Below are 61,905 nucleotides of genomic sequence, written 5' to 3' on the forward strand. Positions count from 1 at the left end.
AACTCAACAAAAAATATGGGAACCCCTGAATTCTGCTGGGTCCCTTTTGGCTTTCAGTGTTGTCAGAAATGGTGTGTGTCCTGTGACTGTTCTGTTCAAGTGCTTTCCCTTTTACTTACAGCCCACTTTGAGAGATCCTTTAAGTGGGAAACTGAAAGTTAGTGTAGCTGAGGAAAACAGTGCCAGAGTAGTCTTGGACAGTTGATCCTTGTCCTCCTCAAGATGTAGGTTTGTCCTCTTCCAATCATCCATCACTGCCCTGCTGCTGGACTGCTTGTGATCAACCTCCAGCCCCTGCAAGGTTTGGACGAGGGATCTGGTGAACCATTACAACTCCAGACAGAAGAGTGTTTTCAAGACTGGAGGTGAAGTACTGCCAAGTTTCTCAGCTAGAACTGGGGGAGTTTTCCCCTGGCATGCCTTGAAATTAAAAGGAAAACCAAAAAGTCTTTATTCAGAAGGTACTTAATGTTAATCTCAGTGAAACAAAAGTCCATGAGTAATTTTAGAGCTTATTTCCCTTTTCTGATTTCAAATAAAAGAAGCAGAGTTTGGTTTTCCTGAATCAGGGCATTTTATGGCCTCAACTCTCACCCTGAATTCTGAGAAATAGCAGAGGAAAGAGAGATATGAAAGATCTTGAATACTAGAATTCCTGATTCCAATTACCTGTTTTCCCAGATATCTGAAAATTTGGAGGTTTTGGAAGAAGACCCATGGCCCTTGATAAAGAAAACCTGTTTGTGTGCAAAGGAAAACTGTGCAAAGGTTGGTGTGTGCCAGTTTCTGAAAAACTGTGCTGAGACAAATGGACCACGAGCACCAACATCTGTGGAACTCACACCCAGGTCCTTTAGAAAATTTGAACAATAAACTCCCAGAGTGTTGCCCATTATTTTTGTTAATTGATGTGTTGTTTATACCAACTGTATGTTGTGTATTCCTGGGTTATAATAAACATGACTGGAGGAGGAGACCAATGGCATATGAAATACATTCAGTTTGGCTTTGGGTTTCATGCTCTTGGAAACCTTGCTAGGCTCTTCTTCAATGGTTTAAACTTAATTTAGAGTAGGGAAATGTCAAATGCACTCCTTATTTATTACAATGAGAGCTTGGTGACTGAAGAAAATGCTCTGCAAACACACACCAGCAGAAAGAGGGATCCTCTTGGGTATGTTGCAATGTAAGTTGGACAGTGTAGAGACAAAGGCAAATGAAGCTATTTGTGAAATACCTGAGATCCTTTTCAAGCAGCATAGAAAGCCCTTTTCATGCTGGCAGTGAAGGACCGGAGAGTGCTGTGTGTGGAGATCTGTGCCAGAGCAAACTGTGCTCCCAGAGAATGATGGCAAATGTGAAAATTTTGAGAAAAACCAAACAAACAAACAGAGGTCAAAGGACTGAGTCCCAGCGTGTGAACTGCTGAGCAGCCTCTCACATGGGAGGGTTGGTGCAGACTTTGTCGTATCATATGGTCAAAGTTAAGTGTTACACCAACATGACTGTAAAAGTTACACATTGAAAGAGACAAAGAGGGTCAGTCTTCATTTCTGCTTCAAAACCACAAATGGGTTTGCCTGTGAGAGGCAGCTGTTGGGTGGAATAGGTCATAGCTGTGTCTTGGCCTTCCCAGACAAGGTCTGGGAGATGACACTCCCTTTTATCTTTATGGACTCTTCCTGGTTTTCTCCTTGACTACATAACAGTAACTTTCTGGACACAGATGTTCAAAGTGTTGAGTTAAAAAGCAAATTTGATGGAAATTTGGAGACTATAGTTGAATTTTCTATGGCATTTGATGAAAGTGAATGGGCAAAATCCACTTGAATCTTGAGTCAATTGGTACTGAGTGGTCAGGGCTTCCAGCCCTGTTATGAATTTAAAGGGAAGACCTTTCCCAAAAAACAGCAGAATGAAGATTCAAGTGGCATAGACTAATTTGTCAAAACCAAAACACCAAAGTCATATAGGGATTGAGAAATTCTACAAGATCAGCAATGTTTTGCAATGAACGAAGAGTCACATTAGAGGAGACTTGTTTACACATGCCAAGTATTTTCACTGATTAAGATAGAGAAGTGGAGACCAAGAAATTATTATCTAGGGGCCATGTTTTTATTTTGGACAAACCCATGCATTATTCTTGGACTATTTTCAGTTCCCCAAGATAAGCTTACGGAAATATACAACCATAATAAAGACATATCAAACCCATATCTTGAGATATGCCACGAGCTTAGTTATGAGATACAGTTTTGCAGGACATGTTCAAACTCTGCACTGAAATACAGGTGTAAATCTGCACCATTGAATCCTCCTTCCCCCAAATCCAGCCAGGAAAGGGTCACTGATAACATCTTTTGGAAAGACAGCTGGCAGATGTGGAGCCCTGTCTTTAACTTCTTGAATGCCAGGAGAACTGCATCATCAAGAGGCTCTTACAGAGCTCTCTGGGGCCATTTGCCCCGTGTAGCAATTCCCGTGCTCCTCCCTGATCTGTGAGGGGTCAGGTGTGGTCTCAGCCATGAACCTCCCCTGTTCTGGGGCTGGTTCAGTAGTGCTGCTTTATTCCACTTGTTCTGCTGTGCTCATTTACAGGACATGTATGGTGTGGACACTGGCAAGATTTAAAGATGGGAAAAGTGAATAAGGCATGATTAGAATAAATGAAAAGGTAAAGTAAGAGTAAAGATGAAAGTTCCAGCTTTGTGTACGGTATTTAGCTTTTACTTCTTTGAGTAGTTATATGGAAACAAAATGCCCCAAGTTTGCAAAGTAGGACTGACGTAATTTTCACACTGATTCACCATCTAGGCCACCTTTGTTAGGTAACTTTCTTTGTGTGGCAAGAGTGGGTGAAGCCAAGAAACAGGGTGGAGAATTCTCTTGAAGTGCTCCAGCAGTGAATGTGTTAAAAGTTTCCATGGGAGACTTGCCAAAAAAGAAAAAAGGCACACGGTGGAATTGCAAGAAAAAGTTTATAAAAGAGTGTGAAAAGCCTCTCACACCTAAGAGAGTAGGAAAGAAAGAGCACACCCTTCCCTTTTTAGCAGTTTTTGATCTTATGAACAATGTAATTGTCAGTCGCTGGGGGCAGAGCCCACTGCAGCGGGACCTCCCTCCCAGAGCGCCGGGATCCTGCACTTCCACCCCCTGTCCCAGGGAGCGGGAGCCCCTCCGGCGGCACAGGGAGAGCCATGGCCACGGCGAGGATCTGCTGCCTGGTGCTCCTGACCCTGGGCGCGCTGGCGCTGGCCGTGACCCTCGTGGTCACCCTGACGCAGCCCAGGTGCGGTGCCCAGCGCTACCTGCGCGGGGCTGTGGCTGCCGACACCGAGACCTGCTCTGCCATCGGCCGGTACGTGCGCGGACCCCTCGGCTTTTCGGGTCACTTGTCGTGTATGTCGTGACTCGGCCTGACAGGACAAGCGCTAACCGCGGGAATGAGCCGGGTTTCTGCCCCGTTCCGCTCGGGCCGAGCAGCGATGCTGCTGCTCCCCCGGTGCCTCCGTCGGCGGAGCGGCCGCTCAGAGAGCTCTGCGACTGAGGCTCATTTTCATTACCCAGCCTCACAAAAATTTGCAGCTCTGCAAACCCATGGGTTCTTGGGAGGTATAAATATTTATAGTATACTAATACAAGGCTGCTTTTGAGTGGGGAAGCACGAAATTAACTGCTCGCAGCACGGCGGTGAGACTGTTGGGAAAGTGGCTTAGAAGAAAATGAAGAAGTTAGAGGAGCTTCCAGAGAGCTGCAGCTGTGCTTCAACAGAGCCAAGGAAGGCAGGCTGACAGGGAAGGGGGATTGGGCATCCCAGTCTTTAGGAGGGGGTGTGTTTCTGGACTGAACCCTGCAGCAGGTGTGTCTGCTATGAAGGAAAAAGGCAAAGAGCAGATTTAATTGAAATTAATCTGAGACAGTTTAAGTACAAAAGACATAATTACATCACTTGGAAAGAAAGATACAGGTTTAAAAAATTCTCCAGCTGCCCAGGTTGTACTACTTCAGTTTGTGTAATAACTTCTCTCTCAAACATTTTGACTCTCGTGTTATCATTTTACTGTGACTGTTCCTACTGTTATTCAATGCTTGTATACATGAAAGCAGAAGGATGGAAGTTTACACACTGTGTGATGCTGGATGCTCCAGCAGTGGATGCTGGAGCTGTGTCCTCTGCCTTGTGGCTGGAGGAGTGAGATGAGATGTGGTGCCTTTGCTGTGTCTCACACATGTTCCTGCAATGATGTCCTGACACAGCACTTGTGACTAGTTGGAGAAAATATACTGTGGCTACATGTATGTCAGGGAATGAGATGGGTTGCTTAACATTAAGCCACAGGTTAGTTCTTCAGGAGGCAGAAGTATCTTTTAAATCACAATTAATGGAAAAAGAGGAAAATGTGTAATTGGATTATCCAAAGAATTCATTGGGGAAAACCACTGCACTTGTTTTTGCAGCTGTTGTAAATTTGAACTTGATGTAGTGCAGAATCAGCTGGAAGGTGCTGAAGTGAGAGCCACAGACATGTGTGATCAGGTGGACACTTGGGCCACATTGTCCAGTTGGCTGCTGCTGGGCTGTCAGCTGTTCCTTCCCTTCACTCTGCAGGAAACCCCCACCGTTGCTGTAGCTGTGCACACTTGCTGACAGAGTCTGTGGTGACCACCTTAAATTGCCTACAAATGGTTTGCCAGTGATCCCCACGACATTCTGCCCTTGCTCCAGCTTCGTATCACACACCTTTCCCCCCTTTTTCCCATCCTGGAGCATCTGCACATCACATCCTGCTGCTCCACATACTCTCTCCCCCAGCCCTGCCAAGCCTGGATCTCCCCAGCCAGGACTGTTTTCCTCCTTCACCTTGGCTGTACCTCTGTCTGATGGTTGGCTCTCCTCCTCACTGCTGCCTGCTGTCTGCTGCCTTTCCCAGTATCCTTTGCTTCCAGCCATTCTTGGAAACCTTCGTACTCATTTCATGCTGTCCTTATACTCAGAATGAACCAAACTCCTGTATTCTTCCTCCCATCTTCCTCCTCAATAGATCTTAATAAAAGTAAAATTGTTTATAAAAATGTTCCTTTGCAACAGAACTTGGGATCAGAAGCTTTGTATAATATTTCCCCTTTTCTTTATTTTTGTCATATTCCTCTCTTTGTTCCCACTGGCCAGGCTTCTAAGGAAGGAAGATTTTTCACTTGAGGAAACTTACTGTTTGCTCTATACTGCACGTGATCTTGTTCATTTTCTTGCAGACTCTGTAGAATATTGTAAAGAGTTGAGGCAAGCACTCAGGAAAGGCACAGGAGCTGGGAGCTGCCCCAGAGTCCCTGCCGGGCCCTTTGCTGCCTGTGCTGCTGCTCTTTCTCTCTCTGCCTCCTCGCTGCCTCATGCCCAGCTCTGTGGCTGCTCCTTCCCACATGTAGCATGGAGTATTAAGGGTAATTATTTTCTTGATTTTTTTCATGTTCTGAAGCCAAGGCTGTTCCCAGATGCAGTTTTCCTGAGTAAGCCTCTGCAGCTCAGTTGGAACAGCTTCATTTCCACTGTCATTGCTTAGGAGTCACAGGGGAATTAGTCTACCAAAACCATTTAATTGATTGATGATCACTCACATACACATTTTTCTTGTATGTATAAAAATAAGTACAAATAATTATATGACCAATACCATAACAATTTTAAATGATCAGTTTTGTAGGTTTTTTCCCCAAAGCAAACATCTTGGACAAATTAGAGTGAATTGTTTGCACTGGGGATGGACACATCTCTGGCTTTGTACTTGCACCCTGCAGAGCCTTATAGCAAAATTTCTGGAGGAGTTTAAGGTAAACCAGCAAATTCCTTCAGTCTTGTTTTCTGGTCATTGCTGAATGCTTTTTGTGAAAACATACAGAAAGGAAAAAAAATAAATAGGCTTGGTGGCTTGGGTATGCAAAGTTGCAATCAAAGCTGGACCTGTGGGCCTGTGCCACTGGTGAGAGCCAGTCCCCAAAGACACACCAAAGGGCTGGTTTGTCCCTGCTCTCACCCACTGGCCCTGCAGATTCTCTCTCCTGCTGGGACCTCGAGCTGTCCCCCCACAGCCACCTCCTTCATCCTGCAAATCCCCCCTGAGTTCACAGCAATCTGTGCGGGGGATATTCAGAGAACATCCAGTGCAGGATGAACACAAAACCAGTCACGCCAGTCCAGTGCCTTAAGTCTTGTAATCCCAAAGCAGCACCTAATCTCTGACTTAGGAATTTTATTCTTTAATTAAAATATCTTGTTTGTTTTAAAGATGAACTCAAAGCACATTCTCTGTGTGCTGTAAGGAATTAAATTCCTGGAGCATTACATGTTACTCTGTTGGTTCAAGATGCTGCTGTTTGAGACAGAGTCTTTGTGTCCTCCTAATACAGCTGTCAGTTGAACTTCTTGAGAATAACTGAACAGAAATCTTGTATTTTAACAAGTGGGATCGTGGGTTGCAGGAAACACCTCAGGGCCCTTGTGTTCCCTCACTGATAGTTCAGCTGTGAAGGAAGGGTCAGTGAAGGAAAAATGTGGCTCTGTCATTTCTTAATACAAGCAGGAGGTGAGGCACAGATTCCCAGCCCATTTGCTGCTTTTCTTGCAGTTGGGCTCAGTTGGCAGGGTAGGGTTTTCCAGCTCTGGAGATTATATTTGTATATGCCAGGGATGTGTAAGGTTGAACTTTCTGAAATCTCTATGCAATTCTTTGGCTCCCTGCAGAAAGGGAGCAATCTCAGTGAGCCTTCAGCGTGTCATCATCCTTGTTGGCAGGTCCTGAGCTGGACTGCTCTCAGCCATCAGTGCCCAGTTCTCAGTGTCTGGTCCAGACAGGGGCCCTGCCCTGTGAGAAAACATCCAGGAATAAAGTGAAACACTTTGATGAAGAGGGATGGGAAGCTAAAAGGAGAGTCAGGGCAGTTCTGACCCAAGGATGTGGATTTGGTACCGCAGTTCACCTCAGTAATTAGTCCTCATGTCAAGAACCATGAGGAGACAGGAGGTGATTGCCCTGACAGTGAGAGGTACCCAAACCCACCTTCACCTCCAACTCTGAGCTGCGTATTCCTCCTGGAACAGGCTTTTTCCATCAACCCTGCAAAAAGCTTTATACTCTTTACCAATGTGCTGTTTGAGCTCTGCCATGCACTGCTCTGCATCTTTTGTTTCCCAAATGGCAGAAGCAAAAGCCCACATAAGGCCAGGGCCAGATTCGGGAGAAGTGTTCATTCCCAGTGATGGGATTCACTGCAGCAGAACGAGCTGCCCTGGGCTGGCCCAGCACCCATTTCTGATCCCTGCTCTCCAGGGCAGCCTAGAATAAACCCTGGGAACTGGCTTTTCATGAAACAAACACCCCCTGGGGGGACAGGGTAATGGAGAGGGTGAGAATGGTGAGACTTTAACAGTCAGAAAACATCTGTGGTCCTGGGAAGCTCCATTCTAGCCAGAGATTCTGCTGCAAAAATCCTTTCCAATGATGACCTAGCAGATTTCTGAAGAATGTTTGTATCCCAAAGGATTTGCCTTTGCCTCTTGTTGTAAGTTTAAAATGTGGCAACTGGCCCTTTTTTACAGAAATGCTTCTTATTTTGCTCTTCATAAATCTTAAGCAGGCAACTGCTGTGCAATGGGTGGTCTCCTCCTAGCCCCCAGCTTTCCTTAACAGAAAAAAAAGTCAATGTAAGTTAATACTTTAGCATTTTCTTTGTGTTTAAAATGGTTTCAAGGCTCCTTCTAGGCTAGGGCAGAACAGCAGGCTTGGTCTGCAGCCCAGCATGGCCCATCTCTGCCCTGAGGATTGTGTGAGCAAAATGCCACCATTCACCCCTCCAGGGAGGGCCAGTCCCTGTTTGGTGCTGTAGCAACAACAATTGCAGCACTCACTTTTTTTACACCCTCACCCGCTCTTGACTTCAAGGAAACTCAGTTAATGACCAAACCCTAAAGCGTCAGGAAGGATATAGGACAAAACATTGTAATCAGATGTTGTCAGCTGTGGCTGTAAGAGAGTCCTAGAGAGACTTAATGGCAATTTACTCCACTTGGATTGAGGGTCATGTGTCTCTCTGGGATTTTGCATTACATTTAAGCTGATTGCAGCAGTGATCTGTATAAAGGGAGCCACATAACTGGACAGGCTGTGGTCTGGATAGATAAGAAATCCATAATGGTCCTAAACTCCCCAGGTGTAACTCCATGGTTGTGACATGATTTGGTTTTTCACTTGTTGAGTTCAGTTGCTCCTGAGCTTGAGCAAAAACATGACTGTAAAGCTTTTCCTGAGCTACCACTCTGTCTGTCCCGTGTGATGGGACACCCCCTGTGCTGTTTTTCACTTGCACCCCTCCAGAACCAGGGAAACAACAATGTGGTGTGTGAGCCCCCAGGATGTGTTTGTGAGCCTTGGTCCTGAGGCTGCTGGGCTGGGAAGAGCCAAGATAATGCCCAGTTTGGGGGAGAAAGCTCCCCTTTCCCCTAACCCCTGTTCCCAAAGAAGCAGCAGGCAAAGGACCATGCCCAGCATCCCCCAGCCTGTCCCACACTGAGGCGGTCCCAGATGCTGCACACTGGATGGGCAGCCCCAGCTCTCCATCCCGTGGTGCTCACTGAAAGGCAGCAGGCACTGGGAAGTCCTCCTTCTCTTGAGCAAGAAACCAGTTGGACTGTGTGTTGTTCCATGTGGTATTTGCCACCAAGGGTGCCAGTTGCCACCAATCTGGATACAGTAGACAGGAACACAAAGCACTTTCGATTTATCTGGAAATTCTGTTTTTGTCATCATGTTTACATTGCAAAATGTGATGAATGAGTGCTAGTGACAAAGGACACATCAAAACACACTTTGCTTTTCTATGGAAAGCCGTCCCTGTGTTGACTGCTGGTGTTGCTCTATATTGTGTTACCACTGAGGAGTCCCAGCCAAGAATCAGCACCACTGTGTCAGGCACAGGGCAGGGCAAGTCAAAGACTGTCCCTGGCTTTCTGCCTTGCTGGGGCATGTCAGAGCCCTGGCACAACCCATCTGAAACCTCTTGGGTGGACTGGCAGGCTGCACTAATCAGTGCTCATAAAGAAGCACTTGATTTGCCCTGGTCATGCCAGGCAGGACGTGCCCACCCTGGCAGCACCGCTGAGGTTCTCCCCTCTGGCTGGTGAACGTCCTCCTCTCACTTGTTCCTTGGTGCTCTCAGGAAATCTGTGTCCCTTTTGCCAGTGTCAGCAACAGTCCAGGTCTCTGCTCCCTGGAGAAGTTTGCTGCTCTCTTTGGCAGTCAGAAACACCTTCTCTGCTGAGACTGAGACCTCATTTGTGCTTCCTGATCCAAGTGCGAGCCAAGGGCACAATTACACACTGGAGTTACATGGCTCATAACTCCTTTATCCTGGCTCTGTGTCTGTCTGGCAGCACTGGAGGGAGCATGGATCAAGTCATGCTTAGAAACCCTCAGGTTTGAATCCTTTGTGCACGGAGCACTACATTTGCAGTAGTTAAAGACTATTATTTAACTCACAAAGTTGTTTTTATAAACAAGAATTTGGGAACACCAACAAATCCTAGCAGGATACAGACCATATAGTTGTACAAATATTATATTAATAAATCGATTAATTGTGATTACCCTTTAGAGCATGCTGAGTTAAGTCATTCCAGTGCTTGGTGAAATTGTGGGAGGAGGGAAACAGCTCATCTTCTGGAAGAGGTAGACAGTCACCACCAGATGACACAAAAAGGGATGAAGATCATCATGGAATGCTCCTCCAGGCTCAAGTGTTTTGAGGGACATGGTGAGGGGTGTATGATACTGTTTTCAGAAGGAGAGTGGCAGGAGGGTCCCAGGACAGAAGGCAGTGTGAGATGTGCAACCACTTACCAGTTGTGAATGTGGCTGGCAAACTTGGGGGAGAATGTGGTGCTTTTCAGGCTTTGGGAAAATATGCTTCTTGTTACATGTTAAGGCCTTAATGCATTGCATTGGAACGCATACCATATGATCTCAAAACTTCTTTTTTAAGTTGTTTTTCACTGACAATTATCCCAGAACCATGATTTTCTCTGGCACCAGGCTTTCTAAATGCCTGCCTCATAGCCCATAATCCAGGGACTCTTGGGAGCACTATCCTTGGTCACTGTAGTGGTCCTTCTTCCCTCTTTTCCTAACCTTCTAACATGCTGTCTTGGGCCTTCTGCAGGGCTGAATTAGTTCCTCAGAAGCTCAAACTATAACACCCTCATTTCCTTCCTTTTTGTCATCAATTAACAGCTTCAGTTTCAGACAAACACTATGCAGGGACTTTGGTGTGATGAGTCCATCTCCTGCTGCAGGGACATGGATGGGTGAGCCTGAGCCTCAGGCTCCAAGTTCAGAGCTACAGCCAGGGAGCAGCTTCTCCAGGGAGGCCAAAAGCCATTCAGACCCCCAACAGAAAGCCCCGTGGTTCCCTACCATTTCTTTCCTTCCCACTTGTCCACCTGCCACGTCCTTACAGGTAGTGCCTCCGAGGCATTTACAGAAACAAAGGAAAAGCACAATCAGTGTTCCTGCTGGCAGCATCCTGTTCCTAGACCCAGCAGGTCTCAGCCATATCAATGGATGTAAAATAAACAGCAGTCCCTATGTTTGCTCTGTGTTCCTGTCCAACCTCTGGGAGCAGTTGCACTGCAATTATTGAGCAATTCAACTTTCCCTTCTGACTTTACCTTATCTGAGCAATAACCCAATAAAACAGTCAGAAACCTTCCTAGCAAACACAGTGCAGGCTACTGGCAGGGTGTGCAGGAAACACCACCCCATTTCCACTGCAAGGAAAAGTTTTTCAGTTGTGCCCAAGGGAAGAATTTGTTGAGCCACATTTCTGCAGCAGAACCTCAGTGCTGTTAGCAGCAGAACCTCAGTGCTGTCTTAATGTCTGTGTGTTGTTTGATGTGGCTGTGCCTATTTAGAAATGGTTATGAGGTTTTTACTGTTTGGGTTTTTATTTCTTTGGTGGTTTTGTCTTTGGGAATACAGGGACAGGCAGGGGTGGTTTTGTGCTACTATCACATGAACCCAGGAAAGTGCACTGTAGGAGCAATGAAGTGACTTTTGTACTAATTGACATGTTAAGTCTCAGGACTTTGCTCCACATGGGTCATCATTCCTGCTTCAGTGCCCCATCCAGCTGACCAGCATATGCCTTTTTATTGGTAACGGCATTTGGGGAGCTGGGGATCAGTTGGTTCTCAGCTTGTGGAAAGCTCTCTCCTGTGCATCCTTTTTTGTCAACAGCATTTGTGAGCAGCTGTAGTTCTCTCTGTCCTGCAACTCTTTGCCCAGAGGAAGACCAGCCTCACACAGGTCTGGTTTTGGTTGCTCTTCCCTCCTGCAGACTCTCCCTTCTTTCCCTCTAATTGTTTCTTCTCACTCCTGCAGAGGAAGGCTCCTCTCTGTGGTCTCACACCCCCCTCTGCCACCAGTAGCTTTCTCCACCTGCTGCCTGTGCTCCTCCAGCTGGGGCTGCCTTGCAGGGGCCCCAAGGAGGCATTTTCATGTGCTTCCTCCATTCTGCCATTCCTGGATTGTAACATTGTCTTTTTTCTTCCCTTTCCACCACAGGAACATCCTGAAAAGTGGAGGCACAGCTGTGGATGCTGCCATTGCTGGCTTGATCTGCACCTCGGTGATGAATCCTCAGAGTTCAGGCCTGGGTGGTGGGGTGGTATTCACCATCTATAATGCCAGCACAGGTATGGGCCAGCCCTGGCCTCTCCGTGGTGCCCTGTCTCTCTGCCCTGGGCGAGGCAGAATCCTTCCTGTTCTCTCAGAGCAATATTTTGAATATAATCACAAACCAGGCTTCTGCTCTTAGCCCAAAGTGTCTGTCAGAGGGAGCTGTGATCATCTTTTCACAGCCAGGACGTGTGTGGGTGGGAAAGAGCTCTGACATAAAGTGAATTGGGTTTGCAAAAGCAATGCCAAATTACACTTCAAAGGCACACCTCGGAGTGCAGCAAGGTGTGAGCCAGGGAAGCAGACAGGAGCAGAGTGAGGTGTGGCTGGAAATGAGCTGAGCTGAGCCCTCGGGCTTGGACTGCAGGGGCTCGTCCTGCCCCAGCAGCTCAGGAGGTGTCTGCTGACAGGGGAGCTGCATCTCACTGCCCTCACTGGCACAGGAATTCCCAAAGCAGTGAGGAGACCTCCTGTGCCAGGAGATGCCTCTTCACTTCAGAAACCTGAATCTAGCAATGTTCAGAGCCTGATGAGGAGCCTTCCTGTGTTTGGCTTAACCCCTAGTGTTGTGTTCTTGCTTTTATGTTTTTATTGTGATTTTTTTAAAATCTTGGCTTCCAAAACCCCCCAGAGCTTATAGATATAAACAGTAAAATCAACAATAAACCCAGTAACAATATCAGAATCTTAAAACTCCTGCCAAGTAGCCTCACAGGGTCACGAATCTGGAAACGCTTGGTTGTATCTTATGCAAGAGCTTAATTTGGCAGAACACCTATATTTTTATTTTTTTCCTCCTGGCAGATTCATGTAGCTTTGTTTCCTGACAACAATCCTCTTCTGCTACCTGAGTTATGCCACACAGAGCCACCCATGGCTTGGGGGTTGGAACACCAGGAAGCACTGTGGGCTCCTGCAGCACAGCTGCTCCTGGGCACTGCGATAGGAAAACAAACAAAAGGCAGAGGAGGAGGCAAAATGATAGGCTAGGCCTGAAACATGAGTGTATACAAGGAGGGTATTGTTGGTTTGGGGGTTGTTTATATTTTCCTTTTAAGGTCCCTGCTCCATAGAGGGTCTTTCAGCACCACCGTTGTGCTTATAAACATGATGGACTTGCCTCACCATCACTTGGTAAATGGCCCTCTGAGGAGCTTGAGGCTCATGGTATGTCTCTGACATGTCTCACCTGTACAGCAAGTGCAGGAACCTACAAATCAGGTGTGAAGCAGCAGGTCCCAGGCCATGTCCCAAGCACTCAGGGGGGAAACCTTAACTGGCTGGAGACAAGTGTTGCCCTTGTCCCTGTGCCTTTGGTACCTCCAGGAAGGTGCTGCTTGGTTTGCTCTAAATAAAAACATGGGAGCAAAGGACAAGGTGTGCCAAGACCTGACCCTGCAGGTGTGCTGGACACTCGTGGCAAAAGGCTCCCTCCAGGGAGCTCAGCTCTGGGCCAGCAGCACGTGTGGTGCTGCAGCTGGAGATGTGATGCTCACCTGCTCCAGGAAGAGTGTCATGCCTTTCCCTCTTCTCCTTCCCAGGAACAGTCGAGGTGATCAATGCTCGTGAGACAGTCCCACGAGGGTTTCCACATGATTTACTGTCTGGCTGTGGCTCTGGTTTCCCCATTGGTAAGGACACAGACTGGGCCATGAGGGGTCTGTGCCCCCCTGGCATGCACAAAGATCAGGGTGGAGAATCGAGGGCCTTGCTGACTTTATCTGGAATTCTTATTTTTATTCTAACACACTCTACCTGGGTTGGCTTTTGCAAAAGAAAGAAAAAATACTAGGTCCATAAAAATTCCTCTTTGGTAGTACCTCTGGCAGCCTGACCAGTGAGGAGTGTGGGGATCCAGCATGAGGAGAAATCACAGTGTAATTTCTCTTCATAGCAAGTCTGCAGTTCAAGAGCAGATTTCCCAAGGCACTCATTTCCCAGCAGTTCTTACAGAGAAAAATAAAGCCAGAAACTGCTCAAATTTTCTGGAAATAAAATAAATCAATCCAATGTGCTTGCCCCTGTCCCTGTATTGGGGAAGCACCCTGAAACATGGGGAATTGAGCTCAGGCACTCTTGCTTTAGCAGCACATCTTGGATCTCTCCATATTTCTTGCTGCTTTTTTTCTCCTTCCCTAGCACATTTGCTTTTGGTGCTTGTCCTAGTTTCTGGAGGAGATGTGCTTATCCTTGGAAGAAGAGCCTGAAAAGGAATCAGGAGTAACTCTTGGTTGGAAGGGACAGCTGGAGGTCTCTGGTCCAGCTCCTGCTCAAAGCAGGGTGATGTCAGGGTTGGCTCAGACTGCTCAGGGCCTTGTCGTGTGACAGTTTTTAGTTTCTCCAAGGGTGGAGAATTTCAGACTTCACTTGTTCTGGTGTCTGACCAGGCTCCACAAGTGCATTTTCTCCACTAGCCAGCTGCCATCTCCATTGCTGCAGCATTTGCCTGTTGCCTGTTGTGCTTTCACCTCTGGATCTGGCTCTGGCCTCTCTATACCCTTTCTATTGGATAATGAAAGAAATACATGAACAAACAAGAGTAATACACAAACCAAGCCTGCCTTTAGAAGCCTTGGCTGCCTCTACAATCTCACCCTTCCACTGGAGTGCTTTGCCAGTGCCTTGCTGGGTGTGACACTGCTGTTGTGCTCCCCAGATTCCCGCTGGATTGGTGTGCCAGGAGAGCTCCGTGGCTATGAGGAAGCCCACAGGCGACACGGCCGCTTGCCATGGAGAGCCCTCTTTGAGCCAACTCTCCAGCTCCTTTCAGAGCCACTTGTCATTTCCCCAGTTATGGACAGAGTAATCCGTAACCCACTCTTCTCAGAACCAGGAAAGAGGTTGTGGTAAGGCCCATGAATGAAACTGCAGAGTGAGGGCCACTGTTCCCTCAGCCTCAGACCCTTCTTCTGATATGCTGGTGTGGAGCACAGGCTGCTGGTATGGCTTGTGCTCAGGGAATACTTGCTATGGAGTGGGAGGGAATCACAGAAGGGGATTTTTAAAATATTTTCTTTCTGTCAGCAGCTTTTTTTTTTTTTAATTTACAATGACTGGGCACAGCAAAATGTTCTGTTAAGCATGACTGCTGGTGAGGAGGAGCTGGCTGTATATGGCCTGCCTCCATCTGCGTGGACATTGTCCCCTGACAGCAGGGCCCTACAGCAGACACTCGTTTGGAGAAGCCCCACTGACCTGAGCCAGGGGCAAAGCATTGGGTCCTGTGGAGAAAACTATCTGGAGAAGGAGTGCCTGGTGCTGTGGGGTGGCATTTGGCTCAGAACTTTCCTCCACGTAGCCTGCAGGGTAGCACTGCCTTGGAAAGTACACGTCATGCATAGATCAGAACACCCTTGGGCAGGACAAAGAGCTGACTGGCCCTGGGGACAGAGCAAGCACGTGCAGTGAACTGATGGATGTTCTTCTTTAACAGCCCACTGCTGTGTGATGGTCAAAGGTTTCTGAAGCGTGGAGAGACCTTCAGGTGGCCAGCACTGCAGCAAACACTGCGAGCTGTAGCAGAACACGGAGCTGCAGCGTTTTATGAGGGACAGATAGGAAAGGCACTGGTGCAGGATGCCAGGAGGGCTGGTACGTAACTGCTATGGTTGGTCCTTGGGGGAAGAAATTTGGGATATACAGGGGTGGCCATTCACAGTGCCCTGATATAGCCAGCACACAGCACCAGTACAAGTTGATGTGCTAATGTCAGCTCTCTCTTGAAGGCTCCAGCCTCTCACTGGAGGACCTTCGGATGTACAAAGCAGAGGTGTCCTCAGCTCTGAACATCACCCTCAACAACGACACCACAGTGTTTGCTCCAGGACCGCCCATGGGAGGTGCAGTGCTCATGTTCATCCTCAAGGTATTGGAAGGTAAATTCCTAATGGCAAAGGAGGAGCAAGAGGTTTTCAGAGAGTGTTGCTCCAGAGTAGTAAAACAGTAGTGGGCAGAAATGGAGCTGGCAAGCCAGAATGGGCCCAAGAGCAGCAGTGTGACCATGCTATGCATGGGGTGATGAACTGGCTCATTCATACAGTGGATCAGCATCACCATATCTGCTGCAAAGGCCAAAGGATACACGATTTTCCCAAGGTTTCAAAAGAAATTGAAGTGACAGTGGAAATTAGTACTCAGTTGTTTCTGTGTCCACATCCTGCTGAAGCATAGGGGAGACTTGGTAAGAACTGGGGCTGAAAAAGGAGGTTCCTTTCAGCTTTTTTTTTAAATACTTCTTGGAAAGATCATTGCCTTTAGTCTGTTAACAAAATTATTTCATCCTGGCCATAGAGTATAAACTCCATGAAGCATCACTGGCAACACCTGCAGAGAAGGTAGAAACCTACCACCTCATTGCAGAGGCCTTGAAGTTTGGTGACATGCTGAGATCCCACATGAGTGACCCAGCCTTCTCTAGAGCTCAGGTGAGCTGGCATAGTGCATGGGTACAGTGCTGTAGTACCAAATGATGCTCTGACACTCTCCTGCTTTGCAGCCATGAAAGGGAAGAAAATGCTTAGAACTGCTGGGCAGGAGCAATGTGGCTCAGCTGGCCAAGGCAGAGGCAGGATTAGGCTGTTTACTCTGATGCTGCAGCTGTAGGCTGGGGCTCACTTGCCTGATAAAGGACATGCACATGTTTGTGCCAGTGCTGAGTGGCTTCAGTACTGGGCTTGTTTGGTGTTCTGGGATGAGAGTGGCCTGGGGCTGAATGCTGCCAGTTGAGGGCCCCAAGCTCTGACTGTTGGGGCTGAATTCCTGTGCCCAAAGACCCATCTGTGCTGTGTGACACCAGCTCCGTGTCCTTGCTGTGATTGCAGGAGACTGTGGGGACCATGCTGTCTGACACGTTTGTTGAGCTGGTCAGGCACAGAATAGATGCTCGTGGTGACCACCCACTCAACCATTACAACTTGCTGAAGTCCGTCTACAATGACAAATACAAGAGTATGGGCACGAGCCACATCTCTGTGCTCGCTGCAGACGGCAGTGCTGTGTCCGCCACCAGCACCATCAACTACCCGTGAGTAGCCAAGGGCTTGGTGACTGAGTCACACTGGCCGTGTGTCTGGTTCACAGGATACCTGTAAGGGCTGTTTACCAGAAATGCAAAACCCTTGCGCTTCCCTGATTGAGGCAGCTCCTTGCTCGTGAATGCCTTTTTCACGTGACAGCAAAGGTCTGTGAGCAGCAGCTCCAAGGACCGTCCTAATTCAGGAGGTTGTAAGAACTTGCTGAGCTATTGCTGAGTTTCTGTGGGTTGAGCAAGTCCCCACAGGCACTAGTAACAGGGAGCTTGTTTTTGGCAGCAGCAGCAGCACAAAGTCCTTTTGGACACCCTCGCTGGGGCAGTGGCAGGCTGGGTAGAAACAGAGGTAACCCACAGGGTGCCTTGTCCACTTAATGCCATCAGCAACAGCAGAGCCCTGGGCACTGAAAGGCTTCATCTTTCCCCTGCAGGTTTGGCTCCTTTGTGTATTCTAACCAAACGGGGATCATTTTAAATAATGAACTGGCTGATTTCTGCATAGCAAACAGAAGCATTAACCCAGGTGAGCATTCTCATCCTCAAAATAAAGTACAGGGCCAGGAGATGGATACACAGGCATGTACAAGTGGGCAGGGATTGCCTGTAAACTACAGGTACTCTTTCCTTTTGTAGGCCTGGATGAGAGCAAGTTTGTTTGAGACTAAAAGAGAATAAGGCCCTGTAGTGTGTCTGTGACTGCTCACATATCCCCTTGCATGAAACACAGCAGTCTGGGTTTCTGACCAGCGAAATCACAGATTAAAAAAAATGCTGAAGCTGATCACTGATTGATGGGGAGGGAAGGGAAGATGTGAAGAAACTACTGCTAGGACAAGCTTGCTGACATTTTAGGCTCATCTCTGATTCTATATATAGCTGCTGCACAGCCTTGCACTGAGCTCTGTAACACAGCAGTGTTGGTGCAAACAGGGCTCTGTGCATTAAGCTGTGCCTGGTGCACTGTCCCTTGGGCTGCTGGGAAAGGATATCACAGCAGGATTGCTGCTGAGGGTTCCTCAGTTGGGCTGGATGAGCTGCAGTGAGCCCTGATACTTGTAAGATGCCCTGTCCTGCATCAAGAGAAGCTTCCTGTTTAGTCTGTGCCTTAAAGCTTGTTTTTCTGAAGTCCTGGGCTTCTTGAGGAAGTAGCAGTAGCTTGGTTTTCTGTGGGAAACACAAGAAAGGTGAGGGAGATGAACTTTTGTCCCTCCAACCCTGTTAAAGCCACATGGAAAGAATAATACTCTGCTCTAGGAGAGAAGCCTCCCTCAGCAATGGTGCCTTCCATCCTCATCTCCAGGACAGGAGGCATGCTGGTGATCGGAGGAGCAGGTGGGGCCAGGATTATCAGTGCCACTACCATGGTAAGTGAACAGGTACCACACAGCAACACCTTCCTCCGAGCAAGGGGAGCACTCACTGTCCTGAACAAAAGAAATTACTTTGCTGCTGCTAGTTCTGCTCTGTGGAAGGCAGTAGTGACAAGGGCCTGCTGCAGACTCAGCCTACCTCACCTTCTTGCCTCTAGCACGTCTGTGGCAAGGGCAGGGGCTGCTTTCAGCTCCACTGCTGAGCGGCTGATCCCTTCCACCAGGAGGGGTCAGGAATGAAGGAGGTGGCAGAACTCACAGCAACTTGCCAGTTCTTTCAGCTCTCCCAGATTTCCAACCATGGTCAGTCCCACCTGCTCTTTCTGCTCAGTCCTCCTCAGGTCTTGATGCCTTGGTGCTTTTTTTTTAATTTGCAATTTAGAAGTCATAAAGGCTGCAGGCTGGAGGCCAGAAAGAGCATTCTGGGAAGGATCAATATGTGCCCACCCTGTTCTTTTACTTGCTCCAAGCATTTGGTATTGGTCACCATGAATGCAGGAGACCAGGCAGGGAGGACTGTGAGTCTGGCTCAGTGCAGCCTGTTGAGCAGCCCAGGTTTGCACCTTGCTGCAGGCAGGACTTACAGCAGAGCTGCTCTGGCTGAACAGCAGTGCAGGGGAGGGCAGCACATGACCCAGGCTCTTTCTGAGTGTCTGCAGTCAGGCAGTGTGGGGGTTGTTTCATTGCAGGCGATTATAAACAAGCTGTGGCTTGGCTATGACTTGGAACACGCCATTGCAGCTCCCGTCATGCACACTGAGGGTGACAGTGTCCTCTTTGAAGAGAATTTCAGTGAGGTGAGTGGCCTTGTTGGCTCTTCTTGTCTTCTCCTCTTGCTGGGAAGCAGATTGCTCTTGTAACTCTCCTAGATAATCTGTATTTTGCTTCTGGCTAACCTCCTTCTTGTTTAAATCTCACCTTCTCAACCCAACTCCACACACACATCCTTCATTTTCACATCTGGCAACGCTGAGACCTCAGGCCCATGCCCCATTCACTCTGTTTCCTCTTCTCTCCCCCCACAGGAGGTTAGAAATGGCCTGCTGGGAAGAGGACATAGAGAAAAGACAGATAAATTTGCACTGAATGTTGTGCAGGGAATTTCCAAGGAAGGAAAATGCATCTCTGCTTACTCTGATAACAGGAAACTGGGGAAGTCGGCTGGATATTAGCATGGAATGCTATCACAGCTCACAAAGCCACAGGACATAACCAGATCCAAAACATGCTTTTCTTGGACAGGCCCATAATTACCTGTTCCCATCAGGATGTCTCCTGGACCATGGGCAAAACCTGTGACTACACCTAATTCCAGCAGACTGCAGGTCAGGCAATGTAATGAGAGGTCAGCCAGCATTTTTTAGAGCTACACCTTCCACTACTTATGTGACACACAGAAAAACATACTTCCTGAGCACATCAGCTACTCAGAATGTGAGAGTAAAAAGTGGGAAAGGAAAATTGATCCAAGCCCCACTGGGAACACTGTGAAATGACCCAGCTGTATCTTCCATTCCTGCTGGAGTCTCAGTTAAGAGTAGAATTGGTTTCTTTCAGGCTGTTCCACAAGAAACTTATTACTCCTGGGGCTCAGCAATGTGAAATATGTCATTATTTTGTCTGTGAAGACTACAAGAGGTGTCTGTAGGGTTGGGATTTTAAACATTGAAACATCCAGGCTTAGAGGGTGGGTTTGGAAAGGGAAGAGAGCAAAATTCCACACTCCCCCTCTCAGTTTTCCCACCCAAAGAAGCCCTACTTTTCCCTAAGGCGGCAGATGAAATCACACCATAACACAAGTGCTGCCCTGCCTTACTCTCTCTGCCTTGGGGGTCCAAAGGACCCCACAAGCTCAGAGTGACTGTGCCAATACTCACTGCAGGCCTGCACACCAGTGACCTGGAGGACAGGCTCCTGTGGGGTGGTGTGAATTCCTGAATTCCATGATCCTGGGAGGGACAGGCTTCAGCTTTGTTCCCCAGAGGCACCTCTCCCTGTGGTGAGAGGAGTCCCAGTTTGTGCCAGTTCTCCCTCCTCAATGCCAGTAGATCAGTTGTTTGGGAAGGCAGGTGAGGACTGCAGGGGAACCGCTGCTGGTTTTGGAAGCTTTAGAACTTTCTTCAAAATGCAAAGGGTACCTGATCAGGAGACATCACTTGTAGCCAAGAGCTCCACCTGGCCAGGGAAACACCAGGACTGCTGAGAAGGGATACAGGACCACCAGGCATTGGTAGAATGCTCTTCTCCCATAGCCTATGCACATGCTTCAGATCCCTGTTTACCACAGCTAGTCTCTAGTGTTCCCTTCTGGAAGGAGAACATTGTAGAACTCTAAGAACTATCACAGAGAGAGAAAACTCCAGAAGAGACCTGAACTCATGCACCTGGATAAAAATGGTCTTTTGCAGTTAATCCATAATGTTGTCCTGCTCAAATTGGCCAAAAATCAAACATTTAAAAAAATAAACCTGAAAAAAGACAAAACCCTTACAGCTCTTTTCAAATATTAAGGAGCAAATTCCCAGAATCCCTCCAAACTCAATTTTCTGAAAGCATATGAGCCTGACTGTCCTATGGGCACAGTGTTGTGTGTGTGTGTCTGGGAGGAAATAAAAAAACAGAGGAAGGCCTAGCAGAGCCCTCTCCTTTGCACACACAGCCCATGGGACTCTGAGAGCACAAACAAATGCAATCCCTCTGTAAACACCATAACAAGCCCACTCCATTAAAAACACAAATGAAAACAAAGCCAGCGAGGTTTTACGCCAGTGTTCTTACCCATGTAGTCTGTCCAATAAAGCCATCAATTTACTGCAATCTCAGCCATCACTTGCATTTTAATGATGGTCTGAGTGAAGCTGACCAGAGCCAGACATGTGTTTTCCTTCAGAGCTGTACACTGAGGACTGTAGTCTCAAAGCTGCTGGAGGAGAGTTAATGATTGTTGCATTACCAGACAGTAACCGCAGGCTTTTAATCATGGATCTGGAAGACAAGTTACTTCTGTGCAGAGCCAGCTCCGTGCACTGCTCCCCTCCTTCATCCAAGCAGAATTTATCTCAAATCCCCTACTTCAAGAAGGACTACTCGTTTCTCCATCAGAGCTGCTTACTCACACTGTGGAAGTGGCCCTGTGAGATGGGATTACAGTGCTGGTGAATGGGAGCAGAGAAAGAGAATATGTTGGTTATGACTAACCAAAAAACCCAATCTACTTAATCTGCTGAAGTTTTCCACTTTGAGTAGCTCCCTTATCCCAGCTCCAGTTCCTGGGTGCATTGGTTCTAGTGACAGAAATAACACCCCAACTGCAGAGCTGTGGCAGGGGAAGCACTTCCAGTGCCAGACACCATCTGCAGCTCCCCCTGCAGCTCCAGACGGACTCACCACACCCGGTGCTGCCTTCAGCAAGATCCGTGGTTATTGCCAGCTAACCCCACTGAGCCTGGAGTTTACAAACTGCAGCCAAGAGTGGCACTGGCTGGAGACAGCCAGACTGGCTTCCCTATTAGGCTTCAGGACCACCTTCAGCAGTGCCCTGGGCCCTCTCCATCATGTTTCATTACAGAAAACCCAAGTCACCAAGTAACTAAGTCTTCTGTTACCTCTGCTTCTGACACACTTTAGGGTAAAGCACTAGAGTACTCAAGCCCTATCCCTTTCCCAGTGCATCACAGCTTCTTCCCACCACAAAGACACAGGCGTATTTTCTGTAGTCCAGTGCTCCCTGCAGTTTAACTGCTTTGCAACTGAGCCAACTGAGCAGTTTTTAACTCCATCACAGCTTTCATTTGCAAGAGAGAAAGGAATGGGGCTGCAGACCTCTCACCGCAACAGAGGCTTCCAGTCCTGCAGTCCTCACTAGCAGAACACCTGGTGAAGCTGAGGAATTGTAACTGCCTTGTCACCTCTGCTCCTACCCTTCCTCCTCCTAACTGCTGCTGAAATCTGCTTGGGTCAGGAGCCTCCCAGTCTGGTCTCTCCCCATTCATGCTCCTCCCAACAAGAGAGCGTTATTTTTGTACTGAAATCAACTTACACAAACTTTTAAAGCATCATTGTACAGAGACTGCTCTATTTTCTAACAATATCTTTAAATTATACTTTTAATAAAGTGTTTTGAAACCTGTCTGGGGATTTCTCCTCTAAACCAGTTGCCTATCCCAACACACAAGCAGTTGTTTGAGAGGACTTGCATGCAGCAGTAAGAGTTGTTCATTATGGAGTCTCAATATGCTGCTGGAGAAGATGAGGAACAACAAACTTCATGTGCCACTTGTCTCTCACAGCTGGGATTTGGCCCCTTCCAGAGGCTGGATGGTTGCCAAAAGAAAACTGTAGTAATTCCAGGCTGAACAGGGGCAGGAGGTGAACCCCCCCCAGCTCATGGTCCAAATTGACTTGTCATGGGCACAGCTTCCTCTCACATCAGCTGGACTTGGTCCCAGAACGTGTCCTTTTCTCCACACCCTGCACTGGGTCAGGCAGCTTTCCCTGACACACTGTGTGTCGTCAGGAACACAGGGGGAGGTGACTGCATTCCCAAGGTGGGATATGGACTGAGGAAGGGACCTTAGAAATCATCTTGTTCTGAGGGCACTCACTAGACCACATTGCTCCAAGGCCTGTCCAACTTGGCCTTGAACTTTTCTAGGGATGGGGCCCCGACAGCTTCTCTGGGAAATCTGTGCCAGAATTTCTTCTACTCTAAATCTACCCTCTTTCAGTTTAAGGCCATTCCCTCTTGTCCTAACTCTGAGCAGGAAGTCTTTCCTGCAGCTGAAACATCCTGGAGAGTGCATGTTTTACAGCAGGAACTGCTGCCTGACACCTGCCTGTCAATGCACAGACAGCCCCAAAGTGGTGTGAGCAGTGGAATGTGGGAGCTGAACAGGTGGCAGAAGTGCCTGTTCTGTGTACAGATATCTCAGCCTGTAATTACAGCCTGCAGAAATATTCATTGTTTGGGTTTTTTTAATTGTAGGATGTAGGTGTAGCCCAGATTAGTTTTAACAAATTATTCCTTTGTAGTGACACTGCCAAAAACCAAACAAACAAATCCATTTTTGCAGAGTCAAGAATTCAAATACATTTATAGCAACAATTGTAAACAGAAGTGTTTTTATCTGTGGCAACATCTGAGCTTTTCATAAGGGGAGTTTTGTAACACAGGTTATAAATAACAGGGGAGTTTTCTGGCTAGCAAGAAGAAAGAGCAACTGCTGCACCATGAACAGCAGTTACTCAGCCTTGTTTCAGAAAACATGATTCTCCAACAGTCATTTCCCAGAAACCAGTTCCCTTCCAGCTTCAGAATAACTACAGTGACTGTAAGGTTTCAGTAGGCTTATTTTTCTGTGCAGTACTTTTCTTTATTTCCCAGGTCACACAAGAGAGAGCTCAGCTAGTCCCAGTCCCAAAGGGCAGGTATTTCCAACAAATAGCAGCCAATGCTGTTCCACACACAAACTTGAATCAGACCTTCTGAAAATGGCTCTGCAAGCTGGGTGTGAACAGCAGCCTGACATCGAGGGCCATCTGTTCTGGAACTGCAAGTAGTACAAAAGTGAAAATCTCAATTCAGGAACAAAAGGGGTCAGGAAAAGGAGCCAGGAGACACCCCAGGCAACGTTTGGTAAAACCCATTCATTTAGTTCAACTGATATATAAGCAAACATATATGTCAAAATCATGATTCTGATTGAAGTATGAGCTATCACTTTATTCCTTGAAACTAGGCTGTCCTCAGTTCTAGACACTCCTAGGAAAGGGAGGGTGCCTGATGCCTAGAATTTCAGCCTTTCATTTTCTTTTCTGTATTTTGAAGTTCTTACAAACCGACAGGAAGTTTCAACAAGCCAAATAGATTAATTCAGTTACTTTCACTTGTGTTTCAAGTATTTCCTAAACATCACTAGAGCTTGACAACATCCTGGAACATTCAGTTTTGATCTTAGGCTAAGTTTATGACATGATGTACTGGTGCACATGGGTAGGTGAACACCAAAGCCCCTGATGCAGATGCAGATACAGATACTCTCAGCTGCTCCATATCAGACAGGGATTTCTCAGAGGTCATTAACTTAATGGTACTTTCAAACAAAAGGTTGAAAATAGTGTGCACTTTTTTAGAAGTTTCATTTCCCCAGGCTCTGGTATTTCAGGCCTGCAGTACTATATGGTAAAAGGCAAACTGGAGCAAAACAAGCCTGTTTTGGACATTTAACTATTATTGTTTACTCATAGCTTCATCAAAGAAGAGAAGAGAAAAATCTCAGGAGGAGCTTCTTTCACACAGACTCTCACCATCCCTTTTTGAGTAGCAACTGCACAGGCAAGAAAAATGTGTGACTCTGTATTTATTTATTTTTGTTGTGCTCAGAGTTTTACAGGCAGCATCTTCCCTTTAGACCTTCTCAACAGAAATATAAAAAAAGTTTGAAGCCATTTCCCCCTTTACCCACTCACCTCCAATAATCAACTGGGCGAAATGCAGAAACATCTTTTGTTAACAGAGCGGTGAGTTTGGCTTATCCCAGTCTAGAGCTGGGCTTCCTGCTATGGCACAGATCTGTTAGTTTGTGACTTAGAAACCCCAGTCCCCAGAGTCCTGTACCTCTCACCTACTCCACAGGGAACAAATATCTTCTCTAGCAGTGACAGGGACATTCCTGGTAGCTGACACTGGGCAGCGGAAACACTTCCTGCAGCTTGAGTGAGCTGGACCTTCTGCAGAAACTGGGCACCCAATATGTCTTCATGGGATGGAGAGGAGGCAGGGAACAAACTCTTCAAGGCAGAACAGACTCTTCAAGTAAGTACTGCACGTCCTGGTGGACATGCCTGTCTTAGCAGACGGCTGTGGCATGAGGCACTTCGGTCATGGCTGTAGAGAACTGTCCCAGTTCCGGCAACAGAATCACAGGTAAATGTGTTCTCTTTCCTGTGAGAAGTCCCTGAGTTGCAGACCTAAAGGATCTTCCCCCCAAACACACCCTGGTGTCACTAGACCCTGAAGGAAGGCGCTGAGCCCGGTCAGTAGCCCGCAGGGACTCCCCCTTTGCGGGAGTCGGAGGCTGCAGCCCAGCCCTTGGCTGTTCGGAGGATGGCCTGCACCACCGCGCCGCCGCTCACCCGCGCCGTGGCGTGCCTCCTCTTCTTCAGCTGCTCTTCTATGCCCTGCAAGGCACAAGGGAGTGAGGACAACAGGGCAAGGAAACTGCACAGGTCCTGCTGTCTGCCACCTGGATCCCCCACAGCCACCCAAGCGCTCAGTGCCTGTGCTGTATAGCTCTAAATCTACACGTTGTTCCTGCTCTTTGCTTTCCGGGCTGCCCTGCTTCTGGAAAAGTGGAGATGAGAAGTTGTGCTGTTTTGTGGTGTTCAGTGTGGGCTCCAATACTATTCTTGGTCACAGAGCATTCCACCTCAGAAGTCCACATACTGACAGCCAGGACTGATGGGTCCTCTTTGGCAAATGGAAAACACAGGACTCGTGGAGAGCAGGGCTGGCAGGTATCTACCAAACATCACCTTAATAAGAAGCTTATTGACAGAGGAACTCCTGCACATTTTGATAAGAAAACTGCCTTATGTAGGAGTGTTTTCCCAACTACAGAGACACAGGATGAGACATGCATAAAACCTGTCTCAGGGCTCTGGGACATGAAATTTCTCAGGGTGAATGAAGCTACCAGCTCAGGTGAGCGGCCTGCAGGGTGAGGCAGACCTTGCCATCAGCTCTCAGACTGACAGTACTCTGCAAAGATCTTTGCTGTGAAAATATTTTTCAAGTTTGTTCCCAGATCCCTCTGTGTATCCCCCCCTTGCTAGCTCTGGGCCAAGGCTTCAGGATTTATGATGAGGTTGCACAATAGGACAAGAGTTTCCTGAGGCTCATGAGTTGAGACTGCTGGATGGTTTGGGCTCTCATGTGGTTTGTTGTTTTGCAAATCCTTTCAGGCAAACACCACTACAAGCAGATGCTCATTTTCAGATGGGGATCACTCCTCAATGCTCTGGCTTCACACCCGTGTGACTGAGACTAAAGGTACACTTTGAACAGCTTATTGTGACCCAGCACTTAACCTGTATCAGCTCACTTAGGGAACATTTGTCAAAACTTCATGATTTTCCATGGTGCATGCCTTGCCAGCACTAGGAACCCAGCCCATACAAGTTCACGTGCCCCAGACTCCAGCGGGACCAACCTCCTCTATTTGCTGCTCAAGTTCTGTGATGTTGGGAAACAGCTGATCATGGATTCTGGGCTCTTCCACTGCCTTCTTCACATCAAAACCAAACCAGATGGAATTGATGATTGTCTGTGAGAAGCAAAAAGCCCTAATGTTAGTTACTGGTCTTCAAAGAGGCCTGACCCTTGTAGCCACAGAGGCAGAAATGCCTGAAGGATGTTCACCAGAGCACAGAAAAGGCACCATTTCTGGTTCATGTGGCGTTCAGTGGTTCTTCTCTTGGCTAAGCAAAACATGGGTCCACTGCAGCCAGTCAGCTTGTACATGCTTAGTAGGATTCACACACAGAGACCATGAGTCGCTAAAATGGACATACTGAAAGAATCAGGTCCTTAAGTTACAGTGGCTGGATTTATGCTGCTGTGGTTAAGCACCCAACAGTCACCTCAGCAAGCACACAGCTACAGCTCCCTGCCACTGTGCAGAGTGTTCCCTTGGGCCTGGTTCATCTCTACATACTTGAACTGCAGGCTGGAGCTGCCGGGAAGGGAGAACAGCCTCAGGGTCTGGGGCTTAGAAAGCCACTTGTAGTGGTTTTTACAGACTTCTCTACCTCAGCCAGAAAGCCAGAGCCACCCTGGTGCTGCCCTGTGTGCGCTGGCACAGGGGACAGATTCCTTCTGCCATCACTTTTGGGCTAGTTGGGCATTTGAGGGGCTGCCAGAGCACCTCATAGAGAGCCTGCTTGTCATTGACATCATGCCTGAGCTAAGTTCTTATTAACCTCTCTCTGTGACTTCCATCTGAAGTTTAGGATGCTGGATGGGAAATGGCTATAAACTAGGTAAAGAGATGAGTTCATGGAGATCCAGGAAAAGAACTCAGAGTTAATCTGAGCTCCTAAATCTTCTGCGAGTGGTAAGAACAACTTGCCAAAGGAAAAGACTTGGAGTCACTGAAGGAATCAGATCCTTTGTAGCCCTGGCAGGAGCTGGGGTTGGAGGTCTGGCCCTCAGAATGCCAGGCAGAAACCTACTTTTCAAGCCCCTGGCCCACAGCAGGGAGTCACAGCCATGATCATGTCACAGGTGTAGACTGAAACCTCTTACCCCAAACTCTCTCCAGTTTTGCCCAATGTTGAGTGTTGTTCCCTGTTTGCCCACACCATCACGTACCAGTGCTGTTGCTGTAGTTATTTTCGTTCCTCCAGAAGCACCAACCACCATCCTGACCTTTTTCGTTTTATCCACCAAGATGGAGGGGCACATAGAGGACATTGGCTGTTTACCTGTCAGGGACACAGATGCAACAGAGGCTCAGTTTTCCACCTGTACCTTACAAAGTGCCAGCTCCTGCTCCATGTCTAAACCCAGAGCCTCAGTATCCACCTTCCTAACTCACTTGTGTGCCTTGTTTGGCCCCTGGGGATCCCACCATCACCTGCATCCACTTCCTCTTGCCCCTGCAATGCCAAGCTTAACCCTGGCTCTTCATGCAGAGGCTGAAGGTGCCTTTCTCTAGTCCTGTCCCAGCTGGGACTGTCTGTGATGCAGCTGTCTCCAGTGCACCACAGGATTTCTACTCTAGTCCTTTCACTCCCCTGTCCCTCTCCAAAGCATGGGATACAGAGGGGAGCAGAATCCCAGCCTCCTTTGTCAGCAGTGAGATGGGTCTGCAGGAAACAATGGTGGAGCAGGCAGGGTGCCTGGGTGAACTGGATCTATCCCAGGCTGCCCCGCAGGTCCTAAGGAAGGAGGGAGAAGCCTGGGCAGTGCCATGCAGCACTTTGCTGTCAGCTTCTGCTGCTGCCTCCCTCTTCAATCAGTTCAAAGAAATCTTTTGCAGCTTTTAAGTCATTCCATGTGACATGTACTGATCTCCCTGGGAAAGGGTTTGTGGTTGTTGGCAGGAGGCAAACACGAGAATTTTTCTCTAGACAGCCTCTCCTCCTTCAGGGTGCACCAGGGCTGGCTGGTTGTGTGTTTTGGCAGGAGTGCCAGGTGACTCACTGCCATCCCTGTCCTCTGCAGAAGGTCCCAGGTCTGTGCCTGATGGCAAGACAGGCTGCAGAGTGAGGGCATGACAAAAGACTTAAGTAATTTACAGGTACCTGGTGCTATGAAATTTGCTGGAGAAGGAGGGATCCCAAATCCATTGATTATGTAAGGCGAGCTGAAGTCATCCATCTCATCATTAAATATAATTCCACTCACGTTGGATCGCACGTCAGAGCCAAAGCTAGAGAAAACAAGTTGTCATAGACACATCAAAACCAGAGCAAATCCAGGAGCTTCAGATGAGCCAGTGCAATGTGAAACCTGGGATTTGATTGGAGTAACTTTCCTTTCCCTCCCATTGTAAAGGACTTTCTGTCACCCCTAGTGGGGAAGGAAGCAGTTAATACCATGAGTACACAGTTACACACAGAGGAAAGGCAGCCCAGAGCCCTGCCTACAGCTCCTCTTCGAGAAGCCCAAGGGGAAAACCAGCACAGCAGATAAGGACAGCTCTTGCCCTTCCAACTGGACAGTACTGCACTCCATTCAGAGGCAGCACAGCTCCAAGGCTGGCACATTTGGGCATGACTGGGAATTTGCTTAGATGGAGACATTTCCTCTGGACCCAAAGAACCTTCATACCCTGGTTTCAGGCCATATGCACAAACACTGGTCTTTCTGACAGCACTCAAAGCCAAACACTGCACTTCCAGGCCAGCTGCATTAGCTCAAATTCCTTCCCAAAGCCTGGGAAATCAGAGTCAGCAGTGATAGCACTGCTTATGAGAAGATCCAGATGCAATGAACGTTGTCTCAGTGGGGAAAACTCAACATGAGAGAGGACATGCCTCATCCTCTGACCCAACCACAAGACCTCAGTGTTCCAAACTGACCTGCAAGCTCAGCAGAAGCGCCAATCAACAGTGCCACTGATCCCTACCCCGCCCGAGAGGTGACAGCTCAGAGGTGTTTGATACCAACCCCAGAACCACCACCAGGAAGATGGCAAAGGCCTACATGGAAGTAATGTCTGAGCTCATACTATTGGTTGATGGTGCTGGTGGCGGACACAGCACTGCCATCATCAGCCACAATGGAGATGTGGGATGTACCGGCATTATCTCCAGTGTAATATACAGGCTCATAGTAGTCAACTGGATGGGAGGTGTTGTCTGTGATTTTCCTCCGGAGACCATCCGCAAAGAACTCGGATGTCATGTTTCTGATTGCCTGTCAGAGAAATCCAATGCAGTTACTCAGCAGGTTAAGAGACATGTAGTTATGAGGCTGATATCCAATACTTCAGACCACAGAACAGTGGCAAATCCCAGCAGTGAGGCTAGTTTTCCAGCTGGGGCTTTTCTTCTTGGAAGATGGACATTGTACCAAAGAGCATTTTAAGCAGTCACAGGGGCAGCTGTTACAGTGCACCCCTTTGTGTAGAAGATAATCAGCATCCATTTTTGCAGCACTATGGAAAGCTGTCCTCCAGACTGCTGTAAGGCATAGGCAAGCAGGGCTACACTTGCTTCAGAGATGAGAGGAACGGGATCAGGTTGAGAGGACAAGGCCGAGGCAAGCTCTGACCATGGCTCTGTAAGTTGAAAGTTTGTGTCCATCAAGCTGGGCTGGGCTCAGATCCTGCTGTTTTTGTAGTCACAGAAGTAAAAGCACAAAGTGTGAAGTTGGGAAAAGCAGGGTTTCTGTCTCACCCCTTCCCATCCATTGGTCCATTTTACTATAGGCAGGACTGTGGTTAGTGAGCCACAAGGATGCTGGAAATGTCATATAGTGAATAAGGCTTCAAACACTACAAAACCAGGTAGGGTTAGCCCTAAACATGCTCACACACTCCTGCTGAATTGAGGAGTTTCCTTTTCCTTACAGCAGGAAGGCTTCCTCCATTTATATCCCTCACAGCTCAGCCATGAGTCACATAGGACTTGACATTTTGATTCGAGCTATTTCCATGCCTGTCCATAGCAGGTGGCACAGAGCATGCCTGACAAAATCTAGTCACCCAAAAATTTCAAGCCATGTTCCAGTCAGCCTTGGTGTTGCAGAAAGAAAAGGATTTTGCCAGGTACCTCTGTAATGTTGACAAACTTTGGATCTCCCAGTAAAGTCCTCTTGGCGTAGGCAAAGCGAAAGGCCTCCAAAATACGGTGGTAAGTCAGACCTTTCTCCTCCACGGTTTTGATGCTGTCAGCAGAGAAATTATACCCTGACAGCAGAAGACAAACAAATGTGAACACAAAGTACAGGATCAAAGGACTGCTAATACACCTGTGTCAAAGGTATAACCTTGAAGCCCAGTCTCTACAGACGTGCAGTCACCGGACTGTCCTCATCTCCACATAGAGAACACAGGAGCTCTGGTAGTTTTGAGCACTGGGGGAGTCACCATCAGGATTTGTACTTGCAGAGATGTTTTCCAGAGAAGCCTCAAGTCAACATTAGGTTCCACCCATACAGGTATCAGGGAAGTTCCCCAATCAGGAGAACATTCTTCCGCTTGCACCTGTATTTCAAGTAGTAAGGTGACATCCCTGAGTTTAGAGCAGACTAGAAATGTTATAAATATATAAAAATCCTAAAGTATTATCTGCACCTCTGATTCCTCCTGAAGTCTCAGACTTTTCACCTTCTAGAGGGCTATCAATGGAGGCTCCATTCCCCAAACAAAAAAAGGTGCTGCCTTTGCAGCTCTCCCAGCTCCTGCTGCCTGTGGGGCACTGCTCAGTGGCACTCTCACCTTTCAGTATGTTGAAAATGAGGGCCAGCACTGGGCCGCTTAGGGGGGCACTGGGTGTGTAGAGGGTGAACTCCCCGAGTGTGACCTGTATGGGGTCCTGGATCACGGTCGCATTGTAGTCCCTCAGGTCTTCCAATGTGACAATCCCCCCTGGAAAGAGAAGGAAACTGGAGATGAGGGTTTATGTAATCTCTGATGGGAAGAGATCCTACTCCATCACCATGAATCACAGCAAGAATGGGAGGGAACATGGACAAATTGAAAAAGTGGCAAGGTAAAGAAAGCAATGATGTGTGCACAGTAGATGAATTTATTCCTTGATAGATCCACTCGAGGTTCAGATAGGCTAAGCATGGGGTTGGACAGGTTTACAGCAGCCAGATCTCTGGTGATCCATCTTTTTTTTTTTTAACAAAGGACACCAGCAATGTCATGTAACAAAATGCCCTTAAGAGTCCTGTTTACAGGAAGACGATGCAGCATTTGGCTGCAGATGGTTTGTGCTACCCCACAAGCAGCATAATTGGCATGTTCCATCACCTTTCTTATCAGAAGGAGGAATGCAGTAAGTAATTATCTACCACAAATGAAGCTGGTAAATGACTCACAGGAGGTTCACCGAAGCTAGTCAGTGTTAGCTGGTGAGGACAGGATGCTGCCACCATCTAGTGGTACCGAGGGATCAAACAGCCCAGAGTTTACAGGACCATGAATGTAAAGTTTCAGGTAGAAACTTGTTGGATTCAGGCTCTGCAAACAGGCTGTGTCTATTAAACTATAGCCAGAACTTCCCAGACTTGTTTTGCTATGTGGCACAGAAATGCACAGTAAATACTCTCTATTTCTGGCTGAGTTTCAATTTCACTCATTAAAGTGCTAACGCTTCTTTTGGGTGTCCTGTTGCCACGGGTGTCAGAGGCTCCCAAGGCTTCTGCAGCTCACTGACTCCTCCCTGGGTGCTGAGCAGTCAGGTCACTCCTGCTGTTTGGGACAGATGTCCTGTTTCTCACCTGCGCTGCGGATGTCAGCGATGATCTGCTTTGCCAGGCTTCCTGTGTAAAAGGCATCTGCTCCTTCTGTGGCTATTATCTCGTATGTCTTGGCTAGTTTAGGCATCTTGACGATCTCCCCCTCCTGGAGAATCTTCCCTCCTTTGCAGAACACTTCGCTAACAGAGAAAGGAGATTGAGAAGATGAGGTCTGAGAGACAAGTTCAAAACTCTGAGTACCTGTAGCAGCTGAGCCAGTACCTGAGTGTTCATGCTAAAGGCTTCTTGGAAAGAAGACACTGCCCGAGCAACCCCCCAGGGGTCCTGATACCTTGCATTGGGATATAAAAGTGAACAGGTTTCCGACCTGGGATTCCACGTTGCTCAGTGAAGGCTGCAGCAGGGAGTGTCCATCTCTTACGCCTTCCCTGCCTGCCTGAGGGGCCAACAGCTGCCTCAAGATGCCCAGGAGGGGCCATAATCCTTGAACTCAAACAGTTCAGTTCAAAGCACAGACCATGAAGCTCAAAGCTTCTGGTGAGTACAGGAGAATGTGTTTCAATCCCTGTTTGTTAGATCACTTTAAGGTAGGTGGTTTCCTCTCTAGGTCCCTCATCAGGGATTATGAATGTGCTTCTGTAGACTGTACAGGAGAGGAACCCAGGCTGTACATCCCCACAGGAATGGAAACCAACCTGCAGTGAGCAGAACTTTTAAGGAAAAGACAGAATTAAGCATGATCTCCAAAAGGGGTAGATGTTGACATTAAGGGCTTGACTGCAAGAAGTGCTGGAGAAGCATTTAAAACCCTCCATGTTCACAGTCATTGCCAGAAATGGATGGTCAGAGGCACTGCTTGAGGAAGGCTGACTGCAGAGTAAGAGATGACTCAAATTCCCACTGCCTGACATCAGGTGAAGTATTCAAGGAGACTCTGCAATTGCCCCAAATGCAGCTTGGTGGACCTGCAGCATGAGGAAAAGCTGGGGATTCAGAGAACACATTGCCATCTGGCAGCCTGACCCCAGCACATACTCTAATTCCACCTTTGCTCAGACAAATGGACTTTGAGAGCAGACTTTTCTGCCTTTAAAGGTCAGGATTGAACATTCCTAAAACTCACCACATGATTTAGCACCTTCAGGTAGCTGCAATAACATCAGCAGCACAGTGTGTATGGAGAGTGGGGGGGAGGCACACTCCTCACAGACACCACATTACACAAACAGATCTGCAGCCAGAATGCAGCTACCCCCAATTTCTGTGCACAGAACAGCAACTGCTCTACCTACCACAGCAAGGGATTGCTTTCAATTGACTCCTCTTTTGATTTGATGGCTGCAGCAAGGCCTTTCCCAACAGGGAACCCTTCTCTTGCTAACTTGATACTGGGCAGAAACAAGTCTCTCCATGCCAGTTTGCCATGACGTTTGTGAGCCAGTTCGTAGCCACGGATTTCTCCTGGAACAGCAATGGACAGTCCTCCTGGAGCAGATAAGGAATATGTTAGTCTTCCATAGCAAGGAAAGAAGGTGATTGATGGAGCAGGAGGCAGAGCAGGTGTCTCTGCCAGCCCTGTTTTCAGGCAGGGGTTGTGTGTGCTGTCACCAGCTCCTCCTGTGCACTCCATGCTTCACAGAATTATTGTCTGACATTTGTGTCTGCATATTCTGGACTGCTGAAACACCTCTGTCCTCTTGCTGGTAACTCAAGTTTCAGTGTCATTTCCCCTCAGTAGGCTACGAACCAGAGCAGAGCTGCTCAGAACACCAAAGCTATCATGGTGAGAGGACACAGCCTGAGACATGCTTAAGCCAAAAGGTTTGTTGCAGCATTGTGACTACAACTGAAACAGATTGAAGACTACACTGCACAGTGATGGAGCAGTTTGTTTCAATCTTGTTCTCACTGGCATCTCCCAGAAACTCAACACACTGCTCAAACCCCCTCCAGGGTGCTGTTGCTCCTTGGTTAGAGGAATTACTATGAAGAGAACTAGGCAGTATTTCTTTCTATTTTTTATTAGAAAATATTTCTCTACTTCTTCTCTGGAGGCCTCGAGCCATTAGTTGATGTCACCACAAGTATTTAGAGAGGACACTTGACCTGAGAAGAACCAAGGTGATCCACAAAGATTTATTCAAGAGGTGGAAAGGAAAGATGACAGATATGGAACAGGTCATGCTCAGTGCTTTGTATTCACCTGCATTTTAATGAAGTGAAAAGCAGAAAAGTGCTGGGGTGACTGACTAGTTTGAAGGACACTATTTTTAGCTTCTTTGTCAGGACAGAGTTTGCAGATTGTGTAAAGCAGAGGACATTTCCAGCTGAGAAACCCTGTAGACAGGCAGGAACCTACTAAGAAATGTTCTTGATTTAGACATGCCTGTAGCAGCACGTTGGAGCCACGTGGTCCCCCCAAAGCAGTGAAACAGCCCTCGCCATACCTTTCAGAGAGAGCTGTGTGTTGTTCCCAAACATGTCCTCCGATGCCCTTTTTGGAGCCACCTCTCTTGCATTAATGATTTCCACTTTTCCTTTAATGACAGAGAAAGGAAGATGATGTTTAACTCTGGACTCAGCACACATGGTCTCTGCTGAAGGACTGATCACTGTAAGCCAGTTTCTTGGCAATTATTTTGAGGACATTCCCTCAGAGGCTGTGAGCATCAGATTTTACCTTCGCCCAGGTAGGATAAATCACCTGCCTCAGATAAAGTTTTCAAACTGTTCCTGATGTTTATGGCCCTTTCCCTTACCTGTGCTGCTGTAGATGGTAAAGAAGAGGCCTCCTCCAATGCCCATGCTGTGAGCGTTCATGAGTCCTACACAAAGCAGAGCTGCAATCGCAGCATCCACTGCTGATCCTCCTTGCTGAAGGATGTCCCTGTGCAGCAGAGGAGAAGGTGACATGTTTCAGTGCCTCAGCTACCTGTGAGCAGCAGATTCATCTCATCAGAGCAGCTGTCACAGATTCTTTAAAGCACATTTGTCTACACCCAGTCTCTAGGTACCTCAGGAACAGGAAGTTTTGAGCTTCTGTCAGCCCAGAGAAGTCATCCTAATGGTCTAGGTGCAGACCAGATCAGCCCTTATTAAAGACATCCTAACTAGCTTGAAAACACTGACATGTGCTGAAGTACATGTGGGGACAGGCATCTCAGACACATTCATTACACATGAGAAATTACAACTTTCTGAGGAGCCTTAAATCTGCAGCACTTGAGACTGGAACTGGAGGACATCCAGATAAATGCTTTTTAAAAGTAGCTGAAAAGGCAACTCTTGTTTTCATTGTCCATGGATCCAGAGAACCTTTGCTTGCTATGTTGTTTGTTAGCAACTGCAGTAGTGCTGTTCAGGTATGATAAAAGCCCAAGCTTTTTAGGGTCTCCTCTTTCTACAGGGAGATTAGGAATTGATTATCCATGCAGGGCAACTGCCATGATTGCATCTGGGAAACAACAATTCTGTCTCATGCAAGAGCTGTCAGAGCTAACGAGAGTGAGGGCACAATGAGCAGGTACCTTCCAATGACTGAGCACTGCCCCGCGTCTGTGGCCACGGCCGCCCTCTTGTAGGTGTGTGTGTCCCCAGAGCCAGAGCGCAGCCCGAAGAACAGCCCCAGGAACAGGATGAGCCCCAGCAGGGCTGCAGCCAGCACTCCAGCCACCACACAGCTCTTCTTCATCTTCCTGTGGGAAGAGACAGCATTATCAGCCTCGGAGGCACATGGGAACAAGGGAGCAGGTGATCAGGCACAAGTGCAATCTTTCTATCTACCTCCCTTCATATCCCTCAAAGCAGCAACTGTCTCTTGGGTAAGAACCTGCCTTACAGCAGGTAGGGAACATCATATACCGAAAAAGCTGCAGTTTCCTCAGTGAGAAGGGAAATCCAAGGAAGAGAACACAATTGGTGTTAGTCATGGCTCACATCATCTTCAGAAGAAAAGTTTTTTTAAAAATTTAACTTCCTATAATCTACTTTTAAGTATCACATCTGTGCAGGAGTCTCTGTCCAGGATGTTGTCAACGACCAGTGCAAAACACACCTTAGTCCTTAGCAAACAACCTTGGCCAAAGCTCTTTAGCACAGACCAGTGTGAGCACAGCACCTGTTTCTTGTTGGGGCCCTGGGCAAGAGCACCTTCCCAATGAGTCTGCCACTTCCAGAGGAAAATGGCCAATGGAGATCTCCACGTGTCCCAGTCCTGCAAGCAGCTGCCTTGGGAGTGCACAGGGTTACAGCTCATCTGTGAGTGAGCACAGCAAGCCAAGGAGCATCCTGACAGGTGTATTCCAGATACTGGGATGAGTTGAGAGCTATTGAGTGGATAGAGAGGCACTGCCACCTTGGTGGGATGGACAATTCATCAAATACAGCTTGAACAGCTACTCTTTGACCCATTTTCTTTTCTGTTACAGGATTGTTCCAGCAAAATAGACCTAAATTCATCATGCTGCCTTCAGGGACCACCTTCCCCCTGCGTGGTACAACTTTGGGGTTTTACCACAACTGCAGTACCTGCACAATAGCCAAGATACCCTTCACCTTACCAAAGCATCTGCCATCCTCAGAGACAAGCCAGTCCATGGAACTGTGGGTAAAGAATGGATCCACCAACCCACCCTCTGGATGTTCAGCAGCCCAAAGGGGAGTGAAGTCCTACAGCCAGAGCAGCACCTGGTGCCTCGCAGCAGCCACACACACAGCATGAGGGAGCAGTGACTGTGCCAATGCTGAGCTAAGTAGAGGAAACAGGCCAGGCCAGCCAAATCCAAACTTTTCTCATAGGAAGGTGGTTAGCAAGCATGGTCCCCTGAACCTCACCCCCAATCCTGTTATTTAAAACAGAAGATACACTTTTGCTGTCCAAACCCTGTGACTCTCAGTCTGAGCATTAAAGTGCCCATCTCCAGGTAAAGCAGCTTAAATCAGGTTATATTCCTATTGTATGTGCTGTTCTGTAAAATGTCAGCTGAGGACAGTAAAAGGTAAATGGATGAAACTTCTTTCCAGGTTCTAGAACTTAATTTACACTCAACTACTTTTAAAAGAAACCAGTGCCGTGGTTGCAGAGCAATGACTGTGCAGGCAAACAGAGAAGCCATTATATGCCCAACAATAGCTCACACACAGCCTCAGAGTTTAAAGACAGTTTTGTTTGTTGGCAGAGAGAGTTCTGCTTCAGCACTGGCAGTCTCCTCCAGGCTTCACAAGGAATGCCATGGGATCTTTTATCTGGCCCCAGCTCGGCAGAAGGTACTTTGTTTCATCTGAAGGCTGCTCTGTGCTGGGCTGTCCTGCAGGCCTGGGCTGACTCAGGCTCCGTAGGGGCTCTGTTAACCCATGGGCTCCTGACTGGGCTCTGCAGCTCTGCCCCACATCTGTTTCTCCCACTGCCAGGCTCCTGGAGAGACTCGCTGCCTGTCAGGCAAGTGATTCCAACAGCAGGAGAGGAGAAGGGGAAATCGCAGATGTTACCTCTGCTCTCACTTTTCACCTCCTCTCTGGAATTGGATCATAATTGTGAGTATCCCCTAGACCTACAAGAGCTCCATACTGAGTGTCCCACTGAGTGCACAGACCTTGAAAAAGGGCCCCCCAGGACCCTTCATCTGCCTCAGGCACAGGTCCCAACCTGCCAGCCCCTGGGGTGAGGATAAAACACACCACTGGGGTAAGAACTTTTCCAGGCTGCCCTGAAGAGACACTGACTGCCAGGCACTGCCCCTGTGCTGCACTGGGGCACCACACTGACCTCTGGGCTGGACATCTGCAACCCACATGAGTGCTCTTAATAAAGGTGCAATCTGTCAGTCTGATCCTGCTAAGGAAGCAGCAGATTACGAGATAAAGACCCGCAGCTTTCTTGTCTTCAACAGTACAGAAAGCAAACTCAGCTGAGGATAATTACTGACAGCTCAACTCCCATAAGTTCCTTAACCTCTTTCAGGCTTAGAGGGAAGCATCCCTTGTACAGCCCTTGCTGCCTTCCCACCTGTGGCACAGCAGAGCTGAACATGCCATACAGAAATCAGGGGATGGACCAGGAGCCTGCAGATATCCACTCTAACCCACCTCTCCACACCTGCCCTGGGCAGGCATGTTGCAAGAACAGTTGAGTTTTTGCCTCAGTGGTCTGTTTGAACTTTGGCTCTGAGTCGAGTCCCCGCTATGATTATTGTTGGGAGTGGAGCAGCAGCTGCAGCCACCACCTGAGCTGGCTCCCCAGCTACTGTCTGCTGAGACTGGCTTTAACCTCCACATCTCTGCCAAATCCAGCTGTTTGAAAGCTTTGCTTCAGACACAGAGCGCTGCTTGGCAGCAGCAGTAGGTCTCCAGGAGAGAGGGGCTATAAAGCAATTAAAAGCAATACAATTATTTTTCACTGTTATGAAGGTCTAACAGCCAGTCCTAGCCATGGAATTTAAAATGTAGCCTTAATTCACATTAGGAGAGAGGGAGGACCAGCAAATAGCAGAGTTATGCCTGTACGAGCAACCCCATTGAACTGTATTGAGATGTGTCACAACATGTGCAACCTTGTTTAAACATGACACTGTTTTTCAACTGACAGAACCCCAGTGCAACAGGCTGGCCAGTGTCAGGCAGGGGATCAGGGCCTGACATCTCTGCCAAGAGGACTGGAGCATTCTGTAGAGATGAGGAATCTGACATGGTCAGAGACAACACCAGGACAACTGGAAGAGGAGAAAGAGGAGATGTACCAGCCAGAAAGCAGGGGGGAGAGAACAGCAGGATACCAGAGAATGACGAAGAACTCCAAGACAACGCTTAAAACTTTAACTACAAACTTCAACCCAACAGGCTTTAAGCCCATCTTGCAGCAGCTTCATACCTCAGCACCTCTCCTGAGGGTTCCCTGTTCTCCCACCCCCAGCCCAGTAGCCACTACTTTGCCATTAGCTTTGGGACATCCATCCTTACTGTCCCCAGGCAGTGCCCAATACGCAAGGATAGTCTGGACATCTCGGCTTTTGTCACAGGACACAGGCTGTGCTCTTCTGATAAACTCAAAATCTGATCAGTATCAGTAACATTTTCATATTTAAATAATTAATAACAAAGAGTTTAAATAATGTTTTCATGCTATACTGTTGTGCAGAGTGAACTGTCAATGACTATTGAGTGAGGGAACAGTCACAAAGTTGCTGCAGGTCCCCCAGGATCCAGCAGAGAGGCCTGAAAGGAGCAGAGTGAGGGTTCCAGCAGAGACCCAAGGGCTGTTCACACAAATGTCCCATTACTGACCCAGCATTATGTGACAAACTATGAATTTCCTGTACTTATCCATGAGGAGATATTTTAATTCAAGTCTTATGCAAGTCTTCATCTCCACCAGTGATAAGGGAACAAAAGCAGAGTTCAGCCAAGCCATGAGGAAGCCCAAAGAGGCTTCCAAATTCAGACCTAGGCATTGGTCCCACCTGGAGCAGGAGGGCAGAGCAGCCCTGGAGAAACACAGTAACTCCATCCAACTCAGTTAAATCCTTCCTTGGAGCCGGTGCCTCCCTGCGGGTTCCTGCCCAGCCAGCCTGTGCCCTGTGCCATCCTCCCCTCAGAGGCAGGACCAAAGCCCTTAGCAGCCTCTTTGTCAAGCCCAGCATTGCCGACTCGTGTGGTTTAAGATCAGTTTTCAGGAGAAAGGGCTCCATGGGGATCAGTGGTCCTTGTTGCTGAGAAGTCAAGCAGAGATAATCGCCACTGAATAGAGGTGAGTCCGGGGCTGAGTGGAGCAGTGCCCAGCTGGCTCTCAGGTGTGCAGCTCTAGCAGAGCTGCTGGCATCACAATCTGTAACTCCTCCACAGGAATTGGCTTTCCTGAAGGCTAATGGCATGGAGTACTCTGTCCAGTGTAGAGAAAACCCTGAGTTCACTGAGAAAGAGATAATAATTCCCTCTTGAAGCAACTTTTTCCTCAAAAATCTTTCATGTTTTCCTGCTAAAGTTTTAGCATCGAGCCCAGCATTTTTTATTTTAAGACACTTCAGCATGAACTATGAGGTGAAAAATGGCATACAGGTGGAATAAATGCAGAATTCCCCATTTCAGTGTTTCCTCGTTGAGGACATCCCAGAAATCCAGAACTGGCAAACTCGATCTCAAAAATGCAAGCTATCAAAGTCTTATAAATTAATTCAGAACATTACTGTTACTCCCAATTTAAAGTCAAAATGCTTCATTAAAATAGGCCAATTCTCCCAACTTCTCCAGAGATGTTTTCCAGTGCCCTTCTGCCTTTAAACTAGAAGTTATTTCTCAGACCTGAGCTTACTCAGCCTGGTTAGTCAGGTCCTATCATTCTCTTTTGGCAAGCTTTCCTCTGAGATGTATAAAAAGTCACATTGTCCCCTATTCTGTTGAATAAGAAATCCCACACAGCCCTTTCAGGCTGAGTGGAATGGCTTAATAAAGGTACTTCCCAAATGCCCCTTACCTCTTGAGAATATCTGCAAGTCCCTCCTGTCCTTTTGCACAGAGCTGTGTGTACCGATCTCTGACTGTCCTTCCTCAAGGAGCCAACCTTTACTAGGGACAATACATCCTTGTAGCAGTGGCAGCAGCCACGTATCTTCCCTTGAAAGCTCTCCCAAGCGTACCATACCATTTGGTATTTGTACTGCTCTGCTCACAGAGATTAACCCATTGAAACTCATTATGTTTGAATTCACAGTACCAGAGGAATGCATAAGTAATCATTCACTGGGTGAAGAGTCAAGAGCCCACACCTTTTGAAATGCATATTTTAGCATTCACCACGGTTGTGTCTCACCAACAGAATCATTCTGTGTTCCCGGACTCAGTTGCTATGTGGTACAAATGTTTTTCCTCATTGTCAGCTCTGAAGTTCTGCTTAAGGAACAGAGCAAATAAAACAGCCTCGGGATGCACCAGAAAAAGTTTAGACTATATATTAGGAAAATATTCTGCACTGAATGGGTGGTCAGACATTGGAATAGGCTGCCCTGGAAAGTGGCGGAGTCACCATCCCTGGAGGTATTTAAAGGACCTGTAGATGTGGCACCTGGGGACATGGTTCAGTGGTGACTTTTCATTGCTGGGCCAATGGTTGAACTCAGTGATCTCAAAGGTGTTTTCCAGCCTAAATCATTCTATGACTCTAAATATGTGGCCACCTTAAGTAGAGGTGCTTCCATCTCCACACGGTCATGATGAACCAGCACCACTGGTTCACAGAGAGACTGGATTTTAAGTGTGTCTGTACCTTCAGCTTAAACCCAGACACCCAGCAGATTCAGCTGGGATTACACTTTGTGGGAATAACCTCCCTGTTAAGTGTGAGGAACTGGAGACACCTGATCAGCTCATACTCCTGTTCTTCAGCAATCACAGTGACACTCTACTTTAAGCTGTCCTTAGGTTTAGTCCAGATTAATATTCCAGCTGCAGGGAGAAGATGCACTGCCTGTTCTGCCATGCCTGCTCTCACAGGATCACCCTCTGGGAGAGAGGATGGCAGAGTAGGGATGAAGAAACCTGCCCTCCATCACTAAACCTCAATAAGGCTTTTGAGCAACAATCCTACATGTCTGCTTGTGCCAAGTCCAGGAGCACAGTTGCAGCTCAAAGGCTGCAGCTCACCTGCTGTTGAATAGCACAGTATAAACCCCAGAGTCAAGGTAAGGAGCTGGACAAGCTGCCTTTGGACTCTGCAGATTCAGCCACCAAAGCTTCTGCCACTGCTGCTGTCCATTGCCAGAAACTTCGGGACCTCTTTGAACTGAATGCCCATACAGAGTGCAGCACAAGCAAACCACAGCTTGCCTGAAATTCGGGCACAGCAAGGATCCAAGTCCACATGTCCAAAGCCTGACTTTAGCCAGAGGCATTCTGCAGACCAAGGGTGAAGCAAAGTCTGCCTGGATGCCACTCAGCACCCTTAGATGCTTACTTTGGACTTAGGAGGATCAAAGGGGCTAATGTCTCAATTCCAAGCCCATTCAATCCCTCTGCCTTGCTCCAACCTTTGGCACACTGGATCCCCACTTGCTTCAGAAAGATGGTAGCTGTACTACACTGACTCATTAACAAAGTTTGGCCTAGTTCCAAGACTGAAAGCTTTTGAGCCATATTTCCTCTGCTTAAAAATCCAGCACCTTTTCTATGATAGCCACAAAATGGAGTTCTGTTTAACATTGGCATTTGCCAAAATCAGCATCATAAAACATGAACATTCCAGCCTTGAGACATTTGGAAGAGATCTAGGAAGGGCCCATCCTTCGAGGAGGACTTTCAAATACCCCTTTCAAGACATTGTATCAAGAGGGCAGGTCCCTTCAGTTATATTGCTGTTATCCAAGAGACCTTGAGCAAAAATAGAAGCTTTCCAGAAGGGAGATACTGGCACAAAAACTACTTTGATATACCTGCTTGTTTCCACTGGCCAATCTGAAGTACACAGGGAGAGCCCAGGACATTTTCAGCTGGTAACACACACCACTCTCACTGTATTTCATTTGCTGGTGTGTGACCCACGATGCTTCACACAAAAGATTGTGACAGGAACTGTTCCAAACAACTGTCCTCTGAAAAAGCAGACAGCACAGAAAGAGATCTGGTCTGTGCCCTAAACAGAGCCCTCTGCACTTCCACCCTGGCATTCTTTAATATTAACAGAGGAATTTAAGATGCAGTCTACTGAATGGAACCCTTTTCTTAATTTACTGACCCTGTGTGTGTGACAGCACCAGATCTTATGCTTAATAGTTTTATAGTCCTAAAGTTGCTGTGTCCCTGAAGTAGGTCTAGGGCAGGAGACTCTCCCTGTCACCACATTTGTCTCAGAGGGGGCAAGGTGACACGAAAAAGCTGTTAGCTGTAAGAAAGCCCAGTTCTAAATTATAATTATAAAACTGTAATGTTTCACTCCCACTGCTCAAAGGCAGGTTTTGTATCAGTGAGCCACAAAAATTAGGCAAACTCTATGTCCTTCTTCAAGGACAATGCAGTCTCATCCATGGCATGTTCTTACCAGCACAGATCTGGAACAAGTTGGATGCTCCTCAGCAAGTTACTCTTTGACATACGCTCAAGTAGAGTTGAGGATGAGGTCAGAGAAAGTTACGAAACCTGGAGTTGGCATCTCTGGTTCTGAAGGGTGAATAGTTTGCTAGATACAGGTTGTGCTGTGCACAAGTACCTCATTCCAGCTGTACATGATCTTTGGGAACTCTCCTGCATCTCAGTCTCGGCACTAACATAATAGAGAGCCCTGTTATAACTCAGCCTTGCATGTTTCAAGCTGAAAAGCCACACCTCAAACAGCAATGCCATACTTAATGCAGGGGCATTGTTGCCTTGTTCTTCTCAACCCAATACAAATAAAGAAAAAAGTATCTCTTGCAGGGCTTGCCACCTCTTTCCATTTGTGATGTTCACAGCATGGCCACCTTTAACATTCCCCAGAAATTGGCAGGCACTGTTACACTGAGAGTTGAGCAACAGAGGAGTGTATCTGTCAGCATGTGAGGCAATGCCTTCACAGCTCCTGTCACAGAACTTATAGATACTGAAAAGCATCAGGCAACCTGAGACACTTCGGGGTAGTTTTTGTTTCTGCCCCCACCCTTACTGATTTTTTCAGTTAGAATTTCAGGAAGCAACACCAGCAATGACTCAGAGAGCACAAATTCCATCTGCTGTTCAGACTCCTCCTTTTTATGGCAAAACATGCAACCCAAGGTCTCCATTTCCCAAGGGTTTAACTGATACATTATTGGAATAGATGCTGTTACAAGATTTTGTACATTAGCTACGTTTACCCCATGTTGCAGGTTGGCTGTTTTTTCCATTAGGAAGTCCAACAGAGCAATGCTGCAATCCAATACTACCTGAACATGAGCGCCAAATAGTATCTGGAGTTCCTGGTAACACAGAGATGCTAATAAGATTCTTCATACTGAATTATAGTTTCCTTTCTGACCTCTTGCTCTACTCTTGCACACCTAAGGCAACCAGGGCAAGTAACGTACCAGCTGCCTGTGTAGCCGACAGTTCTAATTTAAGGTAAACGCTACCTAAGAAACACTGGTGTGAAAAAGAGATCACTGCTGGAAAAGCCCTGGAAAACAAGTCAGTAGGGGAGACTTTAGAGAAAACGTACTTTAAGAACTGGAAAAGTTGCTTAGCATGCAAGAGGTCAAGTTGACTAAGAGCAGGGACACAAGAGTTGACTTTCAGAGCTGAAACTAAATAAGCAGATGTTTGTCCACAGCCAAAGCAACTCCTTCCCCTCCAGTGAGAGTTCCTTTGACTGTAACTCACCTGCTCAAATGGAGCAACCCGCTAAACCCAAATGTTTTCATTTTATGAATCTGTTTTCCCATTATCACCCACAGGTGTACACTCTTCCCCAGGGGCAAAGGTAACCAAAATGAAAGATAACTGGTAGATGGGGAGATTTATTAACCCTTTCTTCCCAGCCACATGGCCCAGTTCTGGTTATGCTTCCCTAGGCACAGAGGCAGCTGCAGGAGTGTTACTGGGACAGTGCTGTGTGACAGCTCATGGGGTTCCTGTGTGGTCAGAGGCTTTGCTGATTGCTGCTTCAGAAACAATCCTTCTGCTCCTCCCTTCCAGAAAAGGGTGACTGTCCTCTTGTCAAGGTCTGTCCTCTTTTATTACTTTGCCTCAATTTCCTCTTTCTGCCACTCAGTCTTACTCATTAATTTCATGGCAAGCTCCACAGTTTCCAAAACCTGCACCAATCTGTACCTTTTATCTACCAGCTTTATAAAGTCCTTTGATCTTTCCAAAGTGTTTCTGCCAGGCCACCAAAGGGGCTGTCTTCTTGACAGGCCTGGGGAAAGAAGAAAAACTAAACTGGTGGAAGGGAAAAACAGAGGAAGTGGGAATGAAGGAGGCAGATACGAGGACAAAAAAGATGAAAGGGAGGAACTAAGAGGGAAAAAACGCCATGTCCTCTCTCAGGGCTGGAGGTTTACTTCAGTCTAGCCTGATGCTGCAGCTGGAGCTGCCCCTCTCACACACATCAAAGCTCTTCAATCACAGATGAGGTTTAGACTTTCTTGATGCTCTGCAGAGGGGTTTATTCAATGTCATTGCCATAGCAAGTAACTATGTATTTTTCAGATGATAGAGCAGCTAGATGGGTGGGACAAGAACCAAAAAAAAATCAGATTCCCATATAATAAATGAACTGAAGACTGAATTCACTGAAGATGTTTCACAGACTGCAGCTGAACTTGGAAGAAAAGAGCACAGTTTCCAACTGAAAAAAGATTTGTAGGTACCTGCTTAAATTCACCTGTTTTTGCTAAATCAAGATCCTACAGGTAGACAAGTATCTGATCTACCACAGAGCTGGTTTGAATAACTTTGTCTCCCCTGGTCTGATTCCTGCTAGCTGTGGACAGCTGGATCAGGAAATGCAGCCCAGAACTGGGACCTTGTCCTGGGAAAGCCCCAATCTGATATGTTAGAAGGGTTCCAGCCAAGACCAGGAGCAGGTCTTTGTTTTCCAAGTACACATAGAAGAGGTCCATTCTTTTTGTCCTGGTAATGAGCACAGACACTCCCAGGTGCTGTTCTGGTCCTTCACGCATCTAAATATTCATCTTCCTGGGCAGAATCTGTTCCTTTTCAGACCAATACACTTGCCCTTGATACTTCCTTGCAACAGAATTTACTTTTTTTTTGCAAAGAATTAAATGTGGCCTGTTTGATTTATTCCAGGACATTTATTTCTGTTCCACAGGCTGGTTTCCCCATACATGACCAATTCCCTGACCTGTGCTCTGCTGAGTGCTCTGCCTGCTCTGCATCAGGAGCTCTGTTCTATCCCACAGCACTACCCTTCCACTCTGCTTCTGGAACACACCCTCAGCATCATCCCATTGTTCCTGCAGCTCTTCTGGCTCTGCAACTGCCTTCTTGCCTTCCCTCTTGCTACCAGGTAATAAACCTGTTAGTGCTTGACCTCCCATCCCAACAGTCTATATTTTTTCAGGTTATCACTTAGAAGAACAGAATGCTGTGGAAAGAAGAGGTATCCAAGATCTATGGATTTCAGCCTACTTCTTAGACCTGGCTTTCTCTGAAGAGCACCACGTGCCAGTGGGACACTGACTGAAGGACCCCCTCTTTCCTATGTCAGGTTGCTAAAGCAGCATTTCTCTTATCAGCAATGCCACATCACTCACACTACACACAAAACCAGGGTCAAGCTGAGATTCAGTCTGATGACCCTGTGCTAACCTTTCCATAGATCTTTTCAACCCAATAAGGAGTGAAGGACAACATCAACTTAGGTGGGATATAAGGTACTTTCAAAGGGTGGGATGGGCCACGCAGAGGTGAAATCTCTACCCCAGTGATGTGACTGAGATCCCAGAGCACTAGACTCCCAGAACCTTTCTTTGATCTCACCCTCTACCAGAAAACCAAATTCCTCTTGAAGACATCAGTTCATGTACTGCTGCCCTTGAATCAGTGGCTGCTCAGGTGGCCTGGCCAGAGACCCTGCTGCCTGTGACTCAGTCTTCCCTAACTGAGAATCCAAAGTCAACACAGCACATCAAGACCTGTCAATCCCTATAAGAAAGAAACACTTGCTCTTCCAACCTGAGCCTAAAGGCTTGTGAAACAAAGGTACCCTTTAATAAAGTAGGATTAAAGAGCTGGAGAGGTACGTAATAAAGGGAAAGAAACAACTCCTCTATTTCACACCTCAATCCAACCAAGTCATGGAGATGATAAGATAAAATCAGGCTGTTTACTCACTACTTCAAAAGTTCTGTTCTCCCTGGGTGCAGTCCACTTTCAGCTAGTGACACAAAAGAAGGCTCTTCTGCCTTGCTCTCTCGCCCCTCGCTCCTCAAGGGCTCCGAGATGCAGAGGCTCCAAAACATGATCGGCCGACTGGCAGCAAGACTTCATATATGGGAGTGGTCAGAAGGGGAGGGCCATGTAATGAAGTCCTATCTTTGAGCAGTAAAGGCATGCCACCCTTCCCCCTCCCTGTCCCTGAAGAATTGCTGGCTCACAGGGCAAGCTGAGAACAGAAGGGTCCAGCACTTTCCGTGTTGTACTTTCTCACGGTAAAGGGAATAGCACAGAGGGTGGAGAGCAAGGAAAGACCACACTTGAATAGAGACAATACTTTGATGTTAGGTAGTCCCAGGAGTGACTCTGTACTGGCAGAGTTGTTTCTTTTCTCATGCATCAAACAATACTCTGCCAAGCTGCTGGTTTTCTCCTGGCACAGGTCCTGACAGCAAGGACACCCTCTGCATTAGGGCACTGGTGACCCCATGCCCATCCTGATCAAGCAAATCCCATTCGTGCACTCTCCAACGTTAGCTAATGCTGGAGCACTTCCCAGCTCCATGGCCATAGGGGCTGGGAGCTCTGTGGAGGAGAAGGAACATGCATCCCATAAAAGGTGGTGTCTTGGACACTGACCTGGGAAGCTCTTGAAAGGCACATCCTGCCCTTATCCATCAGAGGAAGTCTTGTGCCCTGGGAATGGAGAGGAAATCTCTCAAAGATGTACCATGGCTCTCCAAAGGGAAAAAAATTAATTTCCAGCTTCCTCAATTCAGTTTTGTTGATCTCTTACTGAAGGGCTTGTTTGACCATGAAAAGCCACGTCATGCATGAAGACAAGGTTTGCCTGATAAAAAGGTTATCTCAAAGGTTATATTCAAAGGGTATCTCTGTAATTGCTGCATAAAGGAGATGCCAGGTCTAACAGATCATGTCCCTGTTGTCAGCTGAGGCAACTGGAAAAGGCAGGAACCAGTCCAGGCTTTCACAAAGTGGAATTCGTAGAGTTACAGTCACCTACCAGGAACAGCACACCAAGACCTGCAGGATCATGTAACAGCAGCCAAACAAACACCACCAGCTCACAGAACCAAAATCTCACCCCAACAGGAACCTCCATGGCTGGTTCTTAGGTTTGGGTTGGGAAGGGAGATGACTCTTGCAAGAAGAGCTGCTTGTGCAATACATAGTGAACTGGACTGGAGAATGATCTTACCTTCAACCCTTCACAGGTTATGTTTTTAGCCAGAGCTCTCCCCTGTCCTCTTCCCAGAACACTGTCAGCCTAAGTGAAGGAGCTACTTAGAACTCTGTGGGGAGTGGTCCAGCACTCGACATCACTGTCTGAGTCTCACCCTGAGGAACAGGCCTGCTTTGATAGAGTCAAGGGACTTGAAAGCAGACACGTAACTGAGGGAGATCCCATTTTAACTGTTAGGAAGGCTGCATAAGACATTTTTACATATCTAGGACAAACTAGCCTTCTCTTGCAGATTTAAGGTTTGCTCACTGTATTTACACTCTCCTGCAAATTACAGAATCTCAATAAACTACTCCATCTTGTTGTGGGGGAGCTGTTGGAATAAAACCAGAAACAATTAACATTGAGTTGTTCTGATATCCTTATCAAAAAGAGAAATCTACACCCCTGACAGACATTGTGCAGTACAACCACAACTGCAGCAGATCCCATCCATCCCAAGGAAAGCTCCCCACTTGCTCAAGGTGCAGCATGTTTTTTACAGGATAGTTTGAAGACAGCCTAAACGCACTGGGTGGGTGGCAAAGTGAACTCTAACCAAGCTCTCAGCACACAGAGGAAGAACAGAGTCATGACAGGTCCCTTCCCCTATTTCTCCACTGATACTCATAGTAAGACACAGGGAAGACTGTGTAAAGCTGCCTACCAAATATGAGCCTCCAGTACATGCTGCACCTCCAGAAAGATCTCCAAACTCCAATCAGATTGCCAAATTCTTATCAACATCACTACAAAAAACCCTCACCACTTAACAGCATTTTAAAGCTACTGTCAGGGCCAGGAAGCCTTACAGGCCAACATGAGAAAAGCATTCATATCCCCACTTTAGAGACAGGACAACAATTTTGTCCAGGGCTTTGGAGTAGGTCAGTGCCTGGGCTGGAATAAGGAATTCCCCCCAGATTCCTTTAAGCACCTTGCTGGACATCCCCTCTCTTCCCCATCACGTGCCCAATATGTACAGTAAATCCAGACTCAGCTGCAAGGAACAAGTGCAGAGGCTGACAATGATCTAATTGCACAGTGCCTGGAGCTCCTTGGGCTGCTGTTTTCTCATGGCTTTGGTTTCTCCCCCACTGTAAACAGGAAATTAATAAAACGGGAAAGTAGCACCCTCCATCTCCCTGTGAAAAATGACAGCAGATTAGATTGCAGCAGAGGATCTGGGGAGAAGTTCAAAGTGTTTGCCACTTAATGGAAAACTTGCAGATGATTACAGAAAGTTGTTGGGTGACTAATTGCTGTTAAAGTCTAACCTAAGCAAGAGGGCCCTAAAACCAGAGGAACACGGACTTTTCCCAGGAAGAGCCAAGGTCCACTATGCAGACCTCCACAGACCTTTTTTCCATTCTACTTGAGAATCAGTGGGACTTGGAGATGTGAGGCTCAGAACTTATTCCTGGACATGATGAACACTGACCCATGGAGATTTGTGGTGCAGCCCACCCAAACTTCACCTCATGAGAGCTGCACTTCTCAGGAAGCCTCACAACTTCCTGTTCCTTTCTCAGCAGTCTCTGTTGGAGGACCAGCTCTACTGCTTTTGGAGCAACAAATGAAACCTTTCAGCATAAAATTCAGCACATCCTGGTAAGCCAAAATCAGTCCTGGGTTCCTTTAGTATGGTAGGCTCTCAATTGAACCACTTAACAACTCCTGCCCTGAGGCAGGGTCAGGGTTGCAGCTGCTTGGAGAGGGATGGGGCAGAGCAGCAGTGGTGAGTAGCAATGCATCCATCCCCAGATCTGTTATCCCTGACTGTTAACCTGCTGACCCAGGCCTGGTGGTGTTTCCTGCCTCCACTGTTCACTGCAGGGACACTCAGCTCACATGGCAGTGGGAATCACCCATCTCCGAGGGTGCTGCAGGAGCAGAGAGACACTAGTCACTGTTCAGGTGCTGTGTGGGAATACACTCCACAGAGTCCCTGGGAAGGCTGTAGATAAACCCCTCATTTGCACTCAGTGGGCAGGGGTCATGTGCCTTCTGGCTACAGCTCTGCAGTGTTCAGAGGGCAAACATCTCTGGGATGAACATCCAGAAACAAAGAGTCTCATGGGCTGGGGAGCTCTGATTTACACTGGGACCCTTTTCCCTGGAGGGTGCTCAGCAGCAGAACAAATAGTTTGTATTGCACTACATGAGGTCACACACTGTGCAAGACAGCTTATGACCTAAGTGAGAATCTGGACTTACAACTCTTATTCCAGTGGTTCTCAGCTCACCACACTCTCTGTTTGCTGCCCAGAACAACAGCCTCGGGAAATAAATGAATTTTTCCTTCTGAAGATGCCACTTGCTGAAGCTCAGGGTACTTCACTCACCCTTCAGGCTCACAGTTATTCTAGCTAAGACTTGGGTAATGCAGTTCATCTCTGTGGGGCCATTTCCAATCCATTGGTTTTAACCTTAGGATGGAAACACATAACACAGATTCAGTCTTGGTGCAAACCAGGAGCCATGTGAGGGATGGACACTATTGTACAAGAGGGCAGGCTCCTGCCACAGCCCAGGCTTTGGCACAGCAGTCAAGTATCTTCAGCTTCCACCAGCCCAAGGGAAAATCCTGAAATCACTGGATAATTCTGGATGATTCTGTGCTTTCCAGAGTGACAGTCACAAAGTTCATACAGAAGAAGACCACAGAGACAGGAGCCTGTCTTGACTGACCTTTGCACCTGAAAGCAGAAACCTGACAGGTTTGATGTTCACAGCATCTCCTCCTCTGGGCAGAGCTGTGGGCATAGAACTGTAGAAAGGACAAGTGCTCAAACACCAATAAGTCTTTTGTCCTGAGAGATGCCACCTGCTATCAGGAGAACAGGAATCACATTTCAATTACAGATTGGAGAAAAGACTCCCTGTCTCATTTATTTGACCCCTGGCCCAGTCTTCTTCGGGCTTCTTTATTTAGGTGTTGCAAAGGGCACCAGAAATGGCCATTGCTTTTGAGAGATCAGAATCACAAGGGTCTGCCTCAAAGCACTTGCACCCTGGAAAGTGTGGCGGGGCCAGCAGGGCAGAGCAGCAGAAACTGTGCCAGCTTGGCTCCAGCGAAGACACACTTGCCATGGCTCCTGGAGGAGCACACATACCTCAGAGGCTGGACACACAGCATTGCACAGCAACCAAGCCCCATCAGCTCTCCCTCTCCAACCCACACAGATGGGCTGCACAGTGTTTGTCACAGCCTCTCTGTGCTGGGATGGGGCAGGTTCTGGGTGCTTTCCAGCTGCTGAGCCCACACCTGCTGCCATTTCCACTGCCAGTGGGAACCACAGATCCCTTTACCACATTTCAGCCTGATGTCTGGAGAAGGCTGTGTTTGTTTTGCCAATGTGCCAGGGCTGCAGTTAGCTGGCAGAGCAGGCCAGCCACACCTGCACGGCGCAGCACAAGGGGATGTGACTGAGCAGCTGCTCTAACCCTCACTTATCGACTGGCCTTCCAACCACTGGCCCCAGGAAGGGAGAAATGACAATGGATGAGAAACCAGAAGTATTTCTCTGGCTCTGCACTCTCGAAAATCAGTGTCTGCCACAGGTCGAGAGGAGGAGTACTACAAACATAAGCACCCCCTAAATTTCGAGAGCCATGGCAGCTGGTGCCATCAGACACAAATGTACATTTACAGGGGGGTAGAGTGGCCTTCCCTGGGGAAAGGTCCTCACTTTCCCTTGCAGACGGAGGCAAAAGGGATTCTCACAGGCTGGAGCAATATTTCCACTCTCCCCACATAAGGTGCACATCCCCAACTCTGCCTCTCTGATGCCTGCTGTGGGATGGAATAACCATGTTCTGACAGCAGTTGTGCCTCTGTCTCCCACCTTGCTCCCTGAACAGTTGCCTCCCAGCACTGAGGAAAAGGGACAATTTGCTGTTGAGGTCAGCCTGGTGTGTAATGGGGGCTTGGGGGAAACAGACCTTGGGACTCAATGGGGCTGCTCCCTCATGAGAGCTCCCATGGCCAGAAATGAACTTTGAACACCAGCAGAGCAGGGCGCAGCTGTGCAGAGACAGAAGACTAGATAAAAGAGAATATTTTTATATATATATGGATTTTTTTAAGAGAGCAGGAAGGAGAAGGGAAGAGAGGCAGAGACCAGGGCTTGGTCAGACTGTTCAGATGTGAGGCTACAAGAAATGCTGGCTGCTCTTGAAAAGGCTTCCTGCCACCCCCCATGCCTGCCCTCTGCCACAGAGATCCCACCATTCTCCAGCTAATTTGGGCTTACGGCTGGGAGCACAGAGACACAATGGTGACAGGAATCAAAATCAAGGGGGAGGATGACACCCAGGAGACTTATTCTTATCAAGGAACAATATTATATCAAAGAGGATCTGTGAAGACAGGGGAAAGCCTTTTGTAAAACTCACAATTGAGCCAAATCCTGCAGTTTTTACATGCTTGTCTCTCAGGAACCCCATGATGAAGGGGGACCCCTGTGCCAGGTCAGGCCATGTGCCAGACGTGCTGCACACAGAGCAGTCACACACCCACTGCACGATCGCTGTTTGCCCTGTGTCTGTGCTTTTTAATTACAGTTTTTGTTTGCAAAGCATCTCTTATAGAAAAGACAAATTGCATTACTCTCAGCTTATTAAAATCACACTCAAGAGTTTCTCAACTGCTAATTACCCCCAGGCAGCAGTGTCAGTGTAATTAAAGCTGGGATGGATGTTTGGGGAGCCAGCAGTCCAGCTGCCACACAACCCTTCCCTGCACCAGCCAGAGCCAGGCTCAGCTGCATAAGCCTGGCTCAGACCTTGGCCCTGGTGATACCCAGGCACAGCCACTGCCGTGTCACAACAGAAGATGTGCAGGTAAGGTCAAACACCTCCCCAGCAGAGGGGAATGGGTGCCCTGCATCAAACCTCCCCAGGTTACAGGGGGGCACCCACACTGAATCCGCTGCATAGGCAGGGGCTGCGGGAAGGGATACATGTGGCCTTGGGGCTATGGCACTGGGGAGTGAAAGGGGCTTTACTCCTGTTTCTGCTGATAAATGCCTGCAATAAATCATGCTGCCCTCCCAAGCCTCCATTTCCTTTCATGCAAAACAGAGAATTTGGGCTTCCCTGTTAATTAAGCAGCTCTGGAAACAAACCAACTCTTGCTGGCACCCATCTCACACAAACATTTTAAAGCCTGACTGGGGCACACAACAGATCTGGGAGTGAATTACACAGGGGAAGGTGTGAAGCCCTAGAGGCTGAGCCCCAAAGAACTGAAAGACAACAATCAAAGAGCTTACAGACCTGTGAGAAGTCAGAGCTTGCTGCAGAACCAGCCTTGCCTCTGCACCACTTGGTCCTGGGAGAAGGGACTGCAGGTGTGCAAACAGCCGTGTGGGCAGCACAACAAAACACCTGCCCCAAGCCCAGGAACCATAGAAAGAGAGCTCTTGGTGCACAGCTGGGACCAGTTAAGCTTTGGACAAGTAGGGACTTACCTCAGCACTGGCTTCCTGCTGCAAAGGGGATGCTGTGGAGACTATCACCTCCAGGAAGATAGAGCACTAATTAGGGAAAGCAGACAAATACTGCAACTCTTTCAAGATGAGTTTCCTTCCCACTGAAATCCTCACAGTTTTAGTGCTCAGCAGGATGCAAACACATCCTTAAATGACTTCCTGGAGCCTAGTTTCAAAGATCAGTCCCTTCAAAACAAGAACATGCCAAGATCAATAGCAGCCCCAGGAGAGCTCTGAGCATGCCAGATCCAAAACCACAGAGATGTCACTACAGCCAGTTACCTCCCAGATGCTAACAGGAAATACCACCTTTTCACTTCTGAAAAGGCTACCAAGACTTCCTAAGTGATCAGCCTTACTTAAGTATCAAGAAAAAAAAAGTTAATTAGTAGGAAATTTTATATTTCAGAAATGGAATGGTGTGCCTGTGCAATATATCCTGGAGAGGCAAAACTGCAGATACAGTTCACAGGCAAAGAGGGGCAGAGCTCACAGACACTGGATGTGACCCCAAGAACAAGGAGCTCATTTGCTCCTTGAACAGTTTTCCTACTAACTCCCTAACAGGAACTTCTAGGAAGCCTCTATCAGATGTTTTTTCATCCAATACAAGTTACAAGTGAAGAATGAATGATCAACGTGTGGGAAAAGCTGAGTGAGGTGCCCTATGGATGGATGTTCAGTATATTTACTTGTGGCCCAGCAATGAAATGATAGAATATAACACATGGAGCTAGCAAAGGACATCAGGAAAATTTCAGCTGTGGAAAACTTGCAAACATCTGTGAAACAGGACAAATAAGAGCAGGTGAAATTCAATACAGAGAAATACGTAATGCCTGGCTGTGAGAAACCAATATGAAGGACAGATGGATACTGACAGGTCTGAGTTAGAAGCTCTTTTCACCACCATTAAATTTCTTTTTCAGATTTGGGGGGGGAAATGCAGCAAGAAAGCAAGAAATTGTTAGTTCCTGATTAATTATTTAGAGTTGATAAATGAAGCTGAGTCTGTAAAGAGGAATAGTGTTCCTTTGAAAAGGAAAAAGAGGACAAAGGCAGAATTAAGAATCAAAGCTGGCCATCAAGCTACAGCTATAGAAACTTTTTTGAAAAAATAGTAACAGTACCAGGAACTTACCTAAGAAACAACATAACAACGATTATGCCCAACATATTGAAAAATAAAGTGTTTTCAGTCTAGGGGGTTCAGTCAAGTACAGCTAACTCCAGCCCCCCTTGGAACAGCATTGAAATCTGTCCAAACAGGAGAATTCCAGTCAGAGGTCAGTATTTTCATCCCTTAAAACACAAGTGCAACGTCAGAGCGTGCCACAGGAACACAGTGCCCGAAAAGCACAGGCAGGATTCCCGAGAGCTCCCAGCCTTCCTCTCGCTACCTGGAGGTCCTGGCAGGGCAGTGCGCCCCGGGCTCATCTCATCTCCAGCTCCGAGAGAGCCGCTCTCCCGCTCCATCCGCCCCACAGACACACCTGCGCGCTGCGATCCTACCTGGAGCTAAGTGGCATTTTCCATGCGGGCGGCGCGGCATCTCAGGGGTCCTCCCAGCACATCCCTGCCTGGCCCAGGGCTTGGCGACAGGCCCAGGGAGAGGAGAGCCTGTTCTCCAGAGCAGCCGGGCCGTTCCCCTGTGGGTGAGAGGCTGGGTCAGTCCCAGTTCTTGTGCTGGGCACTAGATGGCACAGACGGGAGGCGATTCCGGGGCAGCCATCCCGGGGCGGGCCGGACAAGGGGCTCTGCCAGCTGTCCACGGGAGGCAACTGCCAGGGGGAATGCGCTGCCAGCAGCAGCATCCCGCGGGGGTATCCCTGCCATGGGGTGCCCCCCTTGCCGCTGCCCTGCTGCACCACCTCAGCAGCCCGTCCTGTCCTGTCCTGTCCAGCCAAAGCATCACCTGTGCTGCAGGAAAGCTGGGTGGCTCAGCAAGGGCCGTGCCATCCGTGCCCTGCCTCCTGGACGTGATCTGCTACTCCTCACCATCGCAGGCTCACCTCAAAACCACCGTGCTCACGGAGCACCCCTATATTTAGCTCAAACTGCATCAAAAAGAGGGTGGAAATTCCCACCTGGGACTGACTGTCCTGTTTCACTGTCAGGCTGCACCTTGTGCATCAGCCTCCAGCATAATAAACACCACCTGACACCTGGGAGTGCAGAGAGACACTCCAAAGGCCGTGCATCCCACCAGTGGTCCCTCTGGGCTCTGGCCAGGACTGGGGAATGGCCCCCCAGTACCTTTCCTGTGCCCTGTGGGATGGTGGTGCAAAGGAGGGAAGCCCTTAGTCACTGCTCTTAGATTTGTCACAAGGCAGCTCCTGTAAAGCAGCTCACTCTTCCTCCAGTTTTCTTCCTTTTCAGCATCACTGCCTGCAATCACTGAGGCAGGACCAGCACCCTAAGAGCCTTCCCAGCCTCATCTTCCTGAATTTCTAGGCGTGGATGAAATTCCTTACAAGTGAACTGTGTGGACTGACGCGATGAGGCAAACATGGGCTAAGCCACATAGAGCTGCTGTGGTAAGCACAGAAAAAACAAAGCATTTTCTAAGGTGGAAAAAAAGTATGGGAATGTGGAAGGTTGTATGTTGGCCTCTGCTATTCTGACATTAGAAATTCACTTTACTTCAAAGGTTAACACGGTTAATGCATCTGCTGAAGATCACAGGCTCTGACAGCCTGTCTGGAAAGGCTCCATCCATAGCACTGCACGAGGGACAGCATGTGCAGGATGGCACTGAGGCGAGCAGCAAGCTTTGTGCACAGGGCAGAAGGGGCACACATGGGTGTTATCCAAACCAAACCTGAGCCTGGCAAAGCCCAAAAGAGCTTTTGTGCTGAGCAGCTCAGTGGTGCCAGGTATTAATGGCACAAACAAGACTCCTAGGAAAAGTCTGTTTGCTTTTCCAGCAGCACTACCCTTTCCTGTCTGTCTGCTCATGGCACTGCCCTACAGACTGCAGTGGGTTTAGGGATCACCTACATCAAACCTCAGAGCAAATCCCTCAGGGTGTCTTAAGTGAGAGACAAAACATAATTCAGACTCCTGCACCACAAAATCCAAATCCATCAATGGTTTAAACAGGGCAGGAGGTCAGTTTGGCTCGGTGGCTCTTATCTTTTAAAGGCTGGGCTGGGTGACAGTGATGACAAGGGCACAAGCTGGAGACACTCATGTTAGACCCTGGGGACAGCTCCAGTCCAGTGTCCAGAGAACAGCCAGAGAAGCCCCTCCAACACTGGCTCTCACTGACAGACTTGGAGACCTGCTTCTGATCACCCATCTAAATCAAAATGCTGGATCACTGGTGGGTAACAACCTGGCTCTGAAACGTTCCTGGGCAGAAGAGGAAATCCTTCAAAGAAGACTTTTATGCCCCAATTCCTACTTCAAGCCCTGCTTCTCGTAGTCTTAAAATATAAGGTAATGTTTAGACAAGACATGTCTTTTTATCTTTGGATATAGATGGAGAAAACATAGTCAAGCTGGAAAGACATAAAAAAGGTTGGCCACTTTTCCTGACCTGTCATGAACTGTAAACAAGTTTTTAAAAAGTGCTGAGGTCTTTAGAGAACATCAAAGTCTTAGTCAGTGGTGCCATCCTCCTCAGCAGGAGGACATCTTATGTGTCATCCTGATGGCTGAACTCGCTGCACTGTGCCAGAGCCAGTGATGGGGACAACACTGAGCTTCCCCACACAGCCACCAGCTCAGCCACACACCAGCATTTTCATGCACTGTATCTGCTCAGATCAGACCTCCACAGGTTCCCAGCACCTGGTCCAATACTCCCCTGGAGGCCTGTGGTTGCTCTCAGTGGTTTAGCATTGCTTGCTAAGATGATTAGAGCCAATATAATCCGTGCACTTAGTGGTTTCAAATTCCAAAAGAAGCTTAGCGGCACCAGGCACTGCCTTCAGCCTCTCCTGCATGGGCTTATGGTGGTTTAATTCTTTTATGAAACTGTAACTCCAGCCCATAGCTTCAAACTGAGCCAGGTTTTCTGAAAGCTCTTCAGAACTATTTTTATGAGACACACAAAAAGAAGGGATTCCAGAGGGACATATTATAAGATCAGATGTTTCTGCCTCTTAAAAGCTGGAAATGTGAGAGTCCCATGGCAAGGTACGTTTTAAGTCCTTGCATGGCTTTCCTGCGCTGTTTCTCCTGTTTTAGATCAGCTTCTTAAATGGTCTAATGCATGGTACTGCATGGAAAGGTCCTAGGGCTTTCCCTGACACCTCCCACCAGTGTTGTGAAAGCATCAGCAGGCAAGAGCCACCACTGTGCCCCAAAGGCAGGTGACTGAAGAGCAGAGCAACCCCTTGGGACCAAAGACTGCCCTGGAGGTGCTGCTTCCTGGCATTGGCTTCATTAACTGCATTGGCTCTGTTGTCCTTTTAACTTTACTGCTCCCCTTTATAGGCTGATCAAAAGCACAAGGTATTACAAAGGGGGGCTTTGTGCTGCTGCCTTGAAAGTCCTCCTGCCGGTCCCAGGGACTCTCCACTTCCTTTATGTAGGGCTTTCTGAGGATGTTGTGGGTCTGCCAGGGGAAAGCAGGGGGCTAGGGAGGACATAAAAGGTGTCTGGAAAGCACACACAGGACCGGGCAGCAATGGGAAAGTGGAGAAGGTGGAAGGAAAGAGGGGATATGTGAGCCTGGGGCAGAACGTGAGAAAAGTCAGCACTTCTCACCACCACCTTCTGAATGTCCCCAACAGGGCTGGAAGAGAGACCCCATGCTGGAGGTGTGCGATATCCAGTTCCTGACTGGGCCAGGAGAGCCTGGCCAGCCCCACTACTTCCGGAGGTGTGATGGGTGTCTCTGGTGGTGCTTTCATTGCTGCTTCCTCTGCCTTTCTGCCAGGCATTACAGCTGCAGCAGCAGTTCAATGCAAGGCTGTGTGTCCAAACCTCACAATGTCCTTCTTCACAGCCTGCCTTAACGTAATCACAATAAAATTAACCTAAATGAAATGGGTGCAGCACACTCCCAGAATGAAGGTAACAGACATCCTCCCTGTATCTCAGTTACCCAACTGATTCATCAGAAAGTAGTGGGAGCTCAGGATTCTCCTGCGCTGAGAAGCCAAGGTAATGCCATGTGTCACTGGAGCGGGCTGCTGACCTTCCCTGTGCTCGCAGCAATGTTGGCCAATTTAACTGTGACCACCAGATCACAAGTTGTTAAGATTCTTTATGCAGGCAATATATAGGCCAACAAATCTGCTTTTATGGGTCCTGCTACAACTTGATTAATTTGCCCAATAATGAGCAGGCCAGTGTCCATAATTACTTAGCAGAACTCTGTCCTCTAAAACCCATCACCACACAGATGCATGCCTCAGACCCAGAACACCACCAAGGGCCTCATGGGCTGCAAAGAGAGCCTCATCTGCAAGAAGCAAAAGGTTTAAGACCTAATAATGTTACATGAGCTATTGCTACCATTTCTCCATCAAGTGCAGTCTCAGCAGTGACTGTCTGCATGCAGTTGCTTCTGCCAGCACTATGCTGCGGGGACTCTGTAAGATTACAGCCCAACTGATGCTGCATTCATCCTTTATCTACCCACTGCCATGTGTGCTGCAGTTTTGGGAAAGATGGTTGTCATTGAGAGGATTTCTTCCCCAAAACTGCACTGTCATGGACAGATGGACCTTCTCCAGATCTGCTGCTTTGTTCAGTCAAGAGCTTAGAGGTGTTTGGGACATGGAGCTCCCCACATGCATTTCCCCTTGAATAGGTCATGGCCAAACAGCAAGTGCATTTGCTCCCAGATATAATGGAATTAAACCTGGAGCTGTACTAGCTCTTTGCATATATCTCCAGAGCTACAGCTCCCTTCCCTGCAGGAGGCTTGGCTTTGAGGGATCTGCCAAGAAGCTCAGAGCCACAAGAAATAACAAGTTGGGAGCTCAGACAAGCTGGTTTGCAGGCAAACAAAAGCTGAGGCTGTGAAAGTGTGAGGCAGTCAATGCAGCGTCTGGCAGCACAGCTTCACCACCGCCTTAATCCTCTTTCCCTTCTTAAGCACTAAATTAATCAATTACATTTCCAGCCTGGCAAAACCAGTCAAAAACATAACCTTCATCATATACAAGGCAAACATAATTAGGATTGTCATTCGAATCCAGCTTGACCAGCATACAAATCAGCGCAGGGAGCGCGTGCGCACCCGGTGCCTCCCAGGCAGGGGCACTTGGAATTGCGGTCACACTGTCAGCACCACGGGGCATGGCAAGGGAAAGGGCAGGGGCACGAGCTCCGGCCGCAGTGATCCAGCTCCACAGTCTCTGCAGGGAGTGCTGTGGCCCTGAGCGCTACACAAACAGAGCAGGGGCACATTAGACAGGGCAAACTCAAGGCTACCCTCCAGCCATGGCAGGGAGGAAGCCACGACCTCCCCAGCCACACAGAGCCTGACCTCCCAGCACAGCACTGCAGGGATGGATGGTGCACAAACGAGGCCTTGGCAACCTCTGACCACGATTGCCAGTGTGAATTTTTAAGGGCTGATCATCCCCTCCCCAGTCTACTGACAGGACACTGAGTCTGGGCACTAAGCAAGCTGTGTGATAGCAAAAGCCAGGCAGGACTGTTCAGTGAAAGCATCAGCCCAAGGTTCAAGAGCAATCAAAAAACCGAAGTGAGTGATAGGAGACAGCAAAACTGCAAACCTCGGTGTGCTCTGAGGCAGCTCCAGGGTGCAGCTGCATCCCCATGGCTGTTATGGTGACTTGGTGGAGGCTACAGCAGGACTAGAGGAAGGACAGGGACCTAGTTAATGATGATCTAAGGTCTGAAATGGTTTCTGTACAAGACCAAGACTCTTCAATCTGGGAAACAGAAGCCTGAGAGGGGACACAGCAGAGAGTGTGTGGCTTAGAGAAAATGAACAGAGAATGACTGCCTGCTGCCTCTTCCAATATTTAAGCTACAAAAGCATCAAATGAAAACAGTAAGTGACAGATTCAGAACAAAATAAATATTTTTTCACACAGCTCAATGGTGCCATAAGATGCTGTGGATGCTTAAAATTTGCTCAGGTTTAGGGAAAAAAAAGTAAGGACTATTAAATGCAGAGATCTACATCTTGGGAAATTCCTGAACTACAGATGGCTGATGACAAGGAGAGTATTCAGGAACACACCAGCCTACATCTCCCTGTAGTTATCCTCCTTCCTAGACATCCTCTATTAACCACTGCTAATTGAGGATCCCAGGATAAAGAGACCTGAGGTCTGATTCAGTACAGTTGCTTTTCTGTCCTGGCACTGACCCGAGCTCTTCTTGCCTGAAAGACTAGGAATTGGGAACATTCCCATTACTGGACACTAGAAGGACAACAAGGAAGTGTGCTTATAGCACAGAATTTGAGTGAATAGTGAAAGGATCTCTGCTTATATTTTTCCCATTTCTCATGTTAGGAGAGATTTGAGGTAAAACTAAGTCAGTAATGCTGCAACCTGTAGTTGTTGTTGGCAGCACCATGTACCCCTGTGTCCAGGTTAGAAACAAGTTAATATCCTTCTGAGAGGTGTTAATATGTCCACTGGGAGGGGTGGAGAAATCTTCTTTCCAAGTCTCAAAACCACAGCTTGTTGTCGCCGTGAGAGACTCCACAGTCCCCACCCTGTTGTACCCAACAAGATCATGAACTGATCCATCTCCGTGTAAAGTTTTCAGGTTCCCTTGCCTCTGCAGCAGAGAGGAAAGGGAAGATGGGGACACTTCTGTAGATTGGTATCTCCCAGGTCTTGTATCCTCACCTACTGGCACAGTCTCTCCTAGGGTTGCATAGGACCACAGGATGCAGACTGAGTCCACTCTTTCCAAGCAAACTCCTGCCTCCTCCCCTTGTGGACCATCTCAGCTATAGAAATACATCCACTTGCTGCCATGTGCCCTTTGAAAGCACACACAGATAGGGCAGGATTATCTCTCAGCCTAGAAAGAGCTGCCAGCCAGCCATTCTCCTTCAGTAAAGCCAAGTGGAGCAGTGGTGTGTTTCTCATTAGCTCCTATTGTCCATGCTATTGTATCGTTGCCGGTGTTAAAGCACACAGCCGAGAGACAGCTGAACTGCTCCTGCAATTGTTTGTTTGTTAAGAGGATTTGCTCCGAGGCGGGATACTTTCAAGTCACATGCAGAGCAGAAGGTATCCTGGTAACACTGCTATCCTCTGAACTGCTTTCTTGCCCTGGTTCTCCCACTGCCTTGGAACAATGCACACAGTTTCATCCCTGCCT

At 47.8% G+C, this 61,905-nt stretch overlaps 2 protein-coding genes across 4 annotated transcripts; one reads left to right on the forward strand and one right to left on the reverse strand.

The window, feature by feature from the left end:
- Positions 1–2,998: 2,998 nt before the first annotated feature.
- GGT5 (gamma-glutamyltransferase 5) lies at positions 2,999–22,254 on the forward strand. The gene is made up of 12 exons (XM_071571858.1): positions 2,999–3,361; positions 11,613–11,743; positions 13,268–13,357; positions 14,383–14,572; positions 15,160–15,317; positions 15,452–15,601; positions 16,017–16,150; positions 16,547–16,749; positions 17,187–17,278; positions 18,010–18,119; positions 18,815–18,922; positions 19,151–22,254. Exons 1-12 carry the CDS (start codon positions 3,201–3,203, stop codon positions 19,295–19,297), a joined length of 1,674 nt encoding a protein of 557 aa, XP_071427959.1. The 5' UTR covers positions 2,999–3,200; the 3' UTR covers positions 19,298–22,254.
- Positions 22,255–24,469: 2,215 nt separating this feature from the next.
- Positions 24,470–55,275, reverse strand: GGT1 (gamma-glutamyltransferase 1). 3 transcript variants are annotated; one of them, XM_071572130.1, is made up of 13 exons: positions 55,144–55,275; positions 35,589–35,756; positions 34,821–34,948; positions 34,509–34,598; positions 33,354–33,546; positions 32,083–32,240; positions 31,073–31,222; positions 30,405–30,541; positions 29,360–29,547; positions 28,431–28,558; positions 27,496–27,608; positions 26,336–26,449; positions 24,470–25,304 (listed from the first exon to the last, which is right to left on the reverse strand). In XM_071572130.1, the coding sequence occupies exons 1-13, from the start codon at positions 55,158–55,160 to the stop codon at positions 25,161–25,163; spliced, it is 1,728 nt and encodes a 575-aa protein (XP_071428231.1). In that variant the 5' UTR covers positions 55,161–55,275; the 3' UTR covers positions 24,470–25,160. The 3 variants fall into 3 exon arrangements, with proteins under 3 accessions (XP_071428231.1, XP_071428233.1, XP_071428232.1); XM_071572132.1 differs by lacking the exon at positions 55,144–55,275 and adding an exon at positions 46,852–46,998; XM_071572131.1 differs by lacking the exon at positions 55,144–55,275 and adding an exon at positions 40,526–40,691.
- Positions 55,276–61,905: the final 6,630 nt, after the last annotated feature.

Source organism: Pithys albifrons, chromosome 17, assembly GCF_047495875.1.
Source record: "Pithys albifrons albifrons isolate INPA30051 chromosome 17, PitAlb_v1, whole genome shotgun sequence".
Taxonomy (NCBI): domain Eukaryota; kingdom Metazoa; phylum Chordata; class Aves; order Passeriformes; family Thamnophilidae; genus Pithys; species Pithys albifrons.

Coding starts and splice junctions, on each gene's coding strand:
- GGT5 (XM_071571858.1), top strand. CDS start 3,201: ATGGCCACGGCGAGGATCTGCTGCCTGGTGCTCCTGACCCTGGGCGCG. Junction 17,279..18,009: donor AAACAGAAGCATTAACCCAG/GTGAGCATTCTC, acceptor ACTCTGCTCTAG/GAGAGAAGCCTCCCTCAGCA. Junction 18,120..18,814: donor TTATCAGTGCCACTACCATG/GTAAGTGAACAG, acceptor GTTTCATTGCAG/GCGATTATAAACAAGCTGTG.
- GGT1 (XM_071572130.1), bottom strand. Junction 34,949..35,588: donor CAGTGCTCAGTCATTGGAAG/GTACCTGCTCAT, acceptor TCTGCTGCACAG/GGACATCCTTCAGCAAGGAG. Junction 29,548..30,404: donor AGTTTGTCAACATTACAGAG/GTACCTGGCAAA, acceptor TTTCTCTGACAG/GCAATCAGAAACATGACATC.